Source organism: Nicotiana sylvestris, chromosome 6 (genome assembly GCF_000393655.2).
Source record: "Nicotiana sylvestris chromosome 6, ASM39365v2, whole genome shotgun sequence".
In the NCBI taxonomy this organism is placed as follows: domain Eukaryota; kingdom Viridiplantae; phylum Streptophyta; class Magnoliopsida; order Solanales; family Solanaceae; genus Nicotiana; species Nicotiana sylvestris.
The window spans coordinates 136,342,426-136,414,514 of NC_091062.1; the positions used below are offsets into that span (position 1 = coordinate 136,342,426).

The following is a 72,089-nucleotide window of genomic DNA, read 5'->3' on the forward strand; positions in this document are numbered from 1 at the left end:
GGATATTTAAACATTTTCGTTTTCCAGATATATCCTTTAGCAGATTTGTTTTTTAATTTATTTTTTTCCCTCCAATTCTCTCTCATTAGTTTAATTGTCTTACCTTCCCCATGCTTCTTTCACATCTACATATGCATGCTACACTATTTTTCATAAAATAATTTATACTCATATACATATACTATACCAATTAAACGAAATAAACAAAAATATACGCATAGTATACTAAAAAAATACGATTAAACTACTGTATTATAGTTTCTATATTACTGTATCACTAAAATAATACTGTATTACTTTCTAACCCTAATACTTAAATATATAGTGCTTCAACTAAGAAGCCACTACAACAAATATGATTTTTAACCACAAAAATATTAGCTACAATAGAAAATTTGTCACTAATTATCCATTTTCTATGACAAAAATTATATTTCGTACTTAAATACATGAGGCACATACTTTTAGTGACTTCTACTAAAGTGTCCCACAAAAAAATAAATTGGCGCAAAATATTGATTAATATTAGCCCCAAAATTAATATTATTGGTGACAAATTAGTTTCGTCACTAATATTATAGACAATTGGTGACAAATAATTGTTCGTCTTAAAATTAGTTATATTTTCGCTACGAAATAGTTTCGTCACTAAAAGTTTTATATTTTTTGCAACCTTAGTTTTTGTCACTAATAGCTTAAACAAATTAGTGACGATCAGTGTATCATCTCTATTTTACCTATGAAATTATTAGGTATCATAAAAAGTTCATCACTAATTATTGTCTTTTTGGAACAAAAATTAGAGTCGTACTTAAATGCACATGCACATACATTTAGTGAAGAAACAAAAATTTCATAGCGATAGTTTTATCTTCTCAAGTTTCCACCAAAAAAATGGATTGTCGCTAGTTATTTAGTAACATTAGTCACAATATCTAAAGTTATTGGTGACAAACTAGTTTCATCTCTAATATTGTAGGCAACTAGTGAAAATTATTATTTGTCTAAAATTAGTTATATTTTAGGCTTTAGCGGTGAAAATGCTTGGTGACTAAGAGGATGTTTGACTAAGCTTACAAGCTGGTCCACTTCCCAGTAGGACTTAAAGTCTCTTTTTAGAGACCCTATGCAACCATTATACTTCCCACTTGCCATATCCACTTCTCCATGCGGACATTACACATCTTAGCCCCTTCCACTCCTCCATATATCTATTACACTTCCCATTAGCCCCTTCCACTCCTTCAAGCAACTATTACACTTTTCAGTAGTCAATTTCACTCCTCTATACACCATTACACTCATCCATCCAACCATTACTCTCCTCCATAACTACAATTAATTATAGAAGCTTGTCTTTATCCATCCGCCTATACAGATTTTGGAATTTTTTTTAACTTCTGCCATATAGTGGCAGTGCACTTCACAGATTTTGGATTTTTTTTTGATCTTTTTTTAAACTTCTGCCACATAGTGGCAGTGCACTTCATAGGTTTTATCTCATAGTCTTAACCTTCAACTTGGTGGTTTAATTCTAACTAAAACGGATCGGTCTCCAAAATTTTTATTGGTAAATACAATACACGATCCGGATTTTCTACTCTCGGGAGTCGTGATGGTGCCTACTAATATGAGCTAGGCAAGCCAAACCTTTGATCTAATTACTTCATTAACCGATTATTTCTTTATAACAAATATAAGGCGATAACGTGATAACAGCGGAAATTTAAATTTAAGCGGAAGACAACAATAAAAATATATGAAAACTGTATCTATTACAAATATTTAAGCCTTAACCACCAAAAACCCGGTGTCATAGTGTCACAGACTATCTAAGATTGCTACATACAAAGTCTGAAGAAATAATAGTACATTATTTCTGAATAGAAGGAAGATGAAACAGGAAATAGGAATAGAGGGAGACGCCAGGGCCTGCGGACGCCTACAGGTCTACCTTGGATCTCCGGGTGGACTGAAGGTAGCTTCCACACTATGGTCCAAAAGCTGCTCCGGGATCTGCACATAGTGCAGAGTATAGTATCAGCACAACCGACCCCATGTGCTGGTAAGTGTCTAGCCTAACCTCGGTGAAGTAATGACGAGGCTAGGACCAGACAACCAAATAAACTTGTGCAGTTCAAATATATATACAACGGAAGGAAATACAGAAATAACTAGTCAATATGGGAGGGGGAGCATGCTTGGGGGAGATAACAATTTCGAATAGAAAGACATCAAGTAATGAAAGGGACAATATAACTCGAATATCAACAAAGAATCAGAAATCAACAAATGCACGGCATCACCCTTCGTGCTTTTACTCTCATCCTCACCAAAGCAATCATATAATAAAAATGTACACGGCATCACCCTTCGTGCTTTCACTCTCTTTCCTCACCATATAATTAATATAATCGGCACAGAATAGTACATCGTTCGGCACGACATCACCCTTCGTGCTTTACACTCTTTCCTCACAATCATACACGGCATCACCCTTCGTGTTTACACTCTTTCCTCACAAAACAAACAATTCACGACATCACCCTTCGTGTTTTAACTCTCTTCCTCACCCAAACAACAATCACAAACAATAGGGCAAGGGAACAAATGAAATTGCAATAAAAATCCCGGCAAGGGAACAACAATTCAACAATTTAATTCCGGCAAGGGAACAACATCAATAACATCAACATCCCGGTAAGAGAGATAACAAATAAATCAACAATAACCCGGCAAGGGTGACAACATAATGATCTCTTCTCTTTCTCACTTTTGCTTCACTGTTCACTTCACAACTCGAGCCAATGCTCTAGAGGTTCAATTATCACTTACACTTTCACAATTCGTTATACAACTTGAGCCAACGCTCCTCAAGGTTCATAGATCACAATTCCTTCCACAAACTTTATACCACAAATAGAAACCACCACCAAGGCATGAAAGATACAACGAAGTCACGATAATCACAATATAAAGACTCACGGGCATGCTAGATACCAACGTATAGATACTCATCATCATGCCTATACGTCGTACTCAACAATTACCACATAGCAAATAAGACTCAACTCCTAATCCATCAAGCTAAGGCTAAACCAAACACTTACCTCGATGCCACAAATACAACTCATGATTCAACTATAGCTTTACCCCTTGATTCCACCACCAATTCGCTTGTTTCTAGTCACAAGTTACTTAATTACATCAATAAGCGCTAAATTAATCAACCCCAATGCATGAAAATGGATTTTCTAAAGTTTTACACAAAAAGTCAAAAATCGCCCCCGGGCCCACATGGTCAAAACCCGAGGTTCGAACCAAAACCTGATTACTTATTCCCCCACGAACCCAAATATATAATTTGTTTTGAAATCGGACCTCAAATAGAGGTCCAAATTCCCAATTTTTTAAAAACCTAAGTTCTACCCAAAACACCCAATTTTTTCCATGAAAATCATTGATTTGATGTTGAAATCATGTTAAAAGATGTTAATGATTGAAGAAAACTAGTTAAAAATGACTTACAATTGATTTGGAGAAGAAGAAGCCTTTGAAAAATTGCCCTAATGTGTTTATGTTTTGAGAGGATATGAAAAATGGCTTTAAAATCGGCTAAGTATAAAAGTTGCAGATCGCAGGTATGGGAAATGCGAATTGCGAACCCAGACCTCTGCTAAGCTGGAAAATGCGAAACAGGGCTCGCATTTGCGAACCCTTCAGAAAAATAGGATCTTCGCATTTGCGAACAACTGGACGCATTTGCGACAACTTTATCGCATTTGCGACTCAAGGCTGGGACAGGGATTTTTGCATTTGCGAAAGAAATCTCGCATTTGCGAGATTGAGCTGGCCTGGCTTCCTTCGCATTTGCGATCAGCCACTCGCATTTGCGATATCACATTTGCGAGCCAGGCTTCGCAAATGCGAAGCCTGCAGGCCTGCTATGCACAACTGAAATCTGCAACTTTTCTAAGTTTAAAATGCACCCCGTGGCCTATCCAAAACTCACCCGAGCCCTCGGGGCTCCAAACCAAATATACACACAACCTTAAAAATAGCCCACGGACTTATTCGTGTACTCATATCACCAAAATAACATCAGAAACATTAAATTAAACCTCAATATCAATGAAATTTATCAAAACTTCTTAAACATCAAATTTTGCATTTAAGGTCCGAATCACGTCAAACGGATTTCGTTTCTTACCAAACTTCACAGAATCATCTTCAATCATATATAAGACATGTACCGGATGCCAGAACCAAAATACAGGCCCGATACCAACATGTTGTAATCAAAATTCATTTCCAAATTTTATAAACAATTTCAGAAAATAATTTCTTTCAAAAATTCATTCCTAGGGCTTGGGACCTCGGAATTCAATTTCGGGCATACTCCCAAGTCCCATATTTTTCTACGGACCCTCCGGGACTGACAAATCACGGGGACGGATCCGTTTACCCAAAACGTTGACCGAAGTCACATTAATTCATTTTATAGTCAAAATTTATCATTTTTCACAGATTTTCACATATAGGCTTTCCGGCTATGCGCCCAGACTGCGCATGCAAATCGAGGTAATGCTAAAAAAGATTTTTAAGGCCTTGAAATGCAGAATTCATTTTAAAAACAAGTGATGACCTCTTGGGTCATCACATACAAATTTTGATTTTCCGTGTTGATTTTTCCACTTCTCTATGAGAAAATTAATGTCGATTTTTAAACTTATTTTTACCAAAAAAAAATAATCTTCCTAGTCTTGCTCTTGGTTGTAAAATAATAGAAAAGAACAGGGGGACTTCTGCACTAAATATATTGTTAAATGATTTCTCAATTTTAATTGGCTATTTTTAAACCAATAGTCTTCTTAAAATAAATAATTATAACAATAATAAATGGGAAAAACACAAATAATATTATAAGGAACAATCATATTAATCCATTACTTTGATCCATTTGAAGTCAGTACATATAACTAAAGAGAAGAAATTATCAAGATAAGCATTAGTTTATCCTAGCACTTCAACAGAAAAGATCACAGCCCCTAATGTAGCTTGAACTAGTTCAAAGAGAAGAACACTCCCTTTCTTCAGATTATTGTCGACAACAAATTATTTCCACCCATTAACGAGTCTTCTCCGAACACCACTTGTAAGAGTCACAGCCCACTCCTTCCCATTATATCGAAGCATTATTTTAACCGAAATAGGAGGAAGATAGCCACATATATTCTTTGGAAGAAACTGCAAGAACATAATTTAAAGATAAGGTTCAGGGTTCATTGCTAGTTGAGATAATCAACAGTTATCAAACCATGAAAATATTTATAAAAAAATTACCAGATAATCACGCTTGATGTACGATCTGGGTACGTCCATCCAAAACTATGAATTCATCTTCAATCCATATGTTAGCATTCATGTTTAGAATATATATTTTGTTTAAAGAGTTGGAAATGATATTCTTGTGTTTAAGAGATATATAAAGATTCAAAACTTTCTATTTCCCTCCAATCATATTTTTACTTTTCCCTTTGTTTCCCTCCGAAAATTGTATTTGACATTTTAGTCCAAAAATATCATCTTGTTTTCCCTCCTAATAAATAAGTTATAATACATTTTAGTTCTAAAATTTAATCATGATTTTCCTTCTATTGTAATTAAGATTTTTGGTGAAGATTAATATAACTAAGAATTAACCAATAAAAATATATCAAATTATATATTTACTATTATATAAATAAGGTCATACTAGTGTGATGACCCAAAAGGTCATCACTTGATTTTAAATTGAATTCTGTGTTTTGAGGCCTTGAAAACCTCATTTAGTATCACCTCGATTTGCGTGCGCAATCCGAACGCGTAGCTGGAAAGCTTATATGTGAAAATCTGTGAAAAATTGATAAATTTTGACTATAAAATGAATAAATTTGACTCCGGTCAATGTTTTGGGTAAACGAACCTGGAAAATATGGGACTTGGGCGTATGCTCGGAATCGAATTCCGAGGTCCCAAACCCGAGAAATGAATTTTTTTAAAGAAAATTTTCTGAAATTGTTTAAAGGAATTTGAAATGAATTTCGATTAGAACATGTTGGTATCGGGCCCATATTTTGGTTCTGGCACCCGGTACAGGTCTTATATATGATTTAAGATGATTCTGTGGAGTTTGGTAAGAAACGGAATCCGTTTGACGTGATTCGGATCGTAAATGCAAAGTTTGATGCTTTAAGAAGTTTTGAAATATTTCATTGATTTTGAGGTTTAATTCGTTGTTATTGAGGTTATTTTGGTGATTTGATCGCACAGATAAGTTTGTATGATGTTATTGAGTTAGTATGTATGTTTGGTTTTGAGCCCCGAGGGCTCGGGTGTGTTTCGGATGTGTTTCGAAAGGTTTTTGGAACTCAAAACGTTGCAGGTTTCTGCTATTCAGTGCCCAAGGATTTTACTCTTCGCGTTCGCGTGGTCCCTCTCGCGAACGCATAAGGCAAATTTCCCAGGTGCCAGATTTCTTCTTCGTGAGCGTGAAGCTTGAGACACGAACGCGAGGCTGAGGGGGGGGATACCCTTCGCGAACGCGTCCATGCACTCGCAAACGCGAAGGCTTATAGCCTGGGGAGGGGCCACCATTTTGTGCATCGCGAACGCGTCCACTGGCCCGCAAATGCGTAGGCTTGAGGAGCCAAAGCTCCGTGAGCGTGAGCCATCTTCCGCGAACGTGAAGGTCTGTCAGACCTAACTCATCGCGAACGCGATGACCAATTTCGCCCAGTTATTTTAAGTTTCAAAAACAGAATGCCTTACGGGATTTTCATTATTTTTCACAAACTTCATCTTCTCCACACCTCTTGGGCAATTTTTTAAGAAGAACTTCACCATAGCTTCATAGGTATGTAATCCTAAGTTCATTTTCTTCCATTTTTATCAACACCCACTAGATTTCTAGGCCTAAAACATGTGATTAAGGGTAGAAAATTAGGGATTTGGGTAGAGTTAGGGTTTTTTGATTATTTGGGAATTTGACCTCGTTTTGGGGTTGAATTTCAAAACAAATTATATATTTGGGCTCGTGGGTAAATGGGTGATCGGGTTTTGGTCCGAACCTTATGTTTTGACCAAGCGGGCCCGGGGTCGATTTTTGGATTTTTGGGAAGAATGATTAGAAAGCTATAATTAAGTATTGGAATTGGATTGTTTAGCATTTATTGATGTTATTAAGTCAATTACGTCTAGATACAATTAAGTTGGAGCCGAATTTGAAAGGAAAGACGGTGTTTGAGGATTAAGTTGGCCGTGGAAGTTCGAGGTAAGTGTTTGGTTTAATAACCTTAGCTTGAGGGATTAGGAGTTGTGTCCTATTTTCTATTTGCTTCTTGTTGAGTACGACGTATAGGCATGGTGACGAGTATCTATACGTTGGTATCAAGCAGGACCGTGAGTCTTATAATGTGATTTTCATGATTTCGTAGTATTATTCATGCCTTGGTGAAGATTTCTATTTGTTGTGTAAAGTTGTGGAAGAATTGTGACCTATGAACATTGAGGAGCGTTGGCTCCAGTTGTATAACGAATTGTGAAAGTATAAGTGATAATTGAAACTCTAGAGCATTGGCTCGAGTTGTGAAGTGAATTGTGAAGTAAAAGTGAGAAAGAGAAGAGATCATTATGTTGCCCCTTGTCGGGCTATTGTTGAGTCGTGGTTCCCTTGCATTGTGTTCTTAATTGATATTACGGATGCTTAGGTTAATGATTCTTTGTGTTGGGTAAGGATTATGGTTATAGCTGTGGTAGTTAGATGTTGGAACAAGTTTGGTTATAGCTGAGGTAGTTAGGTGTTGTAACAAGTTTGGTTATAGCTGAGGCAGTTAGGTATTGTAACAAGTTTGGTTATAGCTGAAGTAATTAGGTGTTGTAACAAGTTTAGTTATACTTGTGCTAGTTAGATGTTGGAACAAGTTTGGTTATAGCTGATGTAGTTAGGTGTTGTAACAAGTTTGGTTGTAGCTGAGGTAGTTAGGTATTGTAACAAGTTTGGTTATAGCTGTTTCTCCCTTGCGAGGACGTATTACTTATGTTGTCGAATCCCTTTCCGGGATAGTGTAGAACTTATTGATCCCTTGTCGGGATTCTTATCATTATTGTTGTCGATATTATATGTGGATCGGGTGGCATGTCTCAATAATATTATATGTGGATCGGGTTGCACGCCGCAATAATATTATATGTGGATCGGGTTGCACGTCACAATAATATTATATGTGGATCGGGTTGCACGCCGCAACAATATTATATGTGGATCGGGTTGCACGCCGCAACAATGATAAATTATATGGATCGGGTTGCACGCCTCAACAGTGTCGTTATATATTGGGATCGGGTTGCGCGCCACAACAATTATTGATACAAGTGTGTTTATTTTGGATATTAGTTTCTTTTGTTCGCTGTAAATCCTATGCTGCCCTTAGACTATTTTTCTAGATTTACTGTTATTAGTGGTATACCCCACATCATGTTTCCCCCTCCCATATTTACTTGCTTATTCCTGCTTTACTTTCCGATGTATATTATATAACTGCACAAGTTTATTTGGTAGTCTGGTCCTAGCCTCGTCACTACTTCGCCGAGGTTAGGCTAGGCACTTACCAACACATGGGGTAGGTTGTGCTGATACTACACTCTGCACTCTTTTGTGCAGATCCCAGTGTTGTAGACTTCGGACAGCAGTGAGATTGCTGATTCTTGTTCATCAGGCGACCCGAGGTAGCCCTGCAGGTGTCCGTAGGCCTTGCCGTCCCTTCTATCTACTTTCCTGTTTCTTACATGTATTTCCAGAGACAGTGTTGTGTTTAATTCTTTCAGACCTTTATATATAGTATTCTTAGACCGTCTGTGAAACTGTGACACTAGTTCTGGGTAGTCGAGACTCAAAGGGTTGTAATAGATATTCATGTTCTGATGGCTTATTGTTTTCTTCTGCTTTTGTTATATTCCATTGTTTAAATGTTATTTCTTCGTAATTGTTAAAGAGATTAAAATTGGTAAAAAGGTAGATGGTTCAATAATTGGCTTGCCTAGCTCACATCAGTAGGCGCCATCACGACTCTCGAGGGTGGAAAATCCGGATCGTGATAAGTTGGTATCAGAGCTCTAGGTTATATAGGTCTCACAGTTTATAGACAAGCTTAGTAAAGTCTGAGGGATCGGTATGGAGACGTCTGTATTTATCCCCCAGAGGCTACAGGGTTAGGAAAAACTTCGCATATATTCTTTCATGTTGTGCGATTTTGATCTCTCACTGCTAAATTGAAACCTTTACTCTTGTCCTTTCCAGAGGCTTTGTGGAGGGTGGATAAGTTTCACCAAGCTCTTCACTACTTTCAGCGGTGCATCTTCTGAGGATCCCTAAGATTATCTAGGCAACTATCATGAGGTTTTCAGGAACATGGGGATCGTGGAGACCAATGGGGTCAAATTTTGCTACTTTTCGCTTGTCTGGATCCGCCAAGACCTGTTGGAGGGATTATTGATTGGCTATACCAGTTAGGTCATCAGCTTTGACTTGAGAATAGTTCACGCAGCTATTTTTGGAGGGGTTTCTCTACATCACTCAGAGAGAGGTCTATCGGAGGCAGTTTGAGCGTCTCTAGCAGGGTTCTATGACTGTTACTCAGTACGAGATTAGATTCATCGACTTGGCCTGTCATGCTCTTATCATACTTCCCACTGTGAGAGAGAGTGAGGAGGTTCATTGAGGGACTCATCCAGCCCGCTCAGTTAGCTGGAGGTGGAGGTAGAGATGCTAGAGGTGGAGGTAAAGGTATTAGAGGTGGAGGTGCAGGTACTCTTCTGGTTTGTGGTAGGGAAGCTTCGGTTTTATTTTGCACCGTATTTGGCCATACCTATTCATTGAGTGCTCCTGTTTATGTGTCTACACCGGTGGGTGATTCTATTATGGTAGGTAGAGTCCATCGCTCTTGTATAGTTGTGAATGAGGGTCTTAAGACTCGTGTAGATTTGTTGCTTAGACATGGTCGATTTTGATGTTATATTGGGGATGGATTGGTTATCACCTTATCACTCTATCTTGGACTATCATTCCAAGACTGTGACCTTAGCTTTACCGGGTTTGCCTCGTTTAGAGTGGAGAGGGACTCCTAGTCATTCTACCCCTAGTGTTATCTCTTATGTGAAGGCTCCGTGTATGGTCGAGAAGGGGTGTTTGGCCTATTTGGCATATGTTCGTAATTCTAGTGCTGAGGTTCCTTCTATTGATTCTGGGCCCGTTGTTTGTGAGTTCCTGAGGTATTCCCTTTAGACCTGCCGGGTACACCACCCGATATGGATATTGATTTCTGCATTGATTTGGCTCCCGGCACTCAGCCCATTTCTATTCCGCCGTATCGTATGGCCCCACCTGAGTTGAAAGAGTTGAAGGAGCAGTTGTAGGACTTGCTTGAGAAGGATTTCATTAGACCTAGTTTTTTGCCTTGGGGTGCGCCGGTGTTGTTTGTTAAGAAGAAGGATGGGTCGATGAGAATGTGTATTGATTACTGGTAGTTGAACAGGGTTACAATCAAGAATAAGTATCCATTGCCGAGGATTGATGATTTATTTGATCAGCTTCAGGGTGCCAAGGTATTTTTTCAAAGATTGACTTGAGATCTGACTACCATCAGTTGAGGATTAGGGCATCCGATGTCCCTAAGATAGCTTTTCGCACTCGGTACGGGCATTATGAGTTCTTGGTGATGTCATTCAGGTTGACAAATGCCCCAACAACTTTTATGGATTTGATAAACTGAGTGTTCAGGACTTATTTGGACTCATTCGTGATAGTCTTCATTGATGATATTTTGATATATTCCCGCAGCCAAGAGGAGCACGAGCAACAACTCAGAGTAGTTCTTCAGACTATGAGGGATAGTCAATTATATGCTAAGTTCTCGAAGTGTGAGTTCTGATTGAGTTCAGTTGCATTCCTAGGTCATGTTGTATTAGCAGAGGGTATTTAGGTCGATCCGAAGAAGATTGAGGCAGTCAAGAACTGGCCTAGACCAGCATCAGCTACATAGATTCATAGTTTCTTGAGGATTAGGGCATCCGATGTCCCTAAGATAGCTTTTCGCACTCGGTACGGGCATTATGAGTTCTTGGTGATGTCATCCGGGTTGACAAATGCCCCAGCAGCTTTTATGGATTTGATGACCAAGTGTTCAGGCCTTACTTGGATTCGTTCGTGATAGTCTTCAATGATGATATTTTGATATATTTCTGTATCCGGGAGGAGCACGAGCAACATCTTAGAGTGGTTTTTCAGACCTTGAGAGATAGTCAGTTATATGCTAAATTCTCAAAGTGTGAGTTCTGGTTGAGTTCAGTTGCATTTCTAGGTCATGTTGTATTAGCAGAGGGTATTCAGGTTAATCTGAAGAAGATTGAGGCAGTCAAGAACTGGCCTAGACCAGCATCAGCTATAGAGATTCGGAGTTTCTTGGAATTGGTAGGCTACTATCGTCGGTTCATGAAGGGGTTCTCATCTATCATAGCCCCGATGACCAGGTTGACCCAGAAGAGTGCCCAATCCAGATGGTCGGACGAGTGTGAGGCAAGCTTTCAGAAGCTCAAGACAGCTCTGACTACGACACCAGTGTTAGTTTTGCCCACAGGTTCAGGGCCTTATACAATTTAGTGTGATGCGTCTCGTATTGGGCTTGGTGCAGTATTGATGTAGGATATCAAGGTCATTGCCTATGCTTTGTGGCAGTTGAAGATTCATGAGAAGAACTATCTGGTTCATGATTTGGAGTTGGCAACCATTGTTCATGCGTTGAAGATTTGGAGGCATTATCTGTATGGCGTGGCATGTGAGGTGTTCACGGATCACAAGAGTCTTCAGTATTTGTTCAAGCAAAAGGAGTTGAATTTGAGGCAGAGAAGGTGGTTGGAGTTGTTGAAAGACTACGATATCACCATCTTATATCACCCGGGAAAGGCCAATGTGGTGGATGGTGCTTTGAGTAGGAAGTCATCCAGTATGGGCAGTCTTGCTTTGGATGTTCAGGCTTTGGCCATTAAATTCGTGAGGTTAGATATTTCTAAGCCCAGTCGGGTGTTAGCTTGTGCGATCACTCGTTATTCCTTATTGGAGCGTATCCGTGATAGACAGTATGATGATCCCCATTTGTGTGTCCTCAGAGACACGGTGCATCACGGAGGTGCCAAGCAGGTTACCTTAGGGGATGATAGAGTTTTGAGATTGCAGGGTTGAGTTTGTGTGCCTAATGTGGATGGACTCCGAGAGTTGATTTTAGAGGAGGCTCATAACTCCCAGTACTCTATTTATTCGAGCGCCGCAAAGATGTATCAGGATTTGCGGCAGCATTATTTGTGGCGGAGAATGAAGAAGGATATCGTAGCATTTGTGGCTCGGTGTTTGAATTGTCAACAGGTTAAGTACGAGCATTAGAGGCCTGGTGGTTTGTTCCAGAAGATTGAGATTCCTGAGTGGAAGTGGGAGCAGATCACTATGGACTTCGTTATTGGACTCCCACAGAGTCAGAGGAAGTTCGATGCAGTATGGGTTATTGTTGATAGGCTGACCAAGTCGGCGCATTTCATTCCTGTGGCAGTCTCCTATTCTTCTGAGAGGTTGGCTGAGATCTATATCCGGAAGATTGTTCGTCTTCATGGTGTGCCCGAGACTATCATTTCGGACCGAGGTACGCAGTTTACCTCACGTTTCTGGAGAGCAATTCTACGAGAGTTGGGCACGCGGGTTGAGTTGAGCACAACATTTCATCCTCAGATGGACGGGCAGTCCGAGCGGACTATTCAGATTTTGGAGGATATGCTCCAAGCTTGTGTCATTGACTTTGGAGGCTTGTGGGATCAGTTTTTGCCTTTAACAGAGTTTGCCTACAACAACAGCTACCAGTCGAGTATCCAGATGGCTCCTTATGAGGCTTTATATGGTAGGCGGTGTCGGTCTCCGGTTGGATGAGTTGAGCCGGGAGAGGCTCAGTTATTAGGTACGAATCTAGTTAAGGATGCTTGGGACAAGGTCAGGATTATTCTAGATAGGCTTCGTACAGCTCAGTCCAGGCAAAAGAGTTATGTCGACCGCAGGGTTCGAGATTTGGCTTTTATGGTCGGTGAGTGGGTATTGCTTCGAGTGTCGCCTATGAAGGGCATGATGAGATTTGGGAAGAAGGGCAAGTTTACCCCTAGGTTCATTGGTCCGTTTGAGATTCTTGATCGAGTGGGAGAGGTGGCTTATAGACTTGCATTGCTGCCAAGCTTATCAGCCGTGCATCCAGTGTTTCATGTGTACATGCTTCGGAAGTATCACAGCGATCCATCCCACGTGTTAGATTTCAGCATTGTCCAGTTGGACAAGGACTTGTCTTATGAGGAGGAGCCGATAGCTATTCTAGACTAGCAGGTTCGTCAGTTGATATCGAAGAGTTTTCCTTCTGTTCGTGTCCAGTAGAGAGGTCAGCCTCCTGAGGCATCGATCTGGGAGTTTGAGTCCGATATGCGGAGCCATTATCCCCATCTTTTCCCTGATTCAGGTACTTCCTTCTTCTGTCTATTCGAGGACGAACACTTGTTTTAGAGGTGGAGAATGTTTTGGGTCATCACTTGCTTTTAAATTGAATTCTATGTTCCGAGGCCTTGAAAACCTCATTTAGAATCACCTCGATTTATGTGCACGGTCCGGACGTGTAGCCGGAAAACTTATATGTGAAAATCTGTGAAAAATTGATAAATTTTGACTATAAAATGAATAAATTTGATTTCGGTCGTTTTGGGTAAACGGACCCGGACCCGTGATTTGACGGTCCCGGAGGGTTCGTAGGAAAATATGGGACTTGGGCGTATGCTTGGAATCGAATTCCAAGGTCCCAAGCTCGAGAAATGAATTTTTTTAAAGAAAATTATTTTCTGAAATTGTTTAAAGGAATTTGAAATGAATTTCGATTAGAACATGTTGGTATCAGGCCCGTATTTTGGTTCCGGCACCTGGTACAGGTCTTATATATGATTTAAGATGATTCTGCAGAGTTTGGTAAGAAACGGAATCTGTTTGACGTGATTCGGACCGTAAATGCAAAGTTTGATGCTTTAAGAAGTTTTGAAATATTTCATTGATTTTGAGGTTTAATTCATTGTTATTGAGGTTATTTTGGCGATTTGATCGCACAGATAAGTTCGTATGATGTTATTGAGTTAGTACGTATGTTTGGTTTTGAGCCACGAGGGCTCAGGTGTGTTTCGGAAGGTTTTTGGAACTTAAAAAGTTGCAGGTTTCTATTGTTCAGTGCCCAGGGATTTTACTCTTCGCGTTTGCGTGGTCCCTCTCGCGAACGCGTAAGGCAAATTTCCCAGGTGCCAGATTTCTTCTTCGCGAATGAGAAGCTTGAGACGTGAACGCGAGGCTGAGGGGGGACTACCCTTTGCGAACGCGTCCATGCACTAGCGAACGTGAAGGCTTATAGCCAGGGGAGGGGTCACCATTTTGTGCATCGTGAACGCGGCCACTGGCCTGCGAACGCACAGGCTTGAGGAGCCAAAGCCCCGCGAACGCGAGCCATTTTCCGCGAATGCGAAGGTCTGTCAGACCTAACTCATCGCGAACGCGATGACCCATTTCGCCCAGTTATTTTAAGTTTCAAAAACAGAATGCCATACGGGATTTTCATTATTTTTCACAAATTTCATCTTCTCCACACCTCTTGGGCGATTTTTGAAGAAGAATTTCACCATAGCTTTATAGGTATGTAATCCTAATCTCGTTTTCTTCTATTTTTATCAGTACCCACTAGATTTCTAGGCCTAACACATGTGATTAAAGGTAGAAAATTAGGGATTTGGGTAGAGTTAGATCTTTTTGATTATTTGGGAATTTGACCTCGTTTTGGGGTCGGATTTCAAAATAAATTATATATTTGGGCTCGTGGATAAATGGATGATCGGGTTTTGGTCCGAACCTCGTATTTTGACCAAGCGGGCCCGAGGTCGATTTTTGGATTTTTGGGAAGAATGATTAGAAAGCTATAATTAAGTATTGGAATTGGTTTATTTAGTATTTATTGATGTTATTAAGTCGATTATGTCTCGATACAATTGAGTGAGAGCCGAATTCAAAATGAAAGGCGGTGTTTGAGGATTGAGTTGGCCATGGAAGTTTGAGGTAAGTGTTTGGTCTAACCTTAGCTTGAGGGATTAGGAGTTGTGTCCAATTTGCTATTTGCTTCTTGTTGAGTACGACCTATAGGCATGGTGACGAGTCTCTATATGTTGGTGTCAAGCATGACCGTGAGTCTTATATTGTGATTTTCATGATTTCATTGTATTATTCATGCCTTGCTGAAGGTTTCTATTTGTTGTGTAAAGTTGTGGAAGAATTGTGACCTATGAACATTGAGGAGTGTTGGCTCCAGTTGTATAACGAATTGTGAAAGTATAAGTGATAATTGAAACTCTAGAGCATTGACTCGAGTTGTGAAGTGAATTGTGAAGTAAAAGTGAGAAAGAGAAAAGATCATTATGTTGCCCCTTGCCGAGCTATTGTTGAGTCGTAGTTCCCTTGCATTGTGTTCTTAATTGATATTACGGATGCTTAGGTTAATGATTCTTTGTATTGGGTAAGGATTATGGTTATAGCTGTGGTAGTTAGATGTTGTAACAAGTTTGGTTATAGCTGAGATAGTTAGGTGTTGTAACAAGTTTGGTTATAGCTGAGGTAGTTAGGTATTGTAACAAGTTTGGTTATAGCTGAGGTAGTTAGGTGTTGTAACAAGTTTGGTTATAGCTGACGTAGTTAGGTGTTGTAACAAGTTTGGTTATAGCTGTGGAAGTTAGATATTGGAACAAGTTTGGTTATAACTGAGGTAGTTAGGTGTTGTAATAAGTTTGGTTGTAACTGAGATAGTTAGGTGTTGTAATAAGTTTGGTTATAGTTGTTTCTCCCTTGCTGGGACATATTACTTATGCTATCGAATCTCTTGCCGGGATAGTGTAGACCTTATTGATCCCTTGTCGAGACTCTTGTCATGATTGTTGTCAATATTATATGTGGATCGGGTTGCATGCCGCAATAATATTATATGTAGATCAGGTTGCATGCCGCAACAATATTATATGTGGATCGGGTTGCACGCCGCAACAATATTATATGTGGATCGGGTTGCACACCACAACAATAATAAATGATATGGATCGGGTTGCACGCCGCAACAGTGTCGTTATATATTGGGATCGGGTTGCACGCCACAATAATTATTGATACAAGTGTGTTTATTTTGGATATTAGTTTTTTTATTCACTGTGAATCCTAAGCTGCCCTTAGACTGCTACTCTGGATTTACTGTTATTACTGGTATACCCCCGCAGCATGTTTCCCCCTCCCATCTTTACTTGCTTATTCCTGCTTTACTTTCCGATGTATATTATATAACTTCACAGGATTATTTGGTAGTATGGTCCTAGCCTCATCACTACTTCGCCGAGGTTAGGCTAGACACTTACCAGCACATGGGGTCGATTGTGTTGATACTACACTATGCACTCTTTTGTGCAGACCCAGTGTTGTAGACTTCGGACAGCAGTGAGATTGCTGATTCTTGTTCATCAGGCGACCCGAGGTAGCCCAACAGGCGTCCGGAGGCCTTGCCCTCTCTTTCTATCTACTTTCCTGTTTCTTACATGTATTTCGAGAGACATTGTTGTATTTAATCCTTTCAGACCTTTATATGTAGTATTCTTAGACCATCTATGAAACTGTGACACCAGTTCTGGGTAGTCGAGACTCAAATAGTTGTAATAGATATTCATGTTCAGATGGCTTATTATTTTCTTCCACTTATGTTATATTCCGTTGTTTAAATGTTATTTCTTCGTAATTGTTAAAGAGAATAAAATTGATAAAAAGGTAGATGGTTCAATAATTGGCTTGCCTAGCTCACATCAGTAGGCGCCATCACGAGGGTGGAAAATTCGGATCGTGACAACTAGTGAATAGACTTATATGGTTGCTATAAGCCGATATGTATGAAATTAATATAAACGGCTATTATATAAACGGTCGATATTACTAAGAATCACAACGATATAATTAGCATAGGTTATATGACTACAACCATATTAGTGAATGGACTTATATAGTTGCTATAGACCGATATGTATGAAATTAATATAAACGAATATTATATAAACGGTCGATATTACTAAGAATCACAACGATATAATTACCATAGGTTATATGACTTCAACCATATTAGTGAATGGACTTATATGGTTGCTATAAGCCGATATGTATGAAACTAATATAAACGGATATTATATAAACGGTCGATATTACTAAGAATCACAACGATATAATTATCATAGGTTATATGACTACAATCATATTAGTGAATGGACTTATATGGTTGCTATAGGCCCATATGTATGAAATTAATATAAACGGCTATTATATAAACGGTCGATATTACTAAGAATCACAACGATATAATTAGAATAGGTTATATGACTACAACCATATTAGTGAATGGACTTATATGGTTGCAATAGGCCGATATGTATGAAATTAATATAAATGACTATTATATAAACGGTCGATATTACTAAGAATAACAACAATATAATTACCATAGGTTATATGACTTCAACCATATTAGTCAATGGACTTATATGGTTGCTATAGGCCGATATGTATGAAATTAATATAAATGACTATTATATAAACGATCGATATTACTAAGAATCACAACGATATAATTAGCATAGGTTATATAACTACAACCATATTAGTGAATGGACTTATATGGTTGCTATAGGCCGATATGTATGAAATTAATATAAACGGCTATTATATAAACGGTCGATATTACTAAGAATCACAACGATATAATTAGCATAGGTTATATGACTACAACCATATTAGTGAATGGATTTATATGGTTGCTATAGGCCGAAATGTATGAAATTAATATAAACGGCTATTATATAAACGGTCGATATTACTAAGAATCACAACGATATAATTAGCATAGGTTATATGACTAAAACCATATTATTTAATGGACTTATATGGTTTCTATAGGCCGATATGTATGAAACTAATATAAACGGATATTATATAAATGGTCGATATTACTAAGAATCACAACGATATAGTTATCATAGGTTATATGACTACAACCATATTAGTAAATAGACTTATATGGTTGTTATAGGCCGATATGTATGAAATTAATATAAACGACTATTATATAAACAGTCGATATTACTAAGAATCATGTGATGACCACTTGTGTTGCAAGTGAATTCAGTGTTCCGAGGCTTAAAAATCTCCTTTTTACCCCACCTTGATTTACGTGCATGGTTCGGATCTATATCCAAAAGCCTTCTATATGAAAATATGAGAAATAGAAATCTTTAGAGTTAAAAAATTTGATTATGGTTGACTTTGGTCAATACTTTGAGCAAATGGACCCGGATCCGTGTTCCGATGATCTTGGGAAGTCCGCAGTAAAATATGGGACTTGGGCGTATGCCCGGAATTGAATTCCGAGATCCCAAGCTTTAGAAATCAAATTTTGAAAGAAATTATTTTACTGAAGTATCTAAGAAATGAAGAAAAGAATTAATGTTCGAAACCATTGTTATCGGGTCCGTATTTTGGTTCCAGAGTCCGGTACAAACTTGTTATAGTATTTGAAAGATAACTGTGAAATTTGGTGAAAAACGGAGTTTATTTGACGTGAGTTGGACTTCCGATTGAAGAGTTATGAACTTTGAGAGTTCTTGATGAAAATGTTAAGTTTTGAGATTTAATTCATAATTTTACATGTTATTTTGATGATGTGATCGCACGAGTAGGTCCATATGATGTTTTTGAGTTAATATGCACATTTGGTTTGGAGTCTCGAGGGCTCGGGTAGGTTCTGGGGTGGCTTAGGCTTAAAACATCGCTATTGGAGGTTCAGAGAAGTGCAAATCTCTGAACCTGCTAGTGCGGTCCGCACTGGTTTTTTGTGTTGTCCGCACTGGTGACTGTGCGGCCGCAGTTGATTTCGTGCGATCCGCACAGGTTCACTGGTCCGACTTCGGTCGCCTATGTCTTTTGATCTACAATGAAATTTGAGTTGATTCAAAAGCGAAAGTTGTAGCACTTTGTGTCTAGTTTCCAGAAAGATAAATTAATCAGAATTTAGACATCTATAGAGAAAGTCACTGTAGTACACAAGAAGGGCTGTGCAGCCGCAATTGATTTTGTGCGGTCCACACAGGGCATCTGAGAGTAGTATATTTAGACGGGATTTTCATTTATTTTTCATTTTTCAAAACCCTAAAAACATAAGAGGCGATTTTTCAAACAACATTTCTTCTCCGAAACGTTGGTAAGTGATTTCTAACTTATTTTTTTCACTCCTTAACATCTTTTAACATAATTTCAACTCAAAATCAATAATTTTCATGGGGAAAATTGGGTGTTTTAGGTAGAACCTAGGTTTTTAAAAAATTGGGGATTTGGACCTCGATTTGAGGTCCGATTTCAAAACAAATTATATATTTGAGTTCATGGGGGAATGGGTAATCGGGTTTTGGTTCGAACCTCGGGTTTTGACCATATGGGCCCGGGGGCGATTTTTGACTTTTTGGGTAAAACTTTGGAAAATTCATTTTCATGCATTCAAATCGATTCATTTAGCGTTTATTGATGTAATTAAGTAACTTATGACTAGATACGAGCAAATTGGTGGTGGAATCAAGGGGTAAAGCTATAATTGAATCGTGAATTATGTTCGTGGCATCGAAGTAAGTGTTTGGTCTAACCTTAGCTTGAGGGATTAAGAGTTGAGTCTTATTTGCTATGTGTTAATTGTTGAGTACAACGTATAGGCATGGTGACGCGTATCTATACGTTGGTGCCTAGCATGCCCGTGAGTCTTTATATTATGATTATCATGACTTCGTTGTATCTTTCATGCCTTAGTGGTGGTTTCTATTTGTTGCTTAAAGTTTGTGGAAGGAATTATGACCTATGAACATTGAGGAGTGTGACTCAAGTTGTATAACGAATACTGAAAGTGAAAGTGAAAAATTGAACCTCTAGAGCTTTGGCTCGAGTTGTGAAGTGAATTGTGAAGTAAAAGTGAGAAAGACAAGAGATCATTATGTTCTCACCCTTGTCGGGCTATTGTTGATTTATTCGTTATCTCCCTTGCCGGGATGTTGAGGTTATTGATAATGTTCCCTTGCCGAGATTTATTTGTTGAATTGTTGATCCCTTGCCGGGATCTTTATTGCAATTTCATTTATTCCCTTGCCCTATTGTTTGTGATTGTTGTTTGGGTGAGGAAGAGAGTTAAAGCACGAAGGGTGATGCCGTGCATTGTCTGTTTTGTGAGGAAAGAGTGTAAAGCACGAAGGGTGATGTCGTGTATTATTATGAGGAAAGAGTGTAAAGCACGAAGGGTGATGCCGTGCCGCACGATGTACCATTCAGTGCCAATTTTATTGATTATATGGTAAGGAAAGAGAGTAAAAGCATGAAGGGTGATGCCGTGCACATTTTTATTATATGATTGCTTTGGTGAGGACGAAAGTAAAAGCACGAAAGATGATGTCGTGCATTTATTGATTTCTGATTCTTTGTTAATATCCGAGTTATGTCATTTCGTTTATTTGATGTCTTTCTATTCGGAACTGTTATCTCCCCCACAGCATGCTCCCCCTCCTATTTTGTCTGGTTATTTCTGTATTTCTTATCCGCTGTATATATTTGAACTACACAGGTTTATTTGGTAGTCTAGTCCTAGCCTCGTCACTACTTCGTCGAGGTTAGGCTAGACACTTACTAGCACATGAGGTCGGTTGTGCTGATACTACACTCTGCACTATGTGCAGATCCCGGAGAAGTTTTTGGACCATAGTGTGGAGGCTATATTCAGTCGACCCGAAGATCCAAGGTAGACCTGCCGGCGTCCGCAGGCCCTGACGTCTCCCTCTATCCCTATTTCCTATTTCATTTTCCTTTATTCAGAAATAGTGTAATGTTATTTCTTCAAACTTTGTATGTAGCAATCTTAGACAGTCTGTGACACTGTGACACCAGGTTTTGGATGGTTAAGGCTTAAGTATTTGTAATAGATACAGTTTTCATATATTTTATTGTTGCCTTCCGCTTAAATTTGAATTTCCGTTGTTATCACGTTATCGCCTTATAATTGTTAACCAGAAATAATTGGATAATGAGGTAAGTAGTTAAAGCTTTGGCTTGTCTAGCTCACATTAGTAGGCGTTATCACGACCCTCGAGGGTGGGAAAATCTAGGTTGTGACAAGTTGGTATCAGAGCTCTAGGTTACATGGGTCTCACAATTCAGAGACACGCTTAGTAGAGTCTGAGGAATCGATATGGAGACGTATGTATTTATCCCCAAAGGCTACAGAGTTAGGAAAAACTTCACATTTATTCTCTCCTGTCGTGCGGTCTATTTCTCAATGCTAATTGAATTTCTAATCTGTTCTTTCGTAGATGGCGAGAACACGCGCTTCCTCATCCACTAACCAGCAGCCCGATCCCCTAGCAGCAGCTCCCACGAGGGGCAGAGGACAAGGACGAGGCCATGTTAGAGGCCGAGGTAGGGGCAGAGCTCAGCCCCGAGCAGCAGCACCAGTGGCGGAGCCTCAGGTCGACTTTGATGATGAGGTTCCGGCCTCAACAGTTCCGGTGGGCCCAGCTCAGGTCCCAGAAGGGTTTATTGCTACCCCAGTTCTTCATGATGCTCTGGTCCGTCTAGTGAGCCTTATGGAGAGTGTCACCCGAGCAGGCTTGCTTCTTGTAGCACCAACTGTCTCTCAGGCTAGAGGAGGAGCCCAAACTTCTGCAACTCGCACTCCGGAGTAGGTAGCTCCATAGATTCAGACTCCAGTGGTTTAGTTAGTTGAAGAAGTTTAGCCGGGTATGGTAGCTCAGACCGGTGATGGAGCAGCTATATCCACCGATGCTTTGTGGAGGTAGGATAGGTTCACCAAGCTCTTCACTACTACTTTCAGCGGTGTATCTACTCAGGATCCCCATGAATATCTAGATAGTTGTCACGAGGTTCTTAGGAACATGGGGATAGTTGAGACCAATAAGGTCGATTTTGCTACTTTTCGCTTGTCTGGATCCGCCAAGACTTGGTGAAGAGATTATTGTTTGGCTAGACCATTCGGATCGCCAGCTTTGACTTGGGAGCAGTTTACTCAGTTTTTTCTGGAGAATTTCTCCCCATCACTCAGAGAGAGGCCTATCGGAGGCAGTTTGAGCGTCTCCAACAGGGTTCCATGACTGTTACCCAGTATGAGACCAGATTCATTGATTTGGCTCGCCATGCTCTCATCATACTTCCCACTGAGAGAGAGAGGGTGAGGAGGTTCATTGATGGACTTATTCAGCCGATTCATCTTCAGATAGCTAGGGAGGCTGGGAGTGAGATTTCTTTCCAGGAGGCGGCCAATGTGGCCCGAAGAGTTGAGATGGTTTTGTCACAGGGATGTGGTCATGGGTCGGACAAGAGGCCCCGTCATTTAGGCCGATTCAGTGGTACCTCGTCTGGAGGTAGGGATTCATATGGTAGAGGCCATCCTCCTAGGACTTTTTAGTCAGCACTTCAGGTTTCTCATGGTGCTTTAGGTAGTTGTGGTCCTCAGATGCAGTATTCTGATCAGTAGTCCTATAGTGCACCACCAGCTCCTATCAGTGCACCGCTGCTTCAGAGTTTTCGGGGTGGTCATTCAGGTCGTCAGGGAAGCAGTTTCAGTAGCTGGGGCTTGCTACACTTATGGTGATATGGGTCACATTGCTAGGTTTTGCCCTCGAGCACCGAGTAGCTCTCAGCATCAGGGTTCTCGTGCTATGGTTCAGGTACCAGGTGTTCCACAGCCCGCCCAGCCAGCTAGAGGTGGGGGTAGAGGTGCTAGAGGTAGAGGTAGAGGTATTAGAGGTAGAGCTCAAGCCGCTAGAGGTGGAGGCCAGCCAGCAGCAGGCCGTCCTAGAGATGTAGTTCTGGGTGGTGGGCCCTCAGCCCTGATGTTATGCTCTTCCAGTCAGGCCCGAGGCTAGTGTTTCCGATGCAGTTATTACAGGTACGATTCTGGTTTGTGATAGAGATGCTTCAGTGTTATTTGATCCAGGGTCTACATACTCGTATGTGTCATCATATTTTGCATCGTATCTGGTCATGCATAGTGATTCTTTGAGTGCTCCTATTTATGTGTCTACACCGGTGTGTGATGCTATTATGGTAGATCGAGTCCATCGTTCATGTATAGTCGTGATTAGGGGTCTTGAGACTCGTGTAGATTTGCTTTTTCTGGACATGGTTGATTTCGATGTCATATTGGGGATGGACTGGTTATCACCTTACCACGCTATCTTGGATTGTCATGCCAAGACTGTGACCTTAGCCTTGCCGGGTTTACCTCATTTAGAGTGGAAAGGGACTCCTGGTCATTCTACCCGTAGTGTGATCTCTTATGTGAAGGCTCAACGTATGGTTGAGAAAGGGTGTTTGGCCTATTTGGCATATGTTCGTGATTCTAGTGCTGAGGTTCCTTCTATTGATTTTGTTCCCGTTGTTCGTGAGTTTCTTGAGGTTTTTCCTTCAGACCTGCCAGGTATGCCACCTGACAGGGATATTGACTTTTGCATTGATTTAGCTCAAGGCACGCAGTCCATTTCTATCCCGCCGTATCGTATGACCCCGCCTAAGTTGAAAGAGTTGAAGGAGCAGTTGTAACACTTGCTTGAGAAGGGTTTCATTAGGTCGAGTGTTTCACCTTGGGGTACTCCGGTGTTGTTTGTTAAGAAGAAGGACGGATCGATGAGAATGTGTATTCATTACCAATAGTTGAACAAGGTTACAATAAAGAATAAGTATCTATTACCGAGAATTAATGATTTGTTTGATCAGCTCCAAGGTGCCAAGGTATTTTCGAAGATTGACTTGAGATATGGCTACCATCAGTTGAGGATTAGGGCATCTGATATCTCTAAGACAGCTTTCCACACTCGGTACGGGCATTATGAGTTCTTGGTGATGTCATTCGGGTTGACAAATGCCCCAGCAGCTTTTATGGATTTGATGACCAAATGTTCAGGCCTTACTTGGATTCGTTCGTGATAGTCTTCAATGATGATATTTTGATATATTTCCGTATTCGGGAGGAGCACGAGCAACATCTTAGAGTGGTTTTTCAGACCTTAAGAGATAGTCAGTTATATGCTAAATTCTTAAAGTGTGAGTTCTGGTTGAGTTCAGTTGCATTTCTAGGTCATGTTGTATTAGCAGAGGGTATTCAGGTTAATCCGAAGAAGATTGAGGCAGTCAAGAACTAGCCTAGACCAGCATCAGCTATAGAGATTCGGAGTTTCTTGGAATTGGTAGGCTACTATCGTCGGTTCATGGAGGGGTTCTTATCTATCGCAACCCCGATGACCAGGTTGACCCAGAAGGGTGCCCAGTTCAGATGGTCGGATGAGTGTGAGGCAAGCTTCCAGAAGCTTAAGATGGCTCTGACTACGGCACCAGTGTTGGTTTGCCCACAGGCTCAAGGCCTTATACAGTCTATTGTGATGCATCTCGTATTGGACTTGGTGCGATTTTTTTATGCAGGATGGCAAGGTCATTGCCTATGCTTCGCGGCAGTTGAAGATTCATGAGAAGAACTATCCGGTTCATGACTTGGAGTTGGCAGCCATTGTTCACACGTTGAAGATTTGGAGGCATTATCTGTATGGCGTGGCATGTGAGGTGTTCACGGATCACAAGAGTCTTCAGTATTTGTTCAAGCAAAAGGAGTTAAATTTGAGGCAAAGGAGGTGGTTGGAGTTGTTAAAGGACTATGATATCACCATCTTATATCATCCGGGAAAGGCCAATATGGTAGTCGATTCTTTCAGCCAGTATGAGTAGTCTTGCTTATATTCCAGTCGATGAGAGACCGCTTGCTTTGGATGTTGAGGCTTTGGCCAATCAGTTCGTGAGGTTGGATGTTTCTGAGCCTAGTCGTGTGTTAGCTTGCACGATCGCTCCTTCTTCTTTATTGGAGCATATCCGTGATCAGCAGTATGATGATCCCCATTTGTGTGTCCTTAGACACACGGTACAACGTGGAGGTGCCGAGCAGGTTACCTTAGGTGATGATGGAGTTTTGAGATTGCAGGGTCGAGTTTGTCTGCCTAATGTGGATGGGCTCCGAGAGTTGATTTTAGAGGAGGCTCATAGCTCTCGGTACTCTATTCATCCGGGCGTTGCGAAGATGTATCAGGATTTGCGGCAGCATTATTGGTGGCGGAGAATAAAGAAGGATATCGTTGCATATGTGGCTTGGTGTTTGAATTGTCAGCAGGTTAGGTACGAGCATTAGAGGCCCGGTGGTTCATTTCAGAGGATTGAGCTTCCCCAGTGGAAGTGGGAGCGGATCACTATGGATTTTGTTGTTGGACTCCCACTGACTCGTAGGAAGTTCGAAGCAGTGTGGGTTATTGTTGATAGGCTGACCAAGTCAGCGTATTTCATTCTTGTGGAAGTCTCCTATTCTTCTGAGAGGTTAGCTGAGATCTATATCCGAGAGATTGTTCGCCTTCATGGTGTGCCCGTGTCTACCATTTCAGACTGAGGTGCGCAGTTTACCTCACGCTTCTGGAGGGCAGTTCAGCGAGAGTTTGGCATGCGAGTTGAGTTGAGCATAGCGTTTCATCCTCAGACGGACGGGCAGTCCAAGCGGACTATTCAGATGTTGGAGGATATACTCTGAGCTTGTGTCATTGACTTTGGAGGCTCGTGGGATCAGTTTTTGCCCTTAGCAGAGTTTGCCTACAACAATAACTACCAGTCGAGTATTCAGATGGCTCCGTATGAGGCTTTGTATGGTAGGCTATGTCGGTCTCCGGTTGGATGGTGTGAGTCGGGAAAGGCTCGGTTGTTGGGTACGGATCTGGTTTAGGATGCCTTGGACAAGGTCAGGATCATTCAGGGTAGGCTTCGTACAGCTCAGTCCAGGCAAAAGAGTTATGCCGACCGCAAGGTTTGTGATTTGGAATTTCATGGTCAGTGAACGAGTATTGCTTCGAGTGTCGCCTAAGAAGGGCGTGATGAGATTTGGGAAGAAGGGCAAGCTTAGCCCTAGGTTCATTGGCCCGTTAGAGATTCTTGATCGAGTGGAAGAGGTGGCTTATAGACTTGCATTGCCGCCGAGCTTGTCAGTCGTGCATCCAGTGTTTCATGTGTCCATGCTTCGGAAGTATCACAACGATCCATCCCACGTGCTAGATTTCAGCACTGTCCAGTTGGACAAGGACTTGTCTTATGAGGAGGAGCCGGTAGCTATTCTAGACCGGCAGGTTCGTCAGTTGAGGTCGAAGAGTTTTCCTTCTGTCCATGTTTAGTGGAGAGGTCAGCCCGTTGAGGCATTGATCTGGGAGTCCGAGTCCGATATGCGGAGCCGTTATCCCCATCTTTTTAACGACTCAGATACTTCATTCTTATGTCCGTTCGAGGATGAACGGTTATTTTAGAGATGGAGAATGTGATGACCCAAAAGGTTGTCACTTGTGTTGCAAGTGAATTCAGTGTTCTGAGGCCTAAAAACCTCCTTTTTACCCTACCTTGATTTACGTGCGTGGTCCGGACCTATATCCGGAAAGCATTCTATGTAAAAATATGAGAAATAGAAATCTTTAGAGTTAAAAAAATTTGATTATGGTTGACTTTGGTCAACATTTTGAGCAAACAGACCCGGATCCGTATTCCGATGATCTTGGGAAGTCCGCAGTAAAATATGGGACTTGGGTGTATGCCCGGAATTGAATTCCGAGGTCCCAAGCTTTAGAAATCAATTTTTGAAAGAAATTATTTTACTGAAGTATCTAAGAAATGAAGAAAAGAATTAATGTTTGAAACCATTGTTATCGGGCCCGTATTTTGGTTCCGGAGCCCAGTACAAACTTGTTATAGTATTTGAAAAATAACTGTGAAATTTGGTGAAAAAACGGAGTTTATTTGACGTGAGTTGGACTTCCGATTGAAGAGTTATGAACTTTGAGAGTTCTTGATGAAAAGGTTGAGTTTTGAGATTTAATTCATGATTTTACATGTTATTTTGATGATGTGATCGCACGAGTAGGTCCATATGATGTTTTTGAGTTAGTATGCACATTTGGTTTGGAGTCCCGAGGGCTCGGGTGAGTTTCGGGTAGATTCCGGGGTGTCTTAGGCTTAAAACATGACTATTGGAGGTTCAGAGAAGTGCAAATCTCTGAACCTGCTAGTGCGGTCCGCACTGGTTTTTGTGCTGTCCGCACTGGTGACTGTGCGGCCGCAGTTGATTTTGTGCAGTTCGTACAGGTTCACTGGTCCGACTTCGGAAGCCTATATCTTTTGATATACAAGGAATTTTAAGATGATTCAAAAACGAAAGTTGTAGCTCTTTGTGTCTAGTCTCCAGAAAGGTAAATAAATCATAATTTGGACACCTGTAGAGAAATTTATGGCCAAAATACTAAAATATATCACTGTAGTACACAGGAAAGGCTGTGCGGCCGCATTTGATTTTGTGCAATCCGCACAAGGCATCTGAGAGTAGTATATTTAGACGGGATTTTCAGTTATTTTTATTTTTCAAAACCCCAAAAATATAAGAGGCAATTTTTCAAACAACCTTTCTTCTCCAAAACGTAGGTAAGTGATTTCTAACTCATTTTCTTCACTCCTTAACATCTTTAACATGATTTCAACTCAAAATCAATGATTGTCATGAGGGAAATTAGGTGTTTTGGGTAGAACCTAAGTTTTTCAGAAATTGGGGATTTGGACCTCGATTTGAAAATAAATTATATATTTGAGTTCGTGGGGGAATAGGTAATCGGGTTTTGACCATGTGGGCCCGGGGGCAATTTTTGACTTTTTGGGTAAAACTTTGGAAAATTCATTTTCATGCATTCAAATTGATTCATTTAGCGTTTATTGATATAATAAGTAACTTATGACTAGATACGAGCGAATTGGTGGTGGAATCAAGGGGTAAAGCTATAATTGAATCGTGAATTGTGTTCATGGCATCGAAGTAAGTGTTTGGTCTAATCTTAGCTTGAGGGATTAGGAGTTGAGTCATATTTGCTATGTGTTAATTGTTGAGTACAACGTATAGGCATGGTGACGAGTATCTATATGTTGGTGTCTAGCATGCATGTTTCATGCCTTAATTGTTGAGACTTATATTGTGATTATCATGACTTCGTTGTATCTTTCATGCCTTAGTGGTGGTTTCTACTTGTTGCTTAAAGTTTGTGGAAGGAATTGTGACCTATGAATATTGAGGAGCATGACTCAAGTTGTATAACGAATTGTGAAAGTGTAAGTGAAAAATTGAACCTATAGAGCATTGGCTCGAGTTGTGAAGTGAATTGTGAAGTAAAAGTGAGAAAGAGAAGAGATCATTATGTTGTCGCCCTTGCCGGGCTATTGTTGATTTATTCTTTATCTCCCTTACTGGAATGTTGAGGTTATTGATGATGTTCCCTTGCCGGGATTTATTTGTTGAATTGTTGTTCCCTTGACGGGATCTTTATTGCAATTTCATTTATTCCCTTGCCCTATTATTTATGATTGTTGTTTGGGTGAGGAAGAGAGTTAAAGCACGAAGGGTGATGCCGTGCCGCACGATGTACCATTCCGTGCCGATTTTATTGATTATATGGTGAGGAAAGAGAGTAAAAGCACGAAGGATGATGTCGTGCACATTTTTATTATATGATTGCTTTGGTGAGGACGAGAGTAAAAGCACGAAGGGTGATGCCGTGCATTTATTGATTTCTGGTTCTTTGTTGATATCTGAGTTATGTTGTTTCTTTCGTTTATTTGATGTCTTTCTATTCGGAACTGTTATCTCCCCCACAACATGCTCCCCCTCCCATTTTCTGGTTATTTCTGTACTTCTTTTTCGCTCTATATATTTGAACTGCACATGTTTATTTGGTAGTCTGGTCCTACCCTCGTCACTACTTCGCCGAGGTTAGGCTAGACACTTACCAGCACATGGGGTTGGTTATGCTGATACTACACTCTGCACTATGTGCAGATCCTGGAGCAGCTTTTGGACCGTAGTATAGAGGCTACCTTCAGTCCACGCGGAGATCCAAGGTAGATCTGCAGGCGTCCACAGGCCCTGGCGTCTCCCTCTATCCCTATTTCCTGTTTCATTTTCCTTTATTCAGAAATAGTGTACTGTTATTTCTTCAGACTTTGTATGTAGCAATCTTAGACAATTTATGACATTGTGACACCAGGTTTTGGGTGGTTAAGGCTTAAGTATTTGTAATAGATATAGTTTTCATATATTTTATTGTTGCCTTCTGCTTAAATTTGAATTTCCGCTGTTATCACGTTATCGCCTAATAATTGTTAACCAGAAATAATTGGATAATAAGGTAAGTAGTTAAAGGTTTGGCTTGCCTAGCTTACATTAGTAGGCGCCATCACGACCCCCGAGGGTGGGAAAATCTGGGTCGTGACAAATCACAACGATATAATTAGCATAAGTTATATGAGTACAACCATATTAATGAATGGATTTATATTGCTATAGGCCGATATATATGAAATTAATATAAACGACTATTATATAAACGATCAATATTACTAAGAATCACAACGATATAATTAGCATAGGTTATATGACTACAACCATATTAGTGAATAGACTTATATGGTTGCTATAGACCGATATGTATGAAATTAATATAAACGTCTATTATATAAACGATCGATATTACTAAGAATCACAACGATATAATTACCATAGGTTATATGACTTCAACCATATTAGTCAATGGACTTATATGGTTGCTATAGGCCCGATACGTATGACTATAATGAATTAAATTATATAAATGGCTATTATATAAACGGTCGATATTACTAAGAATCACAACGATATAATTACCATAGGTTTATAGACTACAACCATATTAGTCAAGGGACTTATATGGTTGGTATAGACCAATATGTATGAAATCAATATAACGACTATTATATAAACGGTCGATATTACTAAGAATCAGAACGATATAATTAGCATAAGTTATATGACTACATCCATATTAGTGAATGGACTTATATGGTTGCTATAGGCCGATATGTATGAAATTAATATAAACGACTATTATATAAACGGTCCATATTACTAAGAATCACAACGATATAATTATCATAGGTTATATGACTACAATCATATTAGTGAATGGACTTATATGGTTGCTATAGGCCGATATATATGAAATTAATATAAACGGCTATTATATAAACGGTCGATATTACTAAGAATCACAACGATATAATTACCATAGGTTATATGACTTCAACCATGTTAGTCAATGGACTTATATGGTTGCTATAGGCCGATACGTATGACCATAATAAATTAAATTATATAAACGACTATTATATAAACGGTCGATATTACTAAGAATCACAGCGATATAATTAGCATAGGTTATATGACTACAACCATATTAGTTAATGGACTTATATGGTTGCTATAGACCGATACGAATGACCTTAATGAATGAAATTAATATAACCGACTATTATACAAGCGTCCGATATTACTATAAATCACAACGATATAATTAGCATAGGTTATATGACTACAACCATATTAGTCAATGGACTTATATGGTAGCTATATGCCGATACGAATGACCTTAATATAAACGACTGTTTGACATCTACCTCATCAATGAGCTATTTGACAACCACCTCATCAACGGGCTATTATAAGTTTGTATATCGTATAAAAAATAATATTATGTATAGATACTAGACTTTTGATCTTCCCATCGTATAAATTGTATTTAAAAAAAAATACGTAATAGTATAGGTATACGTATACGAAGGTTTTTGATATTCCCATCCGTATGAATTTTATTTAAAACATAAAATAATTATGTAATAGTATAGGTATACATACGAAGTTGGTTGATCTTTCCATGAGAGAATAATGATTTATGGGATTAATGTTTTGGGATAATTAATATTTATTGACTAATTTTGGAGGGAAATATTTTGTAGGGAAAATGGTCATTAAGCCAAATGTGAAATGAAGGGCTTTACTGTTATTTCACCAGTGTGGTCATTGTTGGGTCACGCCAAGTTTGGTCGAATAGCAGCTCTCATAAATTGTATTTCCTCTGTTCCAGTTTATGTGAACCTATTTACTTTTTTGTCCGTTTCAAAAAGAATGAACCCTTTCTAAATTTGATAACAATTTAGCTTAAACTTACAATTCTACCCTTGATGAGAAGCTTTTATAACCACACAAATACTCTAGGCCCCATTTGAACTTGTTTAGGATCACAAATTACAAAATTTTTTATTTTTTTCTTAAACTCCGTGCCCAGTCAAATAGGTTCACATAAATTGGAACGGACGGAGTACATTACTACTACTATAACTTCCCCTTCTTCCCCTCTTTCTTCCATCTACAGTCGAAAGGGTCAATTATTCTCTTAGCAGAAGAAAAGTTGAACAAACTCTTGTAAGAAAATAAAATTCTTCTTTTTTTTTTTCCTTTATAGAACTATTTCCTGAAAATATTTGCTTTAATACCTTGTGTAGTCAAGTTAAGATCTTTACTGGGTTTTGATGTTAGTTTCATTTGGTTTTTTTTTTTTTTTTCTCAAATTGTGTTTGACTTCAGCTTTTGACATCCACAGATAAATTAATCTTTGAAATTATGGATGTATTTTTTATGTGGCCCTGAGTACTGATGTAAAGATTTGAGCTTTTGTTTCACGATTGGATTTGTCTGTGTTTTTCTGTTCTGAATTTGTTGAAAATAGTTTGTTCTATAATCAACTGATAAATCTAATAAAGGAAAGTTAGTCCTATGGTCTCATCAGTCTTCTATTACTACATAGTTAGGTACGTTACAGCATTTTTATTACCAACACCCTCTTCTTTTTTTTTTCTAGCTTTTTGTTTGATTACATGTATATTTGATATTTTAGATCTGGGGAAGTATGTCAATATTCTTGGATATTCGCGGGAGATAGTTTGTACAGTTTTTTCTGTTGAGTTTCCGAGAAAATGGGAGTGCAGTGTGCTTATATTTTCTGGAGATAATCTTGGCTTTCTCTCATATGAACAAATCTATGCTTCTTTTTTGTGTAATCTAAATATGGGGATCAATCAACTTTTGTTTCTGTTTGATTTCAGTTTTGGAAATGTTTAGTGAGATATTCTTATGTTCCTTGTTAATGTATTTGCAGGAGGGAAGATCATGTAATTTGATTGATTTCAAAAGATTCTGCGCTGAAAATCGGAAAAGCATAGGATAATTGAGGATTTTGGGTATTATCTGGTTAATCTTGTTCGGATTTTGTGGAAGTTGCAAGTAGCTTCACTTTTCTGAGGGATTGTTCTTCCTGTCAAGATGATGATGTTTGAGGAAATGGGGTTCTGTGGCGATCTTGATTTCTTTCCTGCTCCGCTAAAGGAAGTGGAAGTGGCTGCTCCACACACTGAGCCAAAGCCGGAGCTGGTGGTGGATGATGATTATAGTGATGAGGAGATTGATATGGATGAGCTGGAGAGGAGAATGTGGAGGGACAAGATGAAGCTGAAAAGGCTGAAGGAAATGACTAAGAGTAAGGAAGGTGTCGATCCTGCAAAACATCGTCAGTCGCAGGAGCAGGCGAGGAGGAAGAAGATGTCGAGGGCACAGGACGGGATCTTGAAGTACATGTTGAAAATGATGGAAGTATGTAAAGCTCAGGGCTTTGTTTATGGGATCATTCCAGAAAAAGGCAAGCCGGTTGGTGGGGCATCTGATAATCTTAGGGAGTGGTGGAAGGATAAAGTGAGGTTCGATCGAAATGGCCCTGCAGCCATAGCCAAATACCAAGCTGATCATGCCATCCCAGGGATGAACGAGGGATCTAATCCAGTGGGTCCTACCCCTCACACCTTGCAGGAGCTGCAAGATACCACCCTCGGTTCGTTATTGTCAGCTCTGATGCAGCACTGCGATCCTCCTCAGAGAAGATTTCCGTTGGAGAAAGGTGTTTCACCCCCGTGGTGGCCCACTGGTCAGGAGGATTGGTGGCCTCAGTTGGGTTTGCAGAAGGAACAAGGTCCTCCGCCCTATAAGAAGCCTCATGATCTTAAGAAGGCGTGGAAAGTTGGTGTCCTCACAGCAGTAATCAAGCACATGTTCCCCGATATTGCTAAAATTCGCAAGCTGGTACGGCAGTCAAAGTGCTTGCAGGATAAGATGACAGCCAAAGAAAGTGCAACTTGGCTTGCCATCATCAGTCAGGAGGAAGCTTTGGCTCGAGAACTCTATCCTGATCGCTGTCCAGCCTTGTCCTCAGCTGGTGCTAGTGGAACATTCATTTTGGATGACAGCAGTGAATATGACGTTGAAGGTGCTCAAGATGAGCCTAACTTTGATGTTCATGAGCAAAAACCAAACCATCTCAGCTTGTTGAATATTGGTGTCGAGAGATTCAAGGAGACGCTGCCTCTGCAGCAACAATCTCATCCAAACAAGGATGAATTCATCACCAACTTAGATTTCACTCGGAAGAGGAAGCAAGCCAATGAACTGACTGTAATGATGGATCAAAAGATCTATACGTGCGAGTTTCAACAATGTCCTCACAGTGAACTTCGAAATGGTTTTCAGGGCAAATCTGCCAGAGACAATCATCAGTTTGCTTGCCCTTTCAGAAATTCTTCCCAGTTTGGAGTTTCAAACTTTAACTTTAACGAAGTCAAGCCAGTTGTCTTCCCTCAACAATATGTGCAACCAAAGTCGGCATCTCTGCCTGTTAATCAAGGACCACCTACCTTTGATCTATCTGGTGTCGGAGTTCCTGAGGATGGACAAAGGATGATTACTGAGCTTATGTCATTCTATGATAGCAATATACAGGGAAACAAAAGCCAAAATACGGGGAATGTTGCACTGACCAAGGAGCAGCCTCATCAACAACCTCGTGTCAACCAGGATAATTACCTACACAGCCAAGGAATAATGGAGGGAAATATCTTCAAAGATGCTAATATTTCTACAAGTCATTCTATGCTGCCACAGGCTTCACCTTTCAATGCAGGCCCTAATGACAATTTTCATTTCATGTTCGGGTCTCCTTTCAACTTGCAGTCCGCCAACTACACTGGCAATTTACCTGGCATTGGATACGATACCACACCAAAGCAAAATCTTCCAACTTGGTACTAACCAGGAGATTGTTGACATGTATATCAAGTAGTGCAGCTTTGGCGTCATAGACATAGCTTTTTCCCAAGAGGGAAGATCCCATGTAATTTGTCTGCTTGTTGGGGTGCATTTTTAATCGCCTATAGCTCTCTTAGTAACGGTGTTTCAAGTTTTACCATGTTTTGTAGAGGTTGAAGAACTAGGCATGGTTTAACAAACACCCTCAAATATTTGCCATGCTTCTTGTAGTACATGTAGATATCTTATAAATAAGTTACTGTTTCATCATGGCCAGTTTTATCAGTATAAACTGTTGAATTCATAGCCGTGCAAATGCCTCTTGCAAAAATACAGGGTAAGACTGCAAAAATACAGGGTAAGACTGCGCACAATAGACTCTTGTGGTCCGGCCCTTTTCTGGACCCGCACACATTCTGCCCTGTAAACTGTTGAATTTATAAGCTGGTGAAAGTCTTACTTGTTTAGGACTGTTCTCAAGATTGTTTGAGAGGTCTGCCCTTTTAAGTCTCGTTGCATGGTTGTTAATGTTGACAAAGATATGTAAAGAGGTGTTTTCTTCTATGAGCATTAGCTTTTTAGTGAAAGACGCACCCCATGTTTTTTTGGCATTATCCTCTTTTTGAAGGCTGTTACAAGGAAAAGTGCTGGTTTAACAGTTTGATTTGCTATGCAATATCAACACATTTTTTTGTTGTTGGAGTATTCGAAGAATGGCCGGAAATCGTCTTCCTAAAAAGGAGAGTCTTTGTTTGAAAAAATATAGCTTTCAATTATAATGGTTTGCTTTTGTCAATCTCTCATGTCTTATTGATAACCGATGTATTTATGAAAAATTACAAAAATTTCAATAATTATTAAATTCTAAATTTCTAATCTCAAAAGTAAAATGAGTTTATCAGTAAAAACATAAAAAGTTGAATTCATCAAATATCTAAGTATAAATTCGCCTTTATTGAGTAGAATTTTGAGTACATACCTTCACCTCCACCCGCCAAACAAAAGATAATACGTAAATGATATTCCATCCGTTCCAGTTTATGTGAACCTATTTTCTTTTTGATCCGTTCTAAAAAGAATGACCCTTTTCTAAATTTGGAAACAATTTAGCTTAAACTTACAATTCTACCCTTAATGAAAAGCTTTTATAACCACACAAATACTCTGAACCCCTTTTTGATTTATTTAAGACCACAAATTCCAAAAATCTTCATTTTTTTCTTAAACTCCGTGATCGGTCAAACAGCTTCACATAAATTGAAACGGAGAGAATAGTAATTAAAAAAAATAAATTAAAACCTCCACCCTTCCCTCACCCTCCAACCACATCCAAGAAAAATAAATAAATTAATAAAAGAGAAGGAAGATTAACTCATTAAAGTAAAGAAAATTGGACCAACAAGACAAAGATCATGTGAAGAGAGTAGACACGGCAATTATTATCACCACTTTGTTTTTAACTTAAGAAGAAAAACATGGTCGGCTGGTCTCCATCACATTCAATATTCTTGTGATTGACTCTACTGTTCACTGAATTCTTTTCCTTTAAAGATTTGAAACTTTAAATAGCAAAAATAGCATATAGATAAGATAATCAAGATAGTACCTTAATTTGACAGCTTTGAGTAATTCCTAGTCTTTTTCTCTCTTGAAGTCATTTGGTTTGCTTAATATTTTCATTAACAATAATTGTAGTTGACTATGTTTGTTTAAATATTAATCCAAACAATCAAGAAGATACTGCAAATCAAAGCTGAAATAGAAAATCATTTGACTTAGAATCCTAAAAGTTGTCACTCTTAATAATTGTCGTGAATCTCATTTTTCAAAAGTCAAAGTAGGGGAGATTTTTATTATGCATAATTTAATTTGGTGCAAGAAAAGGACCATACTTCAAAAAGATAATTACCTGAAACTTAATCAACGAGTAAAGTGACGCTTGAGTTAATTTAAAAGTAGTTGATATATAACAATTCAACAAGGTGGGCGATAGTGTTTTCGTAATTTCCTTAATTAAATGTTAATAAAAATATTTAAGTATTGGTTGTGACAAGTAGTATTTTTTTTTTCTATATGTGCTAAGTTGGTTATAACAATTAACAAGTGATAACGAATAAGTTTTGATTAATTCGTAAAGATCTACAAAGTGACTGAAGTCATGTTCCTTCTTTGGTGATATATAATTTCCATAGTAAAAACTAAAAAGTTTTCAACGATTCATGTTAATCGAATATTAAAAAATTATTTTGTCAAGGAAAATATTTTCCAAAAAGTATCACAACACATTTCCAACGATTCAAGAAACAAAATGATTTAATCCAGAATTTCTTTTAGAAACATTTTTTATTATACCAAACACAGTTAAAATCGAAGATTATTAGAAAAGTATCATATAGTCTTAGCGAATTCAAAATTTGCAAAACACGACAAGAGTTATAATGAACTATGTGAGTTCGATAGCAAATTTACAGGGGCGACTCAATAAGTTTGATGGCCTAAAGCCAAACTTTAATGAGAGATCTTATTTTTTTTAATAAAAAAATTCTACATAATTTTATTTGAAGTTTTTTCTAGCTTTTTCAGAATAAAAATTTTAATAATTTTTGGCATAAACCTTTTAATCTCTAATGTAACATTATTGATCTTATGTAATAAAATCCAATTCAAGAAGTTGATAACTTTGTATCAGAATAATTTTTTGATGTTTCAATATACTTATTGCAATGATGAAAACCTGAGAAAAGCAAAAAACAAATAAAAATGAACTTTAAAAGTGTATTACTAATTTTTTAATGATAAATGTAATCTTTTCTTTATATATATTTTATTTTTTTACTTTGAAATACTTAATATTTTCTAAAAGAATTTGGGGCCTCACAAGATTAGTTGTAGTGGGATGGATAGAATTTTTGCTTTCTTAACCTGAGGTATTCGGTTCGAATCTTGGGAATGAAAAAAATTCTTTCTAAGGAACGATTTTCACTTTAATGGACCTTACATAGTACGAATTCGAATTACTCAACGGCCCAAATTAAATATCGAACATTGGATACGAATTAAAAAAAAATTGAGACCCCTAAAATTTTGGGATCTAAAACCCCCGTTTTAGTTGCTTCACCCTCTGCCCGGCCCTGCAAATTTAAAATCGATAAACTTTAAATTCTAATTCTGTCGTGCTACAAGAGATGGTCAGAAGATTTTGGGAGGCACAAATCTAAAACGTGAAGCATCATTTTCTGGCAACTAACATGTAGGGAATAGCAGTGAAATTGTCCTTGTGCATCTACTTCTACTATATTATATAATACATGCGCCTGGTCATTTTCGTTCCTATATCAACAGATCCAACACAAAAACTACAAGACGCACTTCCGTTTATACAGGCAAAAAAAGAGGAAAAATATAAGAAAATAAATAAAAACGTATTAAAAAGGTAGCGAACAGTGCCCCATTACAGATGCAATGTATATCAACCATGTTAAGGACTGTCCCAACAACACTAGACAGTTTTTGTTGATAGGCTAAATGGCTAATTAATTTATTATTTAAAAAATAAATTTCAATTGATTATCCCCTTGCACTTCGATGAAATACATATGGCTGTCCAACGGGCCGGGCCGTCCCGCCCCGTCCCGCGTCTCATTCCGTCCCGTCTTACTTCATTTTCAATGGGATGGGCCAATGTTAAACGGGACACGGGATGGGATGGGACGACCATTTCGTCTCCGTTTGTCTCGTCCCGTCCCGTCCCGCGAGTTTTTATAGTATATTTGTCGAATTTCTGTTGTATTTGGCAAGTATAAAACAAATTCAACTTATGCACCGGCCATTAATGAAATGATTTCAAAATTTAATTTTTTTTTTCCTATTCCCGAAGTTTATTTAATTTCTACTCTACTTAACCTATCTTTGAAACTAAGAGGTGCAAAGAGACCTGTTCGTAAAATTTATGAGAATTTAGCAATTCAAGAAAATGAACAACCATCTATTGAAGACTGCCAAGCTAGCATATATTCTTATGCTAAATCAATATTTGATAAATATAAATCTATGAAAACAACAGGTTGTGAAACTGCTCCTTCTATTTCTAAGTCTAGGGCAGAAGTTTTATGGGAAGATATGGATGATATAACAGGTTTTGAGATTTGAAAGTTCTATTAATAAAATAAAAGGCTCTAAGCGTTGATTTTTTTTTATGAATTGTCTTAATTACTTAATACTTTGAAATTATATTAAATACATTATAACTCTATTATAAATTTATAATTACTATAATATTTCATTACAAGTCTTTTGTTTTAATATTTTATAATTCTTTACTTAGTTTTCTAATTTTCGTTTTAACATTTAAGTTTGTTAAATAAGTCAAAAAACTAGTCGTTGCAAACTTTAAAAACTTAGTCATTTTCAAAAAATTAGATGTTTTTTTAAAAAAAAAACTACACTTAAGACCTACGAACCCGTCCCGTCCCGTCCCGCCCCGTCCCATTTGTTAGCGGGACGGGATGGGACGACTGCTTCGTCCCGTTTGTCCCATCCCGTTTTGTCCCGTCCCGCTTAAATGTCGTCCCGTCCCGTCCCGTTGGACAGCCATAGAAATACAGAATAATTGCATATAATAAAGTGAATATAAAAGCATTTAATCTTCTATATTATACGATGTAGATGATATTTATGCTCTAAGTTAACGATACTTTATTGATATTTTAAGTGCTAAATAATAACAAAATGCTCTAATTGAGGTTTTTATGCTTTGCAGGAACTACTCTAAGTTAGGAGGAGGATGTAGAGTGTTTTGAAGTCAAATATGTAGATACAAGGCCAATCGAGAAGAGCACGGATGAAAACGAGCAAGAAAAGGTGAAGAAAAACTGCTCAACAGCCCACCGCGACCGCGGCTGGAACGCGGTGAACTAAGACGAAAAACAGAATGGTTTGAAATGACCACGGTCGTGCCGCGACCGCGGTCGATCTGGAGGGAGCCAAGAAGTTTAAGGACCAAAGTGTAAATCGTGAAAAACTTATCCTAACCCTATATAAACTTAACAAACTCGCCCAAGTGAAGGTCAAGCTTGTTTTTAGACTCAATTGGAGGCAAGAACAAGTGTGAGAAGATCAAGACATCATTAGAGTTTTTCATTCTTCTTCTTTTTATCATTATTTTGAGATCTTGAATTATTTTATGGTTTTATCTTGCTTTGCTATGAGTAGCTAAACATTTAATCTAGGGTTGATGGAACCAACTGTTAGACGAAGTTTTGACTCAATTGTGTTATAATCGAGCCGTATTTATTATATGATTGTTCAACTACATTTTGTATGGTGATTGAATGTGCCCTTGATTAATCATGTCTAATTGCCTTGTATTGCTTGAGAAAGAATACTAGGTTAGATTGTTGTTGAACAACACCACTTTTGGGTAATTGAAGAGATTCATTATTTGAATTTAAAAGTAGGGTTGGAGATAACGAACTTTGGTGGGATAATTTAGAGTTGCATAAATTATCAGCTAGAGTAGTTCGAGAGAATGCTCTAGTAAATTATCGTAGTTGATCAAGAGATAATTACGGTAACCCATAGCTCATAATCCTCATAGAGTATTACGGCGATATTATAGCAAAAGAGTTAAGACTTAAACTAGCAATTGGGAAAATCAATACCTTAGATCTTTTTACCATTGAATTATCTTTAATTTAGAATATTGTTAGTTTTAATATCATTTTGCTTTAGTTAAACAAAATCCAATATTTATTGATAAAAATCTTGCATCCGAAATTGTTCGAGCTTGTAATAGCATCACAAAGAGTTGTAATAGATAGGTTAGTTCCCTGAGGATTCGAATCCGGACTTGAAAATCGGATTATATTTGCAACAGCCGCTTTGTCTGTTATAAGGCATAGTTGGGAGTGATCAAATTTTGGCGTCGTTGTCGTGGAGTTAACGGTGTTATTTATTACAAATTAGAAGTAGTGCTAGAATTATTAGTTTAGATCAATTTTCTACGGTGTTAAATAATTTTTCATTGAAATTCTCACGTTTGAACTCTTGTGTGATTCAGGTGTATGCCTAGAAATTCTTCGAGGACTGGTGAACTGCTTGAAGAACTCTCAGACCCCGAGAAAACATTCAGGGCATTAAACTGTACTAACAAGAAGAACAATCAATCACTACAAACACACCAACTCACAATTGAAATGGACAACAGGGAAAACATCGATGCAAATGATCGGGTACCTCTTGTGCCAAATGAAGTGGTGGTGGCACCTCTTGTGCCAGAAGCTGCACTTTATGATTGGGCATAGCCTACAACTGACAACCTGGCCACCGCCATTGCTGTGCCCCAAATATAAGCGGAGACATTCCAGATCACCAACAACATGCTGCACCTCCTACAGAATAAGGGATTGTTCTCCGGTTCACACATTGAAGACCCTCAACAACACCTGAAAAATTTTCTATCAATTTGTGTGACCCAAAGACAGCCAAATATAACCCCAGAAGCTATCAAGCTATTACTGTTCCCATTCTCTGTGACTGGGAAAACTCAGACTAGGATGAATTCGCTACCAATAAATTACATTGCCACTTCGGAGGAATTAGTCAAGCAGTTCCTGAACAAGTTTTACCCGCCCAACAAGACTGCAAGACAGAATGATGAGATATTGCAGTACAAGCAGCAACATACTAAGACCTTGCAGGAAACTTGGGAAAGATTCAAAGGGATTCTAGTGAAGTGCCCCCACCATGGTATTCCATACTAGATGCTCGGCCAGAGATTCTAAATGGGGTTATCAGATAATTTAAAAGCCAATGTAGATGCTTCATCTGGGGGTGCATTTTTTAGCAAGACATTCACAGAGTGTAAAATCCTTCTTGACAAGATGTCCTAGAATTCGGGGTGGATGACGAGAGGTACAACCCTGACGCCAATAGTGCATTCAGTTCCTTTGACCCAAATAATTCACATGCAGATAACATAGCCACACTCATGACTCAGATGAGTATACTGACGAAGAAGATTGATAAGATGAGTACAAAGCAAGTGCATATCGTTGACACAACAAATGGAGGACTGTGTACACCGTGCATTAATCAGTCTTATGTGTGTTCATGGAGTGGTGAAGGTGACAACCAAGGGTTGAGAGAAGATATGAATTATGTCAATAATTTTGGGGGTCAGAGACAAGGAGGACAACAATGGAGACCAACACCCAATCAGCAGTACAGACCGAACATGCCACAACCTGGAGATATGCAGCCCCAAGGCCAAGTGGTGCCATATCAGAGACAACAGGGCTATCAACAGCAGCACCAGCAACAGTTGGCATATCAGCCACCTCTTCAGCAACAGGATGGCAACATGGTAGAAATCAGGAGTATGTTGCAACAACTCATTGGAACAAATGGTAAGATGCAGAAAAAGTTGGCAGTGCATGACTCAGTAATAAAGAATATTGAAACTCAATTGGGGAAGTTGTCCATGGCCTTAAATAACTGCCCCCAGGGAACATTGCCAGCCGATACAAACATTAACCCAAGGAGAAAAACCCGAATCAGCTGATGGCAGTAAGTCTCCGGAATGGGAGAAATTTAGATAGGGAGCAAGAAGTTGTTCAACCTAGAAGAGAGACTACACCAGCCACTCCAGTTCCATTAGAGATAGATGAATCAGCAGAACTCACTAAAGTGGTGGTTGAACAGGCTCAGGTTGATAAAGGTAAGGCTAAAGAAAGTGAACAAGTTGCAGAACAGGTGGTACCTCTTGTGCCACAAAATTCCAATAAAGAACAGCCAGCAAGCAGGGAACAAAGAGTGATGCCTGCACCTTTCCCTCAGAGACTGGCAACATAAAAGAAAGAAGATCAATACAGGAAATTCATGGAGATGCTCTGTCAGATTCAATTGAATATTCCTCTAATGGATGCTTTGAGGGAGATGCCAGGCTATGCAAAGATGATGAAGGACCTGATGTCACAGAAATTTGACTTTCAGGACTTGTCCACAGTAACTTTGACACAGACATGCAGCGCGGTAATGACAAGACCCATGGCTCAAAAGATGTCTGATCCAGGTAGCTTCATTATTCCGTGTACTATTGGGAGCTATGCTTTTGCAAAAGCATTGTGTGACTTAGGAGCCAACATAAACTTGATGCCTTTGGCAATATATACAAAACTAGGGATTGGTAGAGCTAGACCGACTTCGATGTTGTTGCAACTGGCTGACCGCATGGTTAAAAGACCGACGGGGATTCTTGATGATGTGCTGGTACAAGTGGGAAAGTTTGTATTCCCTGCAGACTTTGTTATTCTGGATTTCCATGTAGATGAGGAGATACCCATCATTCTGGGAAGGCCATTTTTAGCCACTGGGAGAGCATTGATTGATTGTGAATCTAGGGAATTAAAAATGAGGTCGAACGATGAAGAAGTTATATTCAACGTTCAACAATCCATGAGGAGACCCAATGAATATGCAAATTGCTCACTAGTGGAAGCTGTGGATGTGATCCTGCATGAAGATGATGAAAGGCTGAATGCTAAAGATCCATTAGGAGCTTGCTTAACAAATTTAGAGGAGATGGATGGTGAAGGGTTTGCAGAGTGGGTTATGGCACTCGAAGGCCAAGGATTCTGGAAGAGGGAACCTCAGTTCGAGTCCCTTGAGTTAGAAAAGAGAGCTACACCACCGGCAAAACCATCAATAGAGGAACCACCCCAACTGGATCTGAAACCGCTTCCAGCCCACCTCAGATATGCTTTCTTGGGTCCCAATTCTACTTTGCCTGTTATTGTATCATTTGGTTTGCTAGCTGTGCAGGTAGAACAATTACTGCAGGTGTTGCAAGAATGCAAAACTGCCATTGGTTGGACCATGACAGACATAAAGGGTATTATCCCCGCCTTCTGCATGCACAAGATTCGTCTGGAAGAAGGGCACAAACCTTCCAGGGAACATCAACGAAGGTTGAACCCGAATATAAAAGAGGTAGTGAAAAAGGAGGTAATCAAGTGGCTGGACGCGGGCATCATCTTTCCCATATCTAATAGCAATTAGGTAAGCCCCGTCCAGTGTGTACCGAAAAAGGGTAGAATGACAGTTGTACAAAATGAGAAGAACGAGTTGATCATAACTCGTACAGTCACATAGTGGCGGATTTGCATAGATTACAGGAAATTAAATACAGCCACCCGAAAGGACCATTTCCCCTTGCCCTTCATTGACCAGATGTTGGACAAGTTAGTTGGGCGATCCTATTTTTGTTTCTTGGACGGATACTCAGGGTACAATCATATCTCAATAGCCCCAGAAGATAGAGAGAAAACGTCCTTCACATGTCCGTATGGCATCTTTGCCTTCCGGAGGATGCCCTTTGGACTTTGCAACGCACCGACCACATTCCAGTGGTGTATGCTAGGCATCTTCACCGACATGGTCGAAGACATTATGGAGGTGTTTATGGATGATTTCTCAGTGGTAGGGGATTCATTCGAAGATTGTCTTCACAACCTTAAAAGAGTGCTCAAACGATGTATGGAGAAAAATTTGGTGCTGAACTGGGAAAAGTGCCATTTTATGGTGCACGAAGGCATAGTGTTGGGGCATAGAGTATCCAAAAAAGGGATTGAAGTAGACCATGCAAAATTTGATGTGATTGAGAAACTTCCAGCACCCACTTCAGTGAAAGCAGTGAGAAGCTTCCTTGGGCATGCCGGATTCTACAGGCGGTTCATCAAGGATTTTTCAAAAATTGCTAACCCCTTATATAAGCTGCTTGAAAAAGACCAACACTTTTTGTTTTCTGATGATTGCAGATTAGCATTTGAGGAGCTGAAGAGGAGATTGGTGAATGCACCCATCATTGTTGCACCCAACTGGGAGCAACCATTCGAGCTGATATGCGACACCAGTGATTACGCTATAGGAGCGGTTTTGGGGCAGCACAAGGAGAAAATTATGCACCCCATTTACTATGCAAGCAGGACACTTAGTGGTGCACAACTGAACTACACAGTCACTGAAAAGGAAATGCTCACTGTAGTGTTTGCCTTCGACAAATTCAGGTCATACCTGATTGGCTCGAAAGTTATTGTTTATACTGACCATGCAGCCATTAGGTACTTGATGACAAAAAAGGAGTCAAAGACCTGTTTGATTCGCTGGGTTCTGTTGCTACAAGAATTTGACCTGGAGATTCGTGACCAAAAAGGGACAGACAACCAAGTAGCAAACCACCTCTCAAGATTGGAATGGGCAGAAAAGAGAACGGAGGTTAAAGATATCCTTGAGACATTCTCGGATGAGCAATTACTTTCTTTGACAATAGAGGAGGTACCATGGTATGCTGATATTGCTAATTACTTAGCATGTGGTATTGTACCTCATGATCTCTCCTCAATTCAAAAGAAATTTTTTTTCCGTGATTGTCGGGAGTATTATTGGGATGAACTTTTATTGTTCAAAATATATGTTGATAACATGATTCGGCGGTGTATTCCCGAGCAAGATCAACCCTCTATTTTGCAGGCTTGTCTTGTTTCGCCATATGGTGGACATTTTGGAGGAATTCGGACAGCAACAAAGGTGCTGAAATCAAGCTTGTATTGGCCTACATTGTTCAAGGATGCCCATGCTTGGGTCAAAAGCTTTGATGAATGTCAAAGGACGGGCAACATATCCCGTCGTCATGAGATGCCAATGACCACAATCCAAGAGTTGGAAGTGTTTGACATGTGGGGGATCGAATTAATGGGGCCGTCTGTCAGCTCATACGGTAATAAGTATATATTGGTTGCCGTTAACTATGTCTCCAAGTGGGTCGAAGCAGTTGTTCCCCAACCAATGATGCGAAAGGGGTGACCAGTTTCCTAAAGAAAAACATCTTCACACGTTTTGGCACCCCCGAGCTATAACCAGTGATGGTGGCTCTAATTTTTGTAATAGAGCGTTTGCACGCCTGTTGGAGAAGTTTGGATTTCGCCACAAGGTAGCCTCACCATACCACCCACAAACAAGCGGGCAAGTGGAAGTGTCAAATAGAGAAATTAAAAATGTCCTCTCAAAAATAGTGAATGCAATAAGAACTGACTGGGCATGGAAGCTGGATGATGCATTATGGGTATACCGCACAACCTTTAGAACTCTAACTAGTATGTCACCATACAAGTTGGTATTTGGAAAGGCATGCCACCTTCCGGTTGAGCTCGAACACAAAGTGTTGTGGGCATTGCGGCAGCTGAACTTAAACATGGAGGCAACAGTCACCAATAGAGTTAATGGATTGCATGAGCTTGAAGAATTCCAGTTCCAGGCATTCGAGAGTGCTAAACTTTATAAAGAAAGGATGAAACTGATGCATGATAAGCACATCTTGAATCGGAACTTCAACCTCGGAGAATTAGTATTACTATATAACTCAAGATTGAGGTTGTTTTCGGGTAAGTTGAAGTTCCGATGGTCAGGACCGTTCAGAGTGGTGCAAATGTTTCCAAGTGGAGCTGTGAAGATCGAATCTGAAGATGGGACGAACAAATTCACAGTGAATGGGAAGAGGTTGAAACATTACCTTGGAATGACTGAAGAAAAAGGGGACAACGTGGTGATAACGTTGGAGGAGCCCCAATACACAAATGAGTAGTGATGACATGAGCCTGCGTCGTGCCGCGACGTTAAATCCGGCGCTGCGTGGGAGACAACCCATGTTTTTTTTTCTTTTGTTTGATGTTGTACCAGATGTGTAGGAAACTAATACTCTTATAAAATAAAAAAATGTTTTTTTAAGCCCGTGACTGCGACCACGGTAAATGACGAGCATTCTGTTTTGGGTTGCTCTATTCACCGCAATCGCTGTGGGATCGCGGCACGACCGCGGCGAAATGCAAACATTCTATTTTGCCTCCCCCTCCTTCACCGCGGACGCGGTGGGACCGCGGTGCGATCGGTCTATCGCCCAGGTAAGTTGTACTTAATATTTTTTATTTTCTTTTCTTTTCTCTTCTACCCCCCCCCCAATAAAATTAAAATGCACCGGCCCCACCCCCACTTTCCTCACTATTCTCTCTCTATATAAGCCCTAACCCAATGCCTCTCTCTTCTTCTTCTTCTTCTTCTTTCCATCTCTCACACACCCACTTCTCCCCCCCCCCCACACACTTCCAACTCTCTCTTCCCCAACTTCCATTACTCTCAACCTCTACAGGAACCAGGTATGTCAAGCTTTCCATCTCTCTTCTTGTACTTTTCTATTTTGCAATTTTAATGTTTGAATTGTTGTAGTATCTATAGTTGGATTTTTGGTTTTCTTTTCTTCTTTTTAGTGGGTAATGTAAAAAAATATTGTAGAGAAGAGCTTGGTTTTGTTGTGTGAAGTTATTTGTGGTGGGGTGGAGTGTGAAGTGAGAATAGTTGATTTGGGGGAGAGTTTATGCTTCCATGGGATAGGTATGTTAAATTATAGTCCATGCTCACAAGGTTCTTGTGAAATTGCTCCAATGGAGCTGTAATGGCTAATGTGACCATAGTGATGGTGAAGTCTGAGTAACCACCCAGGGTTCACACAACTCAAACCCTCACTAATAGTAGCCTCTATTTTGTTAGGAACAATGCATCAGTCAAGGAAGAGACGTGCCACAGGTTCCTCCGCTAGTGGACCAGGAGGTTCATCCAGAGCTAGAGCTTAGGCTAGTGCCGACCAGTTTGACCGCACTCGGTTTGTTTCCAAAGCAGCTCAAGATAGGTTTAATGCAAAGGCCTCCAAGAAGTTGTTACCTGAAGTACACATTGACAGGCATGCCTTGCAAATTGAATGCCCAAGTATTTTTGAAGAATTGAGGAGGCGTCAACTGGACATCTTCTTTAATGAACTGAAAGAGGTCAATGTACTGATAGTAAGGAAATTTTACGCGAATTGCCCAGAGCATGTTGATAGGGTTGTCATGGTACGAAATACCCGGGTGGATGCATCTCTTGAGGTCAGAGTGTACAGGCTACCGGTATTCACTGCAGAGACGGATTATTACCTTGCTTATCATCGCCCAACTATTTGGTGGGCACCAATTCTTGAAACAATCTGTGTGGTTGGCCGGGAGCCAATATGGATAAAGCAGAGAATTACCCTGAACTCCCAATCTCTCACTTGGGAAGCTAAGTGTTGGCTCACAATTATCAACAGCCATTTGCTGCCCTCCAACAACACTACAGATGTTAATAGGCCAAGAGCAACAACGATTTATTGTTTTATGACTCACCACAATTTTGATGTGGCCAAGCTTATTCAGGATGAAATGTTCATTCACTCCCCGGAAATACTCAAAAGGTTCTACTTCCCTACCCTGGTCACCAAGCTGTGTCGTTCTTCACGAGTTCCTGAAAATCCCATAGTAGATGGGAAATTGCCATTAAAAGCCCCATTCAGGGCTAGCAAAATCACAGTTGGAAAAGAGCGGGCTGTGGCAGTTGATGATGATAATGATGCCGATGATGATGATGAGGGAACTATGCATGTTGACTCCCCACCAGAGCAGAGTGCTGATGAGGCGGGCCCATCACAAGCTTGCCAGAGTACCCGGATGACTACCTTGGAACAGGAGATGGCTGGCCTATGCACTTCGGTCACTAACCTGAGTGTTAGAGTTGACACTTTGGCTACTCAAAATGCTAGGTCCTAGAAAAAGATCATGGGTTGGCTCCGGGCGCTAGAACGAGCATGTCACCTCGATCCTAGCACCGTCTCCGATCAAGACTGAGCACCAGAGAAGTCCACTTACCTTACTCTGCATTAAATTCTTTGACATGGGAACATGCCAAATCTATAAGTGTGAGGTGGGGGATGGTTGTTGTTGTTGTACAATTGTATAAATTTGTTTGGTGTTTTTGATTGATGTTAATTAACTTCGACTTGGCCCGAAGACGGATACCTCTCGACGGGTCTCTTGAGGGACTTAAGTCGAGCGGAAAAAAAATTCGTTTGTTAGGTAGTGTATCAACTTCCCCTTGGTTTTTGTTTAAACCACGGTTCTTTTTTAAGGGTTTCTATTTGAACTGGGTGTAGTTAGTTTTTTTTAATTAATTTTTTAGTGTAGGAAATTTTGGACGAAGAATAGAAATAGGATCTCTTAACTCCATGATACCTTGAATAGAGATTGTTTTAATGTGACACTAAGGCTCATTGGTTGACTCTAACAATAAAGCCTTAAATTGTGTGTTCTTAAGTTGGCTTAAGTACCTTGAGCAGAGTGTCTGATGGTCCTAACTGAATTGAGTCATGTGCCATGTGTGAGTGAGGCTTTGTGTATTCTATGCTAATACCCAATGTCTAGAACTTGCCCTGTGTGTGTACGAAGCGAAATGGTAGTCTTCATTGGTCTGGAAAGTGATATAGGCATTTCCTTGTTGAACCTAATTATATATGTGTTCACCCACCTGATTGTGTATATCCTAGTTAACCCCTTTGAGCCTGTAATCCTATTTCTTTGGCACCCACATTACAAGTCTTACCTAAGTTGTGAATTGTCTATCTTTTTGAACCCTATCACCTCTAGAAGCACTAGAATTGTAATGAATATGGAAAAGTTAAAGTGTGGGGTGGTCGGTTGGGCTTTTGAGTGGAGCTAATAAAATAAGGAGAAAGGTGCACTGTGTTAAAAAAAAAAAGAACAAGAGCCACTTGAATTGAAAAAAAGAGTTCCTTGCTAAGTGGTGACCCTTGATGTAAATGTGCTTAAAGAAGTAGGGAGTTTAACTTAATGATGTAAAGGTGGAATGAAGGGTTGACAAAGGTATGGGCTTAAAAGTGAAAAATATATTGAAGTGCTTAGGGAGATGTAGTCACTATATCCATATGTATTCTACATGTCCCATAGCCAACATTACAACCAAATAAAGTCCAACTTGATTCTAGACCAAATAGGCTCGATTAGTCGAGTATTACACTACGGGCAAGCCTATGGTGCGTTGTTTGTGGCATAAGAATTTATTTCTGAGGGTGAATGAAATCTTATGTATTTGAATTCCTCAGTGTGTGAATTATATATGACATTACACAAGTCACTTTTGTGGTGAGTAGGCACATGATTCATGATGGAAAGGTAAGTCTGGACCTCTGACTGAGAGTATGAAAGCCGGTTAGGGACATTATGTGGCTAGAGAGAGAGTCCACTCTTGAGGTTAGGAGGTTACACTAAAGTAGTCTATCTATGTGAATTATTCTTGGTATAAGGAGTAGGGAAGTGACCCAGTAATGATTAGGCCTATAGAGTATGTTTTTGTTGCTAGAAGACTAGCAAGGTTTAAGTGTGGGTGTTGATAGTAGCCTATATTATACGATGTAGATGCTATGTATGCTCTAAATTAACTATACTTTATTGATGTTTTAAGTGCTAAATGATAACAAAATGCTCTAATTGAGGTTTTTATGCTTTGCAGGAACTGCTCCGAGTTAGGAGGAGGATATAAAGTGTTTTGGAGTCAAATATGTAGATACAAGGCCAATCGAGAAGAGCCCGGATGAAAATGAGCAAGAAAAGGTGAAGAAAAACTGGTCAACAGCCCACCGCGACTGCGGTGGGACCGCGGTGAACTAAGGCAAAAAACAGAATGGTTTGAAATGACCGCGGTCGATCTGGAGGGAGCCAAGAAGTTTAAGGGCCAAAGTGTAAATCGTGGAAAACTTATCCTAACCCTATATAAACTTAACAAACTCGCCCAAGTGAAGGTCAAGCTTGTTTTTAGACTCAATTGGAGGCAAGAACAAGTGTGAGAAGATCAAGACACCATTAGAGTTTTTCATTCTTCTTCTTTTTATCATTATTTTGAGATCATGAATTATTTTATGGTTTATCTTGCTTTGCTATGAGTAGCTAAACATTTAATCTAGGGCTGATGGAACCAACTGTTAGATGAAGTTTTGGCTCAATTGAGTTATAATCGAGCCGGGTTTATTATATGATTGTTCAACTACGTTTTGTATGGTGATTAATTGAATGGGCCCTTGATTAATCGTGTCTAATTGCCTTGTGTTGCTTGAGAAAGAATACTAGGTTAGATTGTTGTTGAACAACACCACTTTGGGTAATTGAAGAGATTCATTACTTGAATTTAAAAGTGAGGTTAGAGATAACGAAACTTTGGTGGGATAATTCAGAGCTGCATAAATTATCAGCTAGAGTAGTTCAAGAGAATGGTCTAGTAAATTATCGTAGTTGATCGAGAGATAATTGCGGTAACCCATAGCTCATAATCCTCATAGAGTATTACGGCGATATTATAGCAAAAGAGTTAAGACTTAAACTAGCAATTGGGGAAATCAATACCCTAGATCTTTTTACTATTGAATTATCTTTGATTTAGAATATTGTTAGTTTTAATATCATTTTGCTTTAGTTAAACAAAACCCAATATTTATTGATAAAAATCTTACATCCGGAAATTGTTCGAGCTTGTAATAGCATCACAAAGAGTTGCAATAGATAGGTTAGTTCCCTGAGGATTCGACTCTGGACTTGAAAACCGAATTATATTTGCAATGACCGCTTTATCTTTTATAAGGCATAGCTGGGCGCGATCACTAACGCCTTATGCTAAGATTATAAAACCTCCCAGAAAAAAAGTAAAATATTAACATTTTTTTTGTTTTGCTGTTATAAGCTGAATTAATCTTAGGTTCCAGTTTCAGTTATTAGTTTATCAGTTTATACTGTCTTGAAAACCACATCTCTCTACTGTATAGAATCCTGTGAGGACACAAAATAAAAAATAAGAAAACGCAAAGTAGGAATAGAAAATAAATAACAGTGACACAGGCTTAGGAGTTTAGATCTATTTTTGTTTAAAATGTACAATTATTAATCTCTATCAGAAATTACGAGTTGAATATTTTTCAAAAATAGTTAATAATTATTTATTTATTTATTTAAATAATATTATTTGTTTCGTCCACATACAACATGCATGTCAAACTTTCTATTATTGGTGGAAATGAAAGAACTATTTTCCTTTTCTTGATTTGTTGGTGTTGACATTAGTTGCTTACCTACATGATAAATTCTTATCATATTTGTTTGACCTGATTTCCATTTAAAAGTCTAATAATTCTTTGTAACCAACGGTTACTTAAAACTCTTAGGGGTCGTTTGGTAGGATATAAGAATAGTGCGGAATAAAGTATATTAGTAATGCAAACATTAGTTATGCAGATATTATTTCTTATCTATTGTTAGGTATGGTGTATTAAAATTATAATGCATTGCATAATTTGTAAGAAAAATAGTTGTTTACAAAAATGTCCTCCATATTCTCTAGCCTTAAGGGACTTTAAGGATAATTTTGTCTTTAACCATACTAATGCATGTTAATAGCCTTGGTATTACTAATACCATGGTTTTCTATGCATTATTTATACATAGGATAATACCAAGTATGATGTATAACTAATACAAGTATTAGTTATACACATGTTGAAAAAATATACCAAACAAAGTATTAGCAATACATAAAGCTAATGTTTGCATTATTTTTTCTACTACTTCCTACTAAACGATCCCTTAGTGGTCGTTTGGTAAGAGGGATTAGGTGGGATAAGAGGTGGGATTAAATTTATATCTTATTTGGTTGGAGGTATAAATTAATCCCAGAATAATTTATACCTCCAACCAAACAAGGTATACATTTAATCTCACCTATTATCCCATCCATCCCATCTTATCCCATCTTATGCCATCAAATGTGGTATTATTTTATACCATAGCTCAAGTGGTATAAATTAGTACCGGTACAATCTCGGTACTATTTTGTCCGCGTACCAAACGAACCGTTAGAATTATAATCTACAGATTTGTTGGTATGCCCTCTTTTTTGGTTTGGTCCCTCCTGTTTTTTCTCTTTTTCCCATTTTGTTTTAATAAAACTCAACCAATTTTAGTGTCTCTTAGTTAGAAGAAAATCATAATTACATCAAATTGACCCTCATAAATCAAAGAGTTAATAAAAAGAAAAAGAAAACATGAAGTGGGCTCAAAGTTGAAGTCCATAGGGTAGTATTGGGTTTGTAAGCTTGGGCTACCACAATATTCAATATGTTGGCATTTGGCAAGCATTGGATCTCGACTTTTAACCAAGGAATTTTTATATTTCTATACACTATTTGAAACTTTATTACTCTTCCTATTCAAATTTCAATTTAATTACAATCATATATACAAATTTATCAATTATATATACGTTAGGAATTAAATAAGTATCCCTTTATATTAGGAATCAATTATTTTCCATCCTTATTCTCTCTCCCTCCTGCGCTCTCTCTCTTTCATGCTCTCTCTCTCTCCCCCTCTCTCTGTATGTATCTATCTATCTCTCAATCCCTAATTCCAGTAGTATAAAGCAAAGGAAAAGAGAGCAACAATTCCACTATTGACAGCCATTAAAAAGCTTTGAAGCTTTGAATTCGAATTTGGGTTATCAAAAACTATTATTTGTTTGGATTGGGTGTTGTTGCAAACAATTGGGAATATTATTTGGAGTTTATATCTCAATTTTGAGGGTGTTTTGGTGAAGATTAGACTTGATTTTGATTGAATTCAGATGGCAAGAAGAAGAAGAAGAAGAAGAAGAAGAAGAAGAAGAAGAAGAAGAAGAAGAAGAAGAAGAAGAAGAAGAAGAAGAAGAAGAAGATGACGACGACGACATGACATGCATTATACTTACGAAATTGTAATAAAGTTGTAGTAAAATTGTAGAAAAATTGTATTCTATTGTTTATATATATTTTTTTATTTTAATATTGTATGAAAATTGAACAATATCGTATAAAAATTGTATTTAAGTTATATGATACTGTAGTTGTATATAACTGGGTAGAAATAATGTATGAAAATTATAAATAAGTTGTAGATAAGTTGTATAATATATAATTAGTTGTATGAAATTTATTTTTACTATGAAATCAGATACAAAATATACAAAAAATATATTATATAAAATTTGTATTTAAATGGTATGATATTGTAGTTGTATATAACTGGATAGAAATAATGTATAAAAGTTATAGATAAGTTGTAGACTATATACATTTTTACTTGGCCCGCCTTCCTTTAATGATTGACACATATAATGTATGGGGATGCTCACAAATTTGATTATCCATAAGTTTTGTGGTCCAACAAGGTAAAAAAATTGGTTTAAAAAATAAATAATAATAATAATACTGACTATGGGAGTACTTTGGATAAGTGTGGAAGGGTTTTGCAAATGTTGTATCATGGATCCTGCAGTTAGCAATAGAACAAAAATTGGCAAAGCATTTATTTAAATATTTGCTTGGTGAAACAAAGCATTCTGTTGATTTCTGTTTTACTTGTCTTAACGGGATGATTCTGGTAAGGTTAAATTTTCTTTTTCGTTCTGTTAACCATTGCCTAAATTGAAAAGATGAAACGAGTCTAAAGGGATCAAAAGAAGGAAAAGACGACATCAACCATGAAAAGAACTCGTCTGAAAATTATTTTCCCAAAAAATTTACTGATGTGATTTTGTATCTTTTAAGTGGGGAATCGATATTTGGGAGAACTGTACAAAAATGACAGAGTGGAGAAAAATAGCTTCCATGATTACGGTATATTAAGGCGGAAGAAAAATAAAGAAAGAGAAGAGGATAAAAAAAAAGGTGTAACTAAATCCTTTGATTGAAGGCACAAATAATGGATTTAGGAGCCTTTAAGGTGAATTATATATTTATATTTTGTAACTAAAATGTGTTTAGATCGGGTGAATACCAAAATATGGACATTTTTTGTAATAAGGTTTCAAATAGTGTATAGGAATGAAAAAAATCCCTTTAAACAATTTCCCACATGTTTGTGAAGTTTTTTGCTTTCTTGTTTTGGCATCCGATACGCAGTGGCGCCGATTATTTTAGATCCACGTTGCATAGGGCGCATTAAACAGAAGCGCTCTATATAGGGGCGAAGGTCCATAGCCCTAAGGGTAGTCCCTTCGTCAAAAAATTACACTGTATATATAGATAAAATATTACTCCCTCCGGTCCACAATAAGTGACGAATTTGCTTTTGGCACACCCATTAAGAAAATACTAAATTCTATACAAAAATACCTAGTATGACTAAACTAACCTTAATTAAATATTTAATGTTAGGAGTAAGAAAAATTTTTAAGGATATGTACATAAGGATAATTTTATAAAAACAAATTGAGTTTTTTCTTGATTATATAAATGGACACTTATTTTGAACTAAAATAAAAAAGCAAATCGGTCACTTATTGTGGACCGAAGGGAGTATATTTTAATAGTATATAACATATATTGAACACTCTTTGGCGAATTTTTTTTTTACTTATTTTATGTTTGAACACCCTAAGTAAAATTCCTAGCTTCGCCACTAATTCTATAAAGAGTTTTTTCATTCCCAACGCAAACTCGAGACTCTAAATAAAAAGGACGGATCATATTCTTTTCACCCACCCCTTGATAGTAAATGTTTGTGAAGTTAATCAAATGATACCTTGAGTTTGAGACTCGATCTGGCCATGAATGAAATTGTATACCTAGCTATAACCTTTTTCATGTGCCAAAAGTTTCAACCAAACAAGTTATTACGTGTAAAGAAAGGCCAAATGAATAATCTAAATTCTGTTCTTTGATATGAACCAAAAAGTTCTAGGTAGAAAAATTACAAATATGACGAGTAATTTTCAAGTTTTTTAAAATATTGGTTCGTTGAATGTAATTACAAATATGACGAGTATTTTGGTGAAAATATAAACTGATAAAAGTAGGAATTTTTACCTTCTATAGCAAAGGTTAACACCTTATTATTTTAAATAAATATCATTTAAAAAATTATATTCTATAGATATCTTTTAATGTTTATAGCAAAATATTTAATTTTGGTTACCTCCTACCCTTAAAAGCCACTAAATACGCTATTCAGTTACACTATTTTTTTTCTCTCTCTACTTTGATACATGTCATTCTCTTCCCCATTCCCTGAAAACACGATACTCAATCTAAAAATTCCTCTCACCCATCTATTACAACCATTGGGCAAAAACATCATTAAATCTATACAAAACAAACCCTTAATTTAGGTTAATTTTCTGTATTCTTTGATTCTTTTAACAGAAGAAGAAGAAGAAGAGATGTCGGTCCTAGGTTGTTGTGTAGATGTTACTGTTGTTTCCCCTCCTCTCGGCTATGCCTTCTCTCGGGATAGCTCTCTGGTAAAGCAAATTTCTTCCTGCTTGCCAATTTTATCTATACACACTGAGAATCCCTTCTACTTCTATATTTTACAAATCCCCCGTACAAAAACAGCCATGCCCGGTCTCATCGTGAAGAAGCTTTAGGAGGACGAGTCAATGTCTGAAGATGACTATTCACCGGAAATTAGGGTTTGTTTTTTAACAAAGACGACGGAGTTTGGAACTGAACAACTTATTTTCTGTTAATATATTTCAATGTATTTTCATGTATTCATTGTCTTTTTTTCCCATTGTAATTCAATGTATCTCGCTGTATTTCATGTATTTCATTGTATTCATGGTCTTTTTTTCCATTGTATTTCAATGTATCCCGTTGTATTCTATATGTATTTCATTGTATTCACTGTCTCGTTATATGCCATGAATGTATTCATATATTTTTTTTTAATTAATATAATTTATGTATTCAGATGTATTATATAATTTCTCTGAAGATTGTTATATTTTGGGGGTATTTTTCGGTTGAGAATCTTTTTTATAACTGAAAATACAAAATTTGTGTGTTATAATTGAGTTTGTTGAGTTATATTAGGAGTCTATTATATTAATTGATTCACTTTCCGTTTAAAAACAGTGTAATCCCCTGTTTCATGCCGTGAATATAGTCGAATACAATAATCTGTCCGGTTGTAACCCCATGTTTCACATCATGAATACAGTCAAATACACTCGAATACAACAACTGATTAGTTGGACTTCCCTGATTCACGCATATTTTTGCTACTGTATTCATGAATACAGTAGCTTAAATACATTTAATACATCTTATAGCAACAAAAAACATATCTACAATCCGTAATATAGCAAATGGTATCTATAGATAGCTAATTACCACTAAACGATAGTGCTTTATGAAAATTTCTCATAAAAGTATATGAGTAGGCCACTAGTAGTATATTGTTGGAGCTATGATAAAATTCTCAAACCTCAAGGTTCGAGCAGAATAAATCTGCAAAAAGGAAATTATTCAAAAGGGCCCAACCGGGTTCGAATAGGTAACCTCTTGATCTGCAGTCAAATGCTCTAACACTGAGCTACGGACACATTTGTGCAACAATCTCAAATATCAACTTTAATAACGTAAAATGAGCTATCTCTTTACTTAACTAATTGATTGATTTCATATCAATATCGCCTAGGCATATACCTCTTGAAAAATAATAATAATACTGAATTTCGATTTTTCAGCTCCATTTTTAAAATGGTTTGTCTAATCTGCTGGATGTAGACATTATATCATTGTTCAACTTGTAACCAAGAGCATAACTTATGGCTTCAAATTTCTCAATCTCTTCTTCGTAGGGCTGAGCTAGAAGCCCGTCGGTAGGTTCGGTCGAATTCATTAACTTTTGTTCACAACGTACTTGTGTTAAATTTTTTTTATTAAATATGTACAAATAAACATGAAAGAATGACAGTTTGAATAAATTTGCAACTATTTTATACAAAGAAGAAGGACCTTCATAAAATTGGACGATTAGAGCTCCCTAGCTGTATTAGCCTATGCAAGTATATTTTGTGCAGGATGAATTGAGCGAATTACATTTTCATGGGCTAAATTTTAGGTTGGTCATAACTCTATGAATTGAAGTAACATTGTCACACAAGTCACAACAATAAACCATTGGGAACTCCAAAACCCTCCTCGTAATATAAAGTCCTGCAATGAAGATTTAAAAAATATTAGAAAGGAAAATTACTAATAAAAGTACTAATAATAACAATAAGGACAACAACATATAAAGGTCGCTGTTATTTAAAGCGACAAACATTTTATGAAGGAGGAAATATTAATTTAAAGGTATAGATTATTATAAAATTTGACTCTCTAATACAATCAAACATTTCTAAAATAACATCATTTGTTTGGACATTTTTGGCTGCTATATGGTGGTGCAGCCACATAAAATGAGGGGTGGTCAGTTAAGTACTTTTAATCGAAAAATTATATTGTATATATAAAAAATTATATTGCATATATAAATCAAAAAATACTTTTTATACATATATATTAAATCTTGAATACCCTTAGCGAATTTTCTGGTCTCGCCATTGCTCCTATATATAGCGAAATGTTATAGAAAATACATAATGTAACAGAAACTTAGCCGTTATAGTAAAATACTTTACAAAATAATAATTGTTATAGAGAAGTTTGACTGTAATTAATTACTGAAGCAGTAATTGAAAAAGGAAAAATACCTTAGAGGAGAGATGGGATGAGGAAGCTGAAGAAGGTACAAGTCCTCTAAATCCAATTTTATAAGCAATACTTCCATCAGCTTTAAACAATCCAAAATTTCTCTCAGAAGTTGGTCCTGGTTTCTGATTTTCATTAAATAAAGCAAATACATAAGCTCTCACCACCATTTTTGGTCTATAAGGTGTCCCTTTTTTCTTTAACAACCTTTTATGCAAATTATTATTATAAGTTCTTGCATTCTTCACATTAGCACCAGCTTCATTTTCATCTCCTTTTGAAGCCCAACCAGTTTCAGAACAAATTACTGGCATTTTCTCGAATCCCGCCTTTTCCAATGCAAAATAAGCTGCATCAATCATAGCTTCAAACATATTATCATAATGCAACTTAGTTTTTGCATCATATATACCACTCGATTTCTCCAATAATGCATAGTTGAGATCAATGTGACTAGGGTCACTCTTATATGCCAAAAATGGATATGCATTTATATAAAAAGGTGACCGAATTTGACTTGAGAAATTCAAGAGTGGTATCATATAAGGAAGTATACTTTCTTTAAATACACCAGCAGATGGAGGGTAAGTATTTTCAAATACAGCTTCTGAATGAGGACTAGATACTTCAATTTTACGCGCTAAGTTCAACTTATCAAGCGCATTGTACACATTCTTAGCTGCAGGGACTAACACTTCCCAGAGTTCTACGTCCAACCCTCCAAGAATTTCATTTCCAACAGCTATGCCACGAATTAAGGTACCAGGGAGATAAGGTTGTACGTTTACTTTCACCCATTCAATAGCGCGATCTTCGTTTACACTGATGTCTTTAAGAAATTCATTGCCAAGCCCTATGATAATTTGAATTCCTGAATCTTTAAAAGCTGTTAGAACTCCATGATCTGCATCGTATATTCGAACGTTCTTTATCTTGTTTGCCCTTAGTAGTGTTACAACACTTTCTGGTGCTGGAATATTATCTGCTATTCTTCCATAGTTTATACCATATGTTCCTGTAAATGCATGTGTTACCAACACTGTCCAAAAATAAGAAATAAATATCAGTATTCGAATTGTAAAAGGAGAAAAAAACATGGTATATTAGGAAACTATGTTGAATTCTAATGCTAAATATCACATAATCATAGGCGGATGCAGTGTAGTCAGAGGCGGACCCAGAATTTGAAGGTGGCGGGGACATGAATGGATTGCTCAACCAGTGCCCCCGGAGGCACACCTATGTTTTAGTAGAGGGGTCACCGGAACCCATTAATATCAGCAAAAATTATAGATATACATGTGTATAATTTTGCCCGGAACACTTATAAATTAAAAGTCCGATGGGTGCACTGGTTGAACAATTCACTCGTATGCCCTGCTACCTTCAAATACTAGGTTCACCTCTAAATGCCCTTATCGAACTTTTGACCATAGAACTTGTACAAAATATAGGTGATTTATTAACTGGGGATAAGAAAAACAAAGAGCAGCAGAAACAATCAAACAATTACACAAAACAAAGAGAAAAAGAAGATTACCATTAAAGAGAAGAATGAAACAGAGGAATAAAGAGGAGTAAGTCATTTTTTTGAAAGGTGAGAGAAAAGTAGCATAGATAATATCTAATTGGCCATTTCCTCACTTAGTTTATATTTGTACCAAAAGAAAAATGGCAACACATTTTGGGCAACCTCTTTCATCAACAGTGATAACTTGGGATGCAATGCTTCTTCATTAGGCAATATGTCATAGTTTATAGTTCAAACCAATAAAGATTCCAAACCTTAGTCCATTTTGAAAGGCAGGGGGAAATTATGGCTTTTGGAAGACGATAATGTTATGTTCTAATGTTGTGTTGGAATTGATTCCAACCTTTTCAGATCAACCATTTCTTTTCTTTTCTTCCCTCTGGAGTAGACCCTCTCAACATGAATACCTTTATCCTAAAGTGTTCCTCCTTTATCATACGCTTTTCAAGTCCCTTTCGCTGATTTGTAAACTGTTTGGCCAAAAAATATAGATCTTTGATTAAACCAATTAAATATATATATTGAGGGGTTAAACCTAGTTAATAATAATAACTTCAGATCTACAACCGATTAATGCGAATGATGTAGAATAGTGTTAAAAGAAGATTAAATGTAATGTGCATTTAATGTATTAAGACCATTAATGAGGATGAAATGTCAAGCAATAAATAACAATAAATGGCACTAGAGTAAATAAGGAGAAGGCTTAACCCAATATTGAATGAGGTGGATGATTCCTCCTTCTCCTTCAATATTGGGTTAAACCTTCTCCTTATTGGCTAGTTACAGATCTCTGATGGAAAAGGTATGTAATAATAGACAATCGAATCTCTTTAGAAAGATAATGTTTGTATTCTATTTAGAGAGAAAATTTGCTTTTCAAAGAGTGTTTTTATCAGAGAATATTACATGACTATCACCTGATCTCTCTTTCTATTTATAAGGGACATACCCCCCCTCCGCTTATCGAGATCTGTAACTAGCCAAAAAAAATGCAAAACCCCCTACTCGTACATACAGATCTAACATTGCAAGTAACGGAGAAGAAAGGATGAAGGCAGTGGCCGATCTCACCACCAACCTCCTAAACACAATCAATGAGTTTTCTGAAACGGAGGGTGAAGATGTAATGCCAAATGCCTCTCACAGGCGAAGTGGCTCACCCCTCCCTCATGGTAGCATCACAATGTCCCACGGTAAAGGTGTTTCCAGGTCCACAACGGAAGAGGCACCACCAGTAGTGAAGAAACTACTTGAGGCTTGACTAACAAACACGCTGACCAACATCCTCAACAAGCCCGCCTAAAAAGCAATTAGAGAAAATGCGAGGACTTGCGTTGCGCCAATGACGGCCGAGCAATATAGCCCTCTCCCTCCAATAACAAGTATCACTCACAATATTAATAATGCAGGTGACGATACCCTCATGGCCATTCTGAGAAAGATGGAAGAAATGAAAAACGAAAACAAAATGCTTCAAGACCAAATGAAAGAGCAACAAGATAGGGTAGACAAAATATCGGGTTCCCCAAAACTCTTACCAAAAAGAGATACTGGTCGATTCGTGGAACAACCCTACAGTGATGAAGCCGCCCCGCATACCATACCCAAAACCTTCAAAATGCCGCCCCACCTAAAAATATATGACGGTACGACTGACCCTAAAGATCATGTGACTCACTACGTCACCGCGGTAAAGGGCAACGATCTCGCCAAAGAACAAGTATCCTCCATCCTATTGAAAAAGTTTGGCAAAACCCTCATCGGAGGTGCATTAACTTGGTATACACAGCTTCCCGCGTGCTCCATTGAAACATTCGAAGAGATGGACGATAAGTTCGTAACGGCCCATGCCGAAGCGAAAGAGGCGGAAGCAAGAGTGAACACATCAAGCAAGCACCTGGATAGGGACTGAGGGATTTCCTCACTCGATTCAACCATGTAAGGATGACATTACCAAATGTATCAGAAGGCATGACTGTAGCAGCTATCCAAAATGGGCAGAACAGAAACGGTTTGAGGGCGACCAGAAAGTTGTTGAGTCGGCTTATGAAATATCTCCTAATCACTTGGGATGAAATACACAATGCCTATTGTGCCGAAGTCCATGCTGACGAAGACGAATTGCATGGGCCGATCCAACGGTTGACCTCGGTACAAGCCGAGTCCAGGAAAGACCGAAGAAACGATGCCAAAAGAGATCCAACAGCCCTACGACCCAATTGAGAAAGGCATCAATTATATATTTGGGATGTCGTCTGATCTCATCCAAGTCACACCTATCGCGCCCCATTTTTCCTCACGGAGTCCGGGTTTCGACATCTCTTTGGGCCAACTCCTTCCTTTTGGAAATTGGGTATGGAATTTGAAGAGTCACCACCTAACGGATTTAAGGTGCGTTAGGGCACCTAAAGCAAATAACTCATAAACCGGTTTGCATTACCAGAGATTGGGTAAGGGCTCAAAATAACCTTGAGGAGAAGGTATTAGGAACCCTTCGAGGTCCACAATGGTGGGTCTCGACCAAACTTGAATTAGGTGAATTAGTCTTATAAACAAACAAAGCAATTTAGACAAATAGATATTACGTTTAAAACAAGGGGTAGAAGCGGTCCTAGATTTTTTAGCCTATAGGATCACTTCTGTGCAATACTTGGTAATCGTCCCCAAGTTGGGGTGCTACACATAGCATTAGCGCACATGTCATCATATCCTTTACTACCTGATTACCCTCCCTTTAGTGGTTATATAAGCGATTCTAATTAAACATACTCTATGCGTGCATTATCCATCCCTTACTTATGGTCCTGGAGGTGTTTAGGACTTCTAGTTAAGGTGGATCTCTCTTATAGTGCTTTAAAAGGAGAAAATCTAAGCGACAAGCAAAACAAATAGCACTGTCAGATAAAGGAACAATTAAAGGCTCATATTTTACCTCCACAAATAAGCAGGCAATTGCACGTCTCAAACAACAGTATTTCAGACACTTTGAAAGTCCTATAGCAGGATATCTAGGTGAGCACAAAGCAGAACATATGCAGTATTTTATTAAAGCGAGGCAGAAGGTACTTAATCAGTTGCCTACTGATTTTAGGACTAGCTGAATCTGGGCAGTTCACAAACAAAGCACAGTTTTATAATTTCATGATTTAAGTCGTCCTATAGGCTTGCCTAGGCGTGGAACAGAGATGTCCTATAAACATGATATATAATCGTTAAAAACGATTTTAAGCAGGCAGTTTGGTTCATTAGGTCCTATAGGCATGCTATCTAGGTGCTGAAAAATAATCACAAATGTTACAGAACTAGTTTTATATATAAGCCTGATATCTAGGTGTTGGGACTGCTTTTATACGTATTTCCTATAGGCATGATTGCTACTGAAGAAATTGATTTTTTATACGATTGGACTGCAAATATGATATCAAAGTGAGTGCAATAAAATGTCCTAAAACATGGTTTCTAATGCACATAGGAGGATTTATGAACCCGATTGTTGAGACTTAATTAACAACAACCTAGAGACAGGATTTCTAGCGCGGATGCGAATATGCATAAATATAAATTTAGATCAAATACATGATGAACCTATAAGCATGTTTTCTAGTGCACATAACAACCTATATGCATGGTTTCTAATCCAGGTAGATAATCATAACAGTCCTAAGAGCATGATTTCTACCTGATTTCCCCACAAAACATATATAAAAGTCCCTCATGTTTTACTAATGTCCCCAATATCTATTTTAACAAGAATTGTTATTACAGTCCAAAAATGAATGAATTACAGAAGTGAGACTGCTAAAACTATAGGGAGCCTGGATAGGCCCAAAAAGTAAACCTGGAAAAATCAGGCCTTCAACCAAGTATGAACATGCCAATATTCTCATAGTGCACCCAATGGTATCCTGGTGTGTCAAAGTTCCCAAGGGCCTTAGGGACCCCGTGCAATGCTCACACCAGAAAACCTTTAAAGAACCACTTTGTGAGCAAGTTTGGAGAGCCAGTCCCAGTGTGTCAAAGTTCAGAGGAGTCTCATGGACCCCTAGGCAATGCTCACACTAGAGAGGTAGGACCCTAGATGTTCTAAGAGTAGCAGTTGAAAACAGGAGATAGTTTTAAGAAAATAGTTTTGGAATTTTCAGGAGGTATGGAGCAAACAGAGTCATTTCAACATTTGAGATTCAAACAAGGATTACATCAATCAAACAGTAGGCAGAAACAAGATCACCTCAAGAAAAGTTTCAACTTAGTTTATTAGCTGTTACTAGGTGGGTATATGGACAGACACTAAATAAAGACATGGCATGCTGGGATCAATTAGACAGTCATATACAAAGTGGTAGCCGGATTTGGAGCATGGAAATTACTAGTTTGCTAGGGGGTGATCACTTAAAACAGGGTAGGAAACATGCCAGTTGAGAAATAAGTAGACATAGTTCTAATTTACATATAAGCAAACATGTAGATATGCTAAAATCAGGAAACATATAGGTTAAACAGAAGTAGACATGCTGATTACAGGAAACACAAAGGTTAAACAAAAGTAGACATGCTAATTAGGAACAATAGTCATAAAGCACAGGGATCTAATGAGATAAAAGTAGACATGCTGATAATATGACACATAGTTTAATTGAATAGCAGTGAACATGCTGATTAGGGAAACACATAGGTTTAGTTGAATAGAAGAAAAGACATGCTAATTATAAGGAAACACATAGGTTTAATTGAATAGCAGTAGTGGAGGCATACTTTTTAAGAGATAATAATAGAAAAGTGAAGCAAACAGGGTCCAAAGGTAGAAGATTGTGATAGAGGAAGAGAGCAAGAACTTTGTGTGTCTTTCTATGTCTGTGTGTGTGTGTGTTTAAGAAAAAGAGTGAGGCTTATATAGAATTCAACAGAGTAGAGTAAATAAGGTAAAGTAGTTTAAAGGTTTGCAAATAAGGCAAAGAAAGTAATCAGTTCATCAATTAGGAATGACAGGGCCAATCAATAGGCAAAAATCATGGGATTGTATCCAAAAATAGCTCGGAATTGAGGTCCAAATAAGGTAGGTAATCAATTAGAGTCAGAACACCAAAACTTCGGCAAGTAGCAAGGAAAATTAGTCATCCGGGGTTGGTAAAACAATCAATTCCCCTAAATTAAGCTTAGAAAGAGTAATTAAGGCAAGTAGTGTCAATTAGGAGTCCCACAATAAGGAAAGTAGACAAAAATTATATGAAGTAATCATCTCAGCAAAACAAAGCAAATTTCGAACCCTAAACAGTCAAATAATCAATCACTTACTCAAGGAATAACAGGCAAATATTGAAGCGAACAATAAAATAATCAAACAAACTAAAAACGGAACATAGTCATGCAAGAATCAGTAGAAAAAGAGAATCAAACACATAGGAATTTTTTATAAAAGCTTCACAGAAACAGACGAAGTGAAACCCTAGTTCTTAGAGAACATTAGGATCGATTAACAATAGGGAAAAAAGAAAATCTTTAAGGAAAACTGCTGTCGGAACTCGAAATCTTTTCTGATTCAAAGAGATTTGAACTAGGGGTGGGTATAAAATTTGAAAAACTGAATTCTGAACCGAACCGAATTAATTCGGTATTTCGGTTTCGATTTTTTCCGGTATTTCAGTCTAATTCGGTATTGCCTTTTCGGTATTTGGTATTTCGGTATGATTCTCGGTATTAGAATTTTGAAATTTCGGTATACCGAAATACCGAAATTTTAAAACTTTTTTTCTGGACCCTGCCCAGCCCCAAGCCCAATTTTATAATTTAATTCCCAATTTCCCATCGCCCCACCCCTACCCCAAGCCCAACTGCCCAAGCCCACACTCTAATTTCGTAAACTTCTTCATGGCTATTCCTACTCCTGCTTTCTTTTAAGACAAGACAGTAAACAACATGACATTAAAAGGTAAGCTTTGATACATAATAGAATATATGATGAACTTCTTTGCTTACAACTCGTGCTAAACATTCTACACAACGTCTGCAAAAGATCAACAAGTACTAATACTATTTACACACACTGTCACAGGACCACAGAGAACATTCTCAACTAGGAAAATGTCAAGGATGTCGACTACATTCAGCCGCCTCATTAGGGGTAATAAAAAGAAAACCCAACTTATATCTCACAGGTCGTAAGGAGGACGAGGTCTTGTGCCGCCATCATCTGACCTCTTTTTTACCATGTTATTGCAGTTGAATCATTATCCATTTTTGTGTTGCTTATTTAGAAAATATTAAACCGAAACTGAACCGTACCAAAATAATTTGGTACGGTATTTGGTATGTACAATTGATAAACCGAATACCGAATCGAAATTCTTAAATAACGAACCAAAATATCGAATGCCCACCCCTAATTTGAGCAACAAATAACAGGGAAGCAAAACCCTAATATAGAAGGATACTGAAATCGATTAACAATAAAGAGAACAAGTTTTTTTTAAAAGAAGACCACTGGATAAACTCAAAATCACTCCAGATCTACAAAGATCTGAAAAGATTCATGTTGAAAAAGATGAGGGTTTTGAGAAAAGGGGCGGGGTAAAGGAAAAGTCTAACCACAACCACAAAACCAATGATACTCACAACATTAACGAACACAAGGTGATGTTCATAAGGAAAACGAATAACCTAGGTCGACTATGAGTCGAACCTCTTCGAGGTTCCCTCAGAAAGCAACGAGAATCGAACAACCAGCAGCAGTAATAGGTTAGATAGGGTAGCAAAACCCCAAATAACCCCATATTTTGTAGAGATTAAAGGGGTTTAGGAGGTGTAGGGGTGACGGCGCATCTAGGGTTTGGGTGGTCTCAGAGAGAAGATGGGGAATCAGGGGCGGCGATTTTTGGAGAATGACTAGGGTTAGTCATTTGGGTTAAAAAAGGAAAGGGTGATTGTGGACAGTTGATCTTAGAGATCAACGACCACGATTAGAAGGGATTTGGGTCAGGTAGAGGTCATTTGGTTTTGGACCGGGGTGGTTTGGGCATAGGTTAATTTAAATTGAGCTAGGGGGGTCCGAATTTAGACCTAATTAAAGGGTTATTTGTTAAATACCCAATTAATAAATAAAATAATTTGTAAAAATAGCTAATTAAATGATAAAAATAATTTTTATGCATGAAGATGATTTAAAATAATTATTTAACATTATAAAAATATAAAAAGTCATTTTTTGTATAGATAATGTAGTTATGCATATGTAGGGGCTATTTTTGCAAAATATGCAATTATAGTCTTAAAAATGCAAACGTAATTGTAAAAAATACAATTGAAATATTTGAACACTTATATCAGCGTAAATGATGAATTCAGATGATTAAATCATCATAAAGTAATATGACAGATAATTTTGAATATTTATATAATTAAAAATACGAAAATAAATTGATTTAAGGCTTTTAAAAACTATAGAAAAATTGTGAAAATACTTATGCATTTTGTAGATGCATGTGCAATATTTTGAAAATATGTATGCACATTTTAAAATATATGAGGGAAAAATTGGGTATCAACAGTTACCCCTCTTTACCCGGGAATGGTGAAAGAGTTTTCAGGTAAAGAAATGATGACCGATTTTGACCGAATGGTGTTTTGAAAAAATAGAAGCTGAACCCTGGTCTCTGAGTTGCCTACATATCCTTGGTTTTACAGGAATCAGGCCATGTATAGTTCTGGACCCAACGGTGAATGAAGCCGATGGAAAAGGTTCTTTTGTGAAGGGTAATGTCGGATGGAGTTATGATTGTGAGTTTGGAGTGCAACATATGTATTATAGGGCAAATATTTGAATGGCCACAGAGTAAGGTGGGAAATTTATGGGAATCGGTTATAATGGCAAAATGTAAGTGGTGTGAGCGGAAATCGGAGTGAAGACTGCTCATGTTTGAAGAACGGTTATCTCCTGGATTACTTGCAAAACTCAAAATGCGATGCATGCAAGTAAATAGATTACTGCCAGAATTTAAACGTGATGCAAATTCCCTTTGGACCATAAAATATTGTCTTTGGACAGTGCAGATGTCGTCCTTAGACTATGATGTCCTGGGCCATGAATTATGAGAAAGGAGATTCGTAGGCCATGAAATGATGTTCCCGAGCCATGAGAATGGTACCTCTAAACCATGACGCCTTTGAATAATGATATGCAAGTTTAAGGGATCCTCATGCCATGGCATGGTATCTTCAGGCTATAAGGATGATGCCTTCAGACTATGACGCCTTTGGACAGGTTGGCTATATGTCAGCCCATGAAGTCCAGAGATATGATACTGAGAGTGATAGCAGGACAAAGCTTAGTCTTGTGCGGAGTTTGGGGGCAGAGCTTAGCTCGAGGGAAGAAGATAGTGCCGAGTTTAGAATAGATCAACATTTATGCAAGGAGGGACAATGCTTAGTCCTGTGAGAAGGCAGTGCTTAGCCTTATGCAAATATGGAGGCACGGTTTAGCCTTATGCAAGACTTGAGACAGGGCTTGGTCTCATGCAAAGAGAAGGTAGTGCTTAGCCTCATGCAAAAGGAGGCAGGGCTTAGCCTCATGCAAGATTTGAGGCAAGGCTTAGTCTCATGCAAGGAGAAGGCAATGCTTAGCCTTATGCAAATGTGGAGGTAGGGCTTAGCCTCATGCAAGATTTGAGACAAGTCTTAGTCTCATGCAAGGAGAAGACAATGCTTAGCCCTATGCAAATATGGAGGCAGGGCTTAGCCTCATGCAAGATTTGAGACAAGGCTTAGTCTCACGCAAGGAGAAGACAATGTTTAGCCTTATGCAAATGTGGAGGCAGGGCTTAGCCTCATGCAAGATTTGAGACAAGGCTTAGTCTCATGCAAAGAGAAGGCAGTGCTTAGCCTTATGCAAGTATGGAGGCAAGGCTTAGCCTCATGCAAGATTTGAGACAGAGCTTAGTCTCATGCAATTGTCGAGGCAGAGCTTAGCCTCATGCAAGATTTGAGACAGGGCTTAGTCTCATGCAAAGAGAAGGTAGTGCTTAGCCTTATGCAAATGTGGAGGCAAGACTTAGCCTCATGCAAGAGTTGAGACAAGGCTTTTAGTCTCATGCAGATAGGGACGCAGGGCTTAGCCTTATGCAAGTATGGAGGCAGGGCTTAGCCTAATGCAAGATTTGAGACAGAGCTTAGTCTAATGCAAAGAGAAGGCAATGCTTAACCTTATGCAAAAGGGAGGCAGGGCTTAGCCTCATGCAATGAACAAGTAGCAAATAGGAGTAGAATGTGTCTTAGTTGGAGATATATTTGTGTCCGGTGGCCCGATTGATAGTGATTTTGTTGCGTGTATATTTGTGAATGCTCCTGTTATGTCCATTGTGCCTGTACCCAAAGAAAAGTCGTGAGTTTTGTAAGGGGAGGTTGGTTCGTGCCTTTATCTGCTAGTTATGCTTTGCTCTACATTAGGGGCCCTGTTTGAGTTTCCCTAGGTAACACCTAGCTGTCATGGAAATAGAGTTTTCGAAAATATGCACTTATTGATGAAAGTAGAGTTATTTTAGAAAACTGTCACGACCCAAACCGATGGGCCGCGATGGATGCCCGAGTCCTACCTGTCAAATACCCTTAAGCATGCGTCTAAGATATGAACCTAAATAACATTTGCTGAATTACAAAAATAACATACATGAAGGAGACCTGTCAACAAGGCATATGTACGTATACATGCAAAATACAGTGGGCGAGCCGGCAAGGCTGCTATAGACAACTATATATCCAAAACTGAAAGCCGACAAGGCCACTTACAACCCAACTAGACATACTATCTACAGACCTCTAATAGAAATATAACTGTACAAAGACGGAACTGAGCCACGTCATACCCCCATACATATGTATATATATATATATATACATATATACATATATACATACATATATATATTATACATATATACATACATACATACATACATATATACATATATACATACATATATATATATATACATATATATATATACATATATATATATATATACACACACATATATATACATATCATACCAAAATCAAAAGCAGCTCCGGATCAAGTGGAGCACGCCAACTCTCGCTAATCAAGGATCCTAAGGAGGGGGACCATCAGCTTGCCTACCTGCACCTGCGAGCATAAAATGCAGGCCCCGTGAAATAGGGCGTCAGTACAAAAAGTGTACTGAGTATGTAAGGCATGAAAATTAGTACGTAAAAGACACAGATGAAACATGGAATAAAGAAACACATCTTTAAATCTGAATAACTTTGTAAATTCTGAAACATTTATAATGTCATGCACGTGTGTATAAATGTCATGCCATGCATAGGTATGGGTGTACATAATATCATCAAGCCACTGAGGGCATCCCATCATATCGTCTCGGCCACTGTGGGCAACATCATCAACATTTACCAACTGATCAGGTGGTGGTGCATATATATCGCCGTAACCTTTTCCTATATCCCATATACATATATTTACATATATACACGTATATATCACCATCTGGTCATGGGTCAATGCACATGTATAAATGAGTGAAATGCATGAAAAATACGTAAAAATCTTAATATTCCTTCCGGATAAACCTTTTCAATTGCTTATTATTTTGAGACCCATGAACAGAAGATAATAACAATTCACATGGGGAATCAAGAATATAGACACCCCTAGTATTTCTATGAATAGAGTAATTTATGGAAACTGTGTGTTTGCTCGTTTCTTTAGTATAATTTGGACCATGCCAAAAGAAAGAAGAGATGGCCTTAACATACCTGGAGTAGGGAAAACTCCGTATAATAATCCATTGGAAACCTTCGTGGATTGAATTTCGAACCCTAAAAATCGGATTAAGCTTCTGCTTTTTTTTTTTTGAAATCCTTGAACAAAATTCGTTCCTGCTTCTTTGAACTTTATGAATTGAAATTCTGCTTTGGATTCTTGAAATTTTGGAACGAACATGCTTCTACTTTTAACATTTTTTGAAGAAACATGATATATCACAAAATAGGTTATGAGTGTTCTTTGAATAAATTGAATCCTTATACTTTGAAGACTTGGACTAAGAGAATGCAGTATCCTTCCCTTTGGATTTTTTGAAATTTTTGGTTTCCTTTTTGTCCAAATGAATGGATAATATCCTTTTAATTGCTAATTCCCATAGATTCCTAGGTAGTCACATAGGCATATGAATGCTTAGTCACTTCCCATATTTTGTGGCTTCTTGCCACATTTTGGGGAAATAATTTATAAATTTTTTATCCACTTATTAGTTTATTGGGTAGTGTCCTGTTATCCAGTAATTAACCAATTACTAGTATAATTAAGAATTATCTCAAATTACCTAAAAATACTACTCATTTTTAATATACTTTATATATATCATATTATCACGTCCATATGGAACCTTGTATGGTACTAGTTCATAATTATCGGGTAGTATCGCTCGACCCGTACTTCATCCCAAATTGACCATTTTTAACGAAACTCGTTTTCTTTAATTCGTGTACCCTTTGATCCTTCATGACACTTATTTCTCGCTTGTTATAATTAGCGTAACTACACTAACCTCAAGATAATCTCATCCCCGAGACTACGTCGATTAACTGAAGACGAAACTTTAACGTACGAAAACGTGAGATGTAACATCCTTCCCCCCTTAGAAACATTCATCCTCGAATGTTCAACTCTCCATGATCTATATAACTTTGGCAGGGTCACCTTTGTAACAACACCACTACCAACTCTCCCCGTAGGAGCTTAATAACCCAACGCCACACAGGGCCACAATTATGAATAACGATAATGGCCTCACACGACCAACGACAATAACCAACACAAGAATTTATACACGTACCTTATGGTTATGACGGCTTAGTTGGACCCTTCTCTGGAGGAGGAAATAAGTAGGGATATCTAGACTTCATGTCTTCCTCGGCCTCCCAAGTCATTTCTTCCACATTGTTGTTCCTCCAAAGTACTTTCACGGAGGCTACCTCCTTATTCCGTAGCTTGTAGATTTGTCGGTCTAGGATGGTAACCGAAATTTTCTCGTATGACAAGTCCTCTGTAATCTATACATCATCCGTGGGCACCACTCGGGTAGGATCGCCAATATACTTCCGCAACATAGATATGTGAAACCGGATGGACAAACCCCAATTCCGAGGGCAATTCTAACTCATAAGCTACTTGGACCACTCTCCGAATGATCCTATAAGGCCCAATATACCGTGGGCTAAGTTTGCCTTTCTTGCCAAATCTCAGCACACCCTTCATAGGTGACATCTTTAAGAATACCCAATCATCAACCCCGAACTCTAAATCTTGTCACCATACGTCAGAATATGACTTTTGACGACTCTGAGCTATCAACAATCGATCCCAGATCAATTTTACTTTTTCTATAGCTTGCTGACCCAGGTCTGGCCCATGTAATTCAAATTCTCCAACATCGAACCACCCTATAGGCGACCTACACTTTCGTCCGTAAAGAGCTTCATATGAAGCCATCTGAATACTGGAATGGTAATTATTATAAGCGGCAGATGATCATCCCAGCTACCTTTGAAGTCCATTACACAAGCTCGTAACATATCCTCTAGTTTCAGAATAGTACGCTCAGCCTGTCCGTCTGTCTGGGGATGAAATGTTGTACTAAGACTTACTGAGTCCCCAATCCTTTTTGGAAGGACCTCCAAAAGTTAGCTGTAAATTGAGCTCCTCTATCCGAGATAATATATATAGGGACACCATGCAATCGTACTATCTCTT

General features: G+C 38.4%; 4 protein-coding genes across 5 annotated transcripts; 3 read left to right on the top strand and 1 right to left on the bottom strand.

Annotated features, from left to right (window-relative positions):
* Positions 1-31,517: 31,517 nt before the first annotated feature.
* Positions 31,518-34,574, top strand: LOC104244994 (ETHYLENE INSENSITIVE 3-like 1 protein). Of its 2 annotated transcripts, none has more exons than XM_009800527.2 (2): positions 31,518-31,598; positions 32,332-34,574. In XM_009800527.2, the coding sequence occupies exon 2, from the start codon at positions 32,496-32,498 to the stop codon at positions 34,305-34,307; it is 1,812 nt and encodes a 603-aa protein (XP_009798829.1). In that variant the 5' UTR covers positions 31,518-31,598; positions 32,332-32,495; the 3' UTR covers positions 34,308-34,574. The 2 variants fall into 2 exon arrangements, with proteins under 2 accessions (XP_009798829.1, XP_009798831.1); XM_009800529.2 differs by lacking the exon at positions 31,518-31,598 and adding an exon at positions 31,730-31,984.
* Positions 34,575-42,182: 7,608 nt separating this feature from the next.
* Positions 42,183-43,361, top strand: LOC138871343 (uncharacterized). The gene has a single exon (XM_070149216.1). The coding sequence runs from the start codon at positions 42,183-42,185 to the stop codon at positions 43,359-43,361; it is 1,179 nt and encodes a 392-aa protein (XP_070005317.1).
* Positions 43,362-45,552: 2,191 nt separating this feature from the next.
* On the top strand, positions 45,553-45,942 carry LOC138871344 (uncharacterized). The gene has a single exon (XM_070149217.1). The coding sequence runs from the start codon at positions 45,553-45,555 to the stop codon at positions 45,940-45,942; it is 390 nt and encodes a 129-aa protein (XP_070005318.1).
* Positions 45,943-56,941: 10,999 nt separating this feature from the next.
* Positions 56,942-59,473, bottom strand: LOC104244995 (glucan endo-1,3-beta-glucosidase 14-like). Its single transcript, XM_009800530.2, has 3 exons — positions 59,318-59,473; positions 57,780-58,816; positions 56,942-57,237 (listed from the first exon to the last, which is right to left on the bottom strand). Exons 1-3 carry the CDS (start codon positions 59,361-59,363, stop codon positions 57,148-57,150), a joined length of 1,173 nt encoding a protein of 390 aa, XP_009798832.1. The 5' UTR covers positions 59,364-59,473; the 3' UTR covers positions 56,942-57,147.
* Positions 59,474-72,089: the final 12,616 nt, after the last annotated feature.

What these genes read in the sequence shown, in the direction of transcription:
- LOC104244994 (XM_009800527.2), top strand. Translation starts at nt 32,496, where the DNA reads ATGATGATGTTTGAGGAAATGGGGTTCTGTGGCGATCTTGATTTCTTT.
- LOC138871343 (XM_070149216.1), top strand. Translation starts at nt 42,183, where the DNA reads ATGGAGATGCTCTGTCAGATTCAATTGAATATTCCTCTAATGGATGCT.
- LOC138871344 (XM_070149217.1), top strand. Translation starts at nt 45,553, where the DNA reads ATGGAGGCAACAGTCACCAATAGAGTTAATGGATTGCATGAGCTTGAA.
- LOC104244995 (XM_009800530.2), bottom strand. Translation starts at nt 59,363, where the DNA reads ATGACTTACTCCTCTTTATTCCTCTGTTTCATTCTTCTCTTTAATG. An exon ending in TTTCATTCTTCTCTTTAATG is followed by an intron (nt 58,817 to 59,317) that starts GTAATCTTCTTT and finishes ATTTTTGGACAG; the next exon opens with TGTTGGTAACACATGCATTT. An exon ending in CATCCCATCTCTCCTCTAAG is followed by an intron (nt 57,238 to 57,779) that starts GTATTTTTCCTT and finishes TCTTCATTGCAG; the next exon opens with GACTTTATATTACGAGGAGG.